The 60,948-nt window shown below is 39.2% G+C and overlaps 5 protein-coding genes across 7 annotated transcripts in view; 2 read left to right on the top strand and 3 right to left on the bottom strand.

Moving 5' to 3' along the window:
* The first annotated feature begins 750 nt into the window (after positions 1–750).
* On the top strand, positions 751–16,134 carry LOC135933637 (sodium/hydrogen exchanger 3-like). The gene is made up of 16 exons (XM_065471757.1): positions 751–1,012; positions 4,110–4,412; positions 4,815–4,975; positions 6,703–6,781; positions 6,972–7,149; positions 7,270–7,490; positions 7,693–7,895; positions 8,008–8,097; positions 8,182–8,252; positions 8,936–9,065; positions 9,194–9,339; positions 9,511–9,631; positions 11,947–12,117; positions 15,471–15,525; positions 15,607–15,690; positions 15,863–16,134. Exons 1-16 carry the CDS (start codon positions 751–753, stop codon positions 16,132–16,134), a joined length of 2,547 nt encoding a protein of 848 aa, XP_065327829.1.
* Positions 16,135–22,733: 6,599 nt separating this feature from the next.
* Positions 22,734–45,938, top strand: ago3b (argonaute RISC catalytic component 3b). Of its 3 annotated transcripts, none has more exons than XM_065470506.1 (20): positions 22,734–22,867; positions 23,091–23,332; positions 29,227–29,398; positions 29,569–29,689; positions 30,613–30,821; positions 32,002–32,138; positions 33,552–33,686; positions 33,859–33,946; positions 34,043–34,190; positions 35,498–35,617; positions 35,707–35,850; positions 37,293–37,426; positions 37,705–37,889; positions 38,066–38,225; positions 38,509–38,599; positions 39,359–39,553; positions 39,846–39,980; positions 40,546–40,647; positions 41,077–41,276; positions 41,698–45,938. In XM_065470506.1, the coding sequence occupies exons 2-20, from the start codon at positions 23,314–23,316 to the stop codon at positions 41,804–41,806; spliced, it is 2,604 nt and encodes an 867-aa protein (XP_065326578.1). In that variant the 5' UTR covers positions 22,734–22,867; positions 23,091–23,313; the 3' UTR covers positions 41,807–45,938. The 3 variants fall into 3 exon arrangements, with proteins under 3 accessions (XP_065326578.1, XP_065326579.1, XP_065326577.1); XM_065470507.1 differs by having other exon boundaries at positions 23,038–23,332; positions 35,707–35,829; XM_065470505.1 differs by having other exon boundaries at positions 23,038–23,332.
* A 2,006-nt stretch (positions 45,939–47,944) lies between these two features.
* Positions 47,945–48,907, bottom strand: LOC135933787 (free fatty acid receptor 3-like). Its single transcript, XM_065471968.1, has one exon. It carries the CDS (start codon positions 48,905–48,907, stop codon positions 47,945–47,947), a length of 963 nt encoding a protein of 320 aa, XP_065328040.1.
* Positions 48,908–54,766: 5,859 nt separating this feature from the next.
* si:dkey-211g8.9 (free fatty acid receptor 3) lies at positions 54,767–55,744 on the bottom strand. Its single transcript, XM_065471945.1, has one exon. It carries the CDS (start codon positions 55,742–55,744, stop codon positions 54,767–54,769), a length of 978 nt encoding a protein of 325 aa, XP_065328017.1.
* A 2,115-nt stretch (positions 55,745–57,859) lies between these two features.
* Positions 57,860–60,948, bottom strand: part of tekt2 (tektin 2 (testicular)) — a 4,173-nt gene continuing 1,084 nt past the window's right edge. The window contains exons 3-9 of the mRNA XM_065471756.1: positions 60,823–60,948; positions 60,597–60,740; positions 60,109–60,223; positions 59,250–59,357; positions 59,015–59,158; positions 58,855–58,934; positions 57,860–58,067 (exon numbers count right to left, since the gene is read on the bottom strand). The exon at positions 60,823–60,948 is cut by the window's right edge and continues 80 nt beyond it. Coding sequence (XP_065327828.1) covers positions 57,860–58,067; positions 58,855–58,934; positions 59,015–59,158; positions 59,250–59,357; positions 60,109–60,223; positions 60,597–60,740; positions 60,823–60,948 — 925 coding nt within the window. The remainder of the gene's footprint in view (positions 58,068–58,854; positions 58,935–59,014; positions 59,159–59,249; positions 59,358–60,108; positions 60,224–60,596; positions 60,741–60,822) is intronic.

The raw sequence follows: 60,948 nt of genomic DNA, 5'->3' as shown, positions 1-60,948 counted from the left end.
GCTTATAGTCAAAGTGAAATTATGTTTTTTAGAACTCAAATTCAAGGCATATAAACTCAGATTAATCAGACATATAGGTCATAAGCTGTTCAAAAACTGTAATGTTCACAAGAACTTAAGTTGATAAAATATCAGCACGAGGGTTAAGATGATATGGGACTCATTGTTGTAAATGTTCCTGTCATAACACCATACTAAGTGTGAACCTAGGAAAAAAAATATGTTTGGTGGCCAAAGTTACAGTATTTTCTTTCTTTTGAATGGATAAGTGCACATACACTACACCTGCTTCAAACAAGCTCGTATCAAGGTTTGTTATCTATAATACAATTAAACTTATAAAGAGCTTTAAAAGTATGTAAATAAGGAGGTTCTTCCAAAATATTTTAATCAACTCCATCTGAAAAGTTAAATATTAGTGAAAACTTGGTAATAAAAGCATTCACAGACTTTAATTATTCCAGTGAGTGAAGCGGCCACACTAATTGATATGGGTACACAAGTGGGAGGAGAAAGACCAACATCATAATGGGCTGAGCTTCACCTGCTGTGAAAAGCTGTATCCTTTTCAAAGAAAGGAGAGAAGAGAGTGGATACTGTGCTCTGAACTGATAAAAGATTGTAGATGTTGGAGGACAATGAGAGTGATCTGAGTGAGAAGAAGGCACAGCAAAGGGAATGAGACCAGAGCATTTGTGTCAACAGTCTAAATAACAGTTTGATTGAAGTTTTAAGGCATTTTGCCCAAGAATGGCAACTTCTTGGCTATTTAAATTTTTTCTGTGCGTGTTTCTGATGGCGTGTGGAGGCTTGAGCCTGGCTAGTGAAGAAGCAGAAACCCAAAACACACAAAGAGACACTGGGACGGGCTCAAGTTCTAACGCAACTGGAGATTTTGGTCATGGAGCGAGGCCCATCACTACACTGCGTATTGTGACCTGGAAGTGGCATCACATTACTGCACCGTACCTGGTGGCCCTGTGGATCCTGGTTGCCTGGCTCTGCAAACTCAGTAAGTCTTGCAAATTCCAGTTCACGAAAGGCTCTTCTTTCCCGACATCTATCATAAACGCCTCTGCAGCCAAGAACTTTTTAAGATGTTGTGTGTAGTTAAGCTTATTCGCATCATCTTTGTTTTGTCACTGGTTCATTTGTTTATTTCTTTTAATTATTTGTAAAGTAAGAGCTCACAAAATGTATAAAAATACTTATTAAAAAATACTGTTTTTAAATGCTCTAGGAACAACAAGTAAGTCCGCTGTCTGAAAGCAAAGCGCTCTAATAATACTATAAAGTCATTAAGATAAGATGGGGCCTGATTGTTCAAGACCTTGTATGTGAGGAGCAGGATTTTAAATTCAATTCTGCATTTAACAGGCAGCCAATGAAGAGAAGCCAATACAGGAGAAATATGCTCTCTCTTTCTAGTCCCTGTCAGTACTCTTGCTGCAGCATTTCAGATTAACTGAAGGCTTTTCAGGGAGTTTTTAGGACATTCTGATAATAATGAGTTACAGTAGTCCAGCCTAGAAGCAAAAAAAATAAAATTAAAATGCATGAACTAGTTTTTCAGCGTCACTCTGAGACAGGATATTTTTAATTTTAGAGATATTGCGCAAACTGAAGAAAGCAGTCCTACATATTTGAAGGACATGTCTTGGTCAAAATGAGTCCAAGGTTCCTCACAGTGTTACTGGAGACCAAAGTAATGTCGTCCAGAGTAAGAATCTGGTTAGATCCCATATTTCTAAGATTTCTAGGGCCGAGTACAATAACCTCAGTTTTATCAGATTTTAGAAGTAGAAAATTAGAGGTCATCCAGGTCTTTATATCTTTAAGTGTCATCGGCATAACAATGAAAAGGTATGCTATGCCTTCTGATGATACTGCCTGAAAGAAGAAGCATGTATAATGTAAACAGAATTGGTCCTAGCACTGAACCCAGTGAATCTCCATAATTAAATTTAGTGTGTCAAGAGGACTCTTCATTTACATGTACAAATTGGAGTCTATTAGATAGATATGATACAAACCACTGCAGTACAGTACCTGTAATACCTCTAGCAGGACAAGCACAGAGACGAGTCCACTGTCAGAGGCCATAAGAAGATCATTTGTAACCTTCACTAAAGCTGTTTCTGTGCTGTGATGAGCTCTGAAACCTGACTGAAACTCTTCAAATAAGCCATTCCTCTGCAGATGATCTGTTAGCTGTTTGACAACTACTCTTTCAAGGATTTTTGATATGAAAGGAAGGTTGGAGATTGGCCTATAATTAGCTAAGACAGCTGGGTCTGGAGATGGCTTTTTAAGCAACGGTTTAACTACAGCCAGCTTGAAGGTCTGTGGTACAAAGCCAATTATTAGAGATAGGTTTAAGATTGAAGCATTAACTAATGGTAGACTTCTTTCAGCAGTCTTGTACGAATGGGGTCTAAAAGATACATGGATGATTTGGAGGACGTAATTACTAAAGTGAACTCAGAAAGATCAGAAAAAGACTCTAAATAAATATCAATGATACTGAAAGTAGCTGTGCAAAATGTTATGTCTGTGAGATGATTATGGGTAATTTTTTCTCTAATGGTTAAAATTTTATTTGTGAATAAGTTCTTTAAGTCGTTACTAGTTAACGTTAAAGGGATGATTGCCTCAACATTGCTCTGACTACCGAAACCTAGGGTTGTTCTTCTTTTCTTCAATCAATGATGAGTTGTTCTAGCTTTACAAAGGGCTTTTTTATAAAGTGGCAAACTATTTTTCTAGGCTAAATGATGATTCTCAGTTATATAAAATAAAATCAAATGACACAGGGGAAAAGTATTGAACACATTAACTGAAACATATTTAATACTTACAAAAACTTTTGTTGGTGACAATGACAGCTTCAAGATGCCTCCAGTATGGAGAAACTAGTCGCATTGTTTAGGTGTGATTTTGGCCGATTCTTCCACACAAACAGTCTTCAAATCCTGAAGGTTCACTGGGTTCCTTTTATGAATTATGACCTTTAGTTCTTTCCATAAATGTTCAGTTGGATTCAGGTCAGGGGATTGGCTGGGCCATTCTAGCATCTTTGTTTTCTTTCTCTTAAATCAACTGAGAGTTTTCTTGGCTGTGTGTTTGGGATCATTGTCTTGCTAAAACATCAACCCCTGTTTCATTTCATCATCATTTTCATCATCCAGACTTTTTTCTCCCAGTATTTCACAGGCGTGTCTAAATGTTGTTCACCAAACTTTAAAGATGCTTCTGCATGTTTAAAGTCTTGGATGGACAATTGTTCTGATAATACTTTTCACTACTCTGTCTGAAATCTTGCAGGGAGCACCTGGTCATGGCTGGTTTATGCTAAAATGATGTTCTTTTCACTTCCAGATTATGGCCCCAGCAGTGCTTACTGGAACCTTAAGTAGTTTAGACATTTGTAGTTTAACTAATATCATCTGTGTGTTTAGCAACAATAAGGTTGTGAAGGTCTTGAGAGAGCTCAGTGGTTTTACCCATCATTAGATTTTTCTCCTGTGTGCGGTGTTTTCTCTGCCTCTCCTTGGTAAGGAAACCATTTTTAATAGGCCATCAGGTGAGACTGAATCAGGTCATATCAATTTGCTTTGTAGTTACTGATAGATTACAGCTGCTGTCATGACTTTTCATAGCTCTTTGCAACACCCATTCTTCACCTCTTCAATTCTTTTTGCACATGTCATTCCTCATTATTACAAAAGACTTAATTTCTGGACATCAATAGTTTGACTTCTTTGCATATGTGGGTTGGATGGGTTGTTACCAAGATCTGGTGAGAATTTCATCTCAGTAGGACCTTTAGAAATGTATTTACTTAGAAAACTGGTGACGTGTTCAATACTTATTTTACCTGCTATATATCTGTCCACAGACCCTAATTATGAATAAATTATTGCAACAGTTGCAAATGATCAACTGGAGTTTTATATTTATGGTTTACTTACAGTCCAGTGAAGGTTTGAATGTTTGCCAGCTCCAACCTGACTACAAGCAGACTGGCTTAAAATCAAAGGTTGTTACAAAGGTTGATAGCATTGATTGATGGTTCTTGTCTCTGTCTTGATCTTTTTTTCTCCTCTCAGTCATTGAGTCCAACCACCATGTCACCAACATTATACCCGAGAGCGCCCTGCTCATCTGCTTCGGTTTCATGTTGGGTGGAATGATTTGGGGTGCAGACAAGGTGCAGACCTTCATGCTGACCCCGACAGTCTTCTTCTACTTCCTGTTGCCTCAAGTCATTCTGGACGCAGGCTACCACATGCCAAACAAGCTGTTCTTTACCAACCTGGGTGCCATCTTGGTCTATGCTGTCATTGGGACCTGCTGGAATGCCGCCAGTTTGGGGCTGTCGCTGTGGGGGTGTCACATGGGAGGACTCATGGGTAAGAGAGGATTTTTATTTTGTTTCATTTCAGCAAACCTGCTGCCACGGCTCACATAGAGGAAAGGGTCCTTTTTGGGATATTTAGACTGAAAGCATATTTGTAGAAAAGGAAGTCCCTGTGTTTAATAGAGCTCAGGGCTTGCCTGATCCCTTATTCCTTTGGCTTAAGAATACTGAGTCTGGCTACTGCCGCTGGATGAGCCTATAGAGAGATTTGTCATGGACTTATCCTAGTAGGACTTATCGTACTAATAAATTAGAATGTTTTACCAAATCTCACAGCATTTTATGGTGATATATTTCAGTTTGCAGCAAAGTGGCAGATTGATCACAGCTATAGTACAAGCAAAATTTTGTACTGAGCAAAATTGAGCAAAATTTAAAAGTATATCCTGTACAGGTGACCTGGACATCGGTCTGCTGCAGTACCTTCTTTTCGGCAGTCTGATGGCTGCTGTGGACCCCGTGGCCGTCATCGCTGTGTTTGAGCAGGTCCAAGTTAACGGTGTCCTCTTTATCATAGTGTTTGGAGAGTCGCTGCTCAACGACGGCGTAACAGTGGTTCGTATGCTTCATTGCTTTGTTTAGCATTACTTAAGTAGCATAGCAGTTTGTGAGTTTGCTGAGACACCCATCATAGGAATGTACATTTTATAGACATGAAGAATAAAGGAAAAAAAGTCCAACAAAGTCCATCAAAAAAGTAACACTAACAAAAGGAGCAGGAGAAACACTAGGGAACACACAGGGAGAGTTAAGAGACAGTCTGACAAGGACTAAGAAGAAGTCAGAATCATTTATGTACAGTGGTGTAAAAAAGTGTTTGCCCCCTTCCTGATTTCCAATTTTAACTAACTGGTTGGGCCACCCATAGCAGCAACAACTGCAATCAAGCGTTTGCGATAACTGGACGTGAGTCTTTTACAGCACTGTGCAGGAATTTTGGCCCAGTCATCTTTGCAGAATTGTTGTAATTCAGCCACACTGGAGGGTTTTCAAGCATAAACTGCCTTTTTAAAGTCATGGCACAGCATCTCAATCAATTGAATTCAGTTTCGTTTATACAGCGCTAAATCACAACAGTTGCCTCAAGGTTCTTTGTCATGGTCCTGGGTCAGCGTTTTGAGTTTTCCTGTGTTTTTGTCATTTTCTATTATGATCTATGTATAATGTCTCTTTGCTAGTCTTAAGTTTATTTCCATAGTGCCTGGTTATCCAGTTTTGAGTTTCTTATGGTCCCTGTTTAGTTCGTTGATTATTTAGTCATTTCCCCATGTGTCGTTGCCCCGTGTCTTCCTCTGTGCGTCTGTGTTTATGTGTTTGTATGAGTTCTTGTGCCTTGTTTCCCCTCCTTGTGGTTTATTCCATGTTTATCCATGTTTCCCCATTCAGTCATGTCTCACTCATTCCCACTCTCTCTCCCTCATGCTCCTTCGGGTTCCCCTCGCCCCCTCTCGTCTGTCTCTCCTCCACTCCTGTGTCTTTTTCCCCATTTTCCTGTTTTATTGTGAAGGCCTCGTGTTTCCATGTTCAGCATATCTCGTTTTGCTTCCCCTGTGGTGTCATGTCAATTTGTGTCAGCTGTGTTCCCCGTGTGTCCTCACTTCCCTGATTATCCTTCTGTGTATTTATCTCCCTCCCATTTTCCTGCCTGCACACAGCCAGTTCATAACACACGTGATATTGTAAGGAAAAGATCCCACAATACTACAAAAAAAACAAACAGAGAAAACCCCAACAATTATATATGACCCCCTTGGGGTCAGGGGAGGAGATGAACAACATCACATGAGATCACTTTCACTTCACTTTCACAATGCAAGTAGCAACACTGCTTGGGTATAGTACTATAAAACTCTTCCTGAACTTATCTAGATACAACCCAATGGTAGTGCATATGAGAACACAAATGGTCAACACAATAAGATCATTATATTCCCCATTAGAATTCATTGGATCTGTACTTTCAGGAGATTGCTTATTTCCTTATGGACCGTCACATCGGATACATCCACATATCTGGCACATATTTTTGTGACCCAGTACATTAAACAGTCCTTGTAATGTCTAATTTCACCAGTGTGAGAATAGCATGGGTAATAGTCCATTAACAAGAATTTGTCTTGTGTCCCGTCTTCTGCATGCTCAGCACCCTCACCTAAATCAAAAGGCGTTGCCAATGTGATGGAAGTTTATCTCCTGTTGAATGCTACAAGCTAGAATGGACAAGTCTGGAAAACATTTTTTACAAAATGACCAGTCATTAATTTTTCTTCCACATCTCTTAGGTGCTCTTCAATGTTTTTGATGGATTTGTGTCACTGGGAGGATCCCAAATTGATGCTGCACAAATTGTTAAAGGAGTAGGTAAGACATGACATTTATTAAGCTGTCAACAAAGAATTTAGCAGTGCATGCAGCTGAATGCAGGTTTCCACAACCTTATAAACTAGGGCTGAGTGAAGAAGTCACTTGCATGAGTGAAGAAACATTTCTCCCACTGAAAACGATACGTCCAGATGAACAGAATTTGCTTTTTGGGACTCTCTCTCCACAGTTTCCTTCTTTGTGGTTGCATTTGGTGGTTCCCTTGTGGGCATAGCATTCGGCCTACTAATTTCACTTCTGACCAGATTCACAAAAAACATCCAGATCATTGAGCCAGGCTTCATCTTTGTCATGGGATACCTTTCCTACCTGACTGCTGAGATGCTTTCTCTGTCTGCTATCCTTTCGTGAGTATTTCACAATTGAAATATCATTTGTTTTATTATGTCTTATCCATTTTTCTATATGTAAAAATGTAGTAAACATATTTAGATGCATAAAGTTTACTTCTGTGTTTCCTTCTGTAGGACTGTCTTCTGCGGTGTGTTATGTCAGAAGTACGTCAGAGCAAACATGCATGAGAATTCAGTCCAAACTGTCAAATATGCCATGAAGGTTTTCGCCAATGGATCAGAAACCATCATCTTTGTTTTCCTCGGTATCTCGGCCATCGATAAGATTATCTGGGTTTGGAACACGGGCTTCATCCTCCTCACAGTCTTCTTCGTCTTTGTGTATAGATTCATTGGTGAGATTTGGTCCTTTTGCTATCACACACACATTGTGGTTTAAAAAAGTTTGTGTGTTATGCAAAGAAATTTTCTGTTACTACTGTTCCAAGATATACTCACACAAATTTATAAGGATGCATGATTTCCCTAAAATGCATCAAAAAGGCACGATGATGTAAAATCTTTAAATAACTTTTTGTGTTTGTGTTTGTACTGCAGGTGTGTTTTTCCTCACCTGGATCCTCAACAGGTACAGGCTGGTCCCGCTGGAATTCATAGATCAGGTGATTATGAGCTACGGTGGCCTACGAGGAGCTGTTGCGTATGGCCTGGCTGGGATGCTGGATGAAAACAAGATAAAAGAGAAAAACCTGATGGTCTGCACTGCTCTCATTGTGGTGTACTGCACTGTCATCTGGCAGGTAGTGAAATTTTGGCTTTTGTTAATCAGCTAATGTGTACATAAGTTTCTATCTTTTTACACAGTCTGCATTAGAGCAGAGGTTTGCACATTACTGCTTCACACTGTTGCAGGGAATAACAATGAAACCTCTGGTCACGTGGCTGAAAGTAAAGAGAGCTGAAGTGAATGAGCTCACACTCCTAGAAAAAATGACAAACAAGGTAAATCTCAAAAAAAAAACATCTCATGTTCCACCTACACAACCATTTTCTATCCAGTTATTAGAGTCCTTCTCCTTTCTTTAGATGTTTAATCACACTCTGGTCGCCATAGAAGACATATCAGGACAAATAGGACACAACTACTTGAGGAGCAAGTATGTAAAGTATGGAAGCCGGTTTCCACCACTCAAAAAAAAAAAAAAAAAAACAAGTATCCATAACTCGAAATTTCAAGTTATATTCTTGAAATTTTGACTTATTAACTCGAAATTTCGAGAAACGTAACTCAAAATTTGGAGAAACATAACGAGTTAATAGCTCGAAATTTCTTAAGAAAGTGACCTCATGAGTGACCTCATTCACGTAGATTACTGATTACTGATTAGTAACACGCACTCAAAACCGGATCGCAACAAACTGGCACTTTCACGAGTATGTTTGCTGATAGTAACGCCATGTGATTCAGCTAATAACAGAAGGATTTCATCATTTTTGAAGCTATGCTGAAAATACTCAGCAATCTGTGCATTCATGACTGAATGTAATACTGGTAGCTTAGCTGTAGCATTTGTACCTGAGGGCTTCAGCTGCAGTAACAAGGAAATGACATCATTCACGTAGATTACTGATTTCGAGTTACTTTTCTCAAAATTTTGACTTATTAAGTCGAAATTTTGAGTTAATAATAACTCAACAACTCAATAACTCAAAATTTCGAGTTATGGATCCTTTTTTTTTTAAGGCGGAAATGGGCTTCCATAGAAAAGACTTGGCACATAAATTCAAAATGCTTTTTCATTCAAAATAGGCTACAGTGATCTGTTTTCTTTTTGCTAAGGTGGAAGTATTTTGAGGAGAAGTGGATGTCGAGGATTTTGATGAAGCCATCTGCAATGAAGAAACAAGATGAAGTTTTTAATGTCTTCCATCAGCTAAACCTCAAGGATGCCATGGAATATGTGGCTGAAGTGAGCATCATTTGTACATTTTTAAGTATATTTTGCACTTTTAAGTATAGTTTGCTGAAGTCCTCATTAAAGAAAACTAATAAGATTGTCACATGTAAAGAAAGCTCTGTCTTCTTCTTCTGTTGCAGGCCGAGCGTAGAGGCTCACTGGAATTTATCCGTAAAGAAAGTGTCGTTATTAATTTCAGGAAAAGGTTTGAAAGTGAATACTCAGAGGATATGCCTGACATGAGGGCGAACATGTCAAATGGTCACCGTGCAACGTCCACTACGAGGTGAACAATCTGGATTTTTCTGATAATAAGAGAAGAGCTAAAAGCAGACTTACAAGCCAGTATATAATTGGGTGGTGATGATTTTTAAAATGGAAACCAGAGTGGAGGTAGCCCTTTTAATATTCTGGTATTACTTTAAATCACTGACATGATTGGCTTCCTCTGTACTAGAGACCCTATTCCATCAGTGAGTGTGGAAATGCACAAGCACACCATGAAGGCTATGACGGAAGCTGAGGCAGTTAACGCTCACCACCTTCTGGATCAGCATCTCTACAAGAGCAGGAATCAGGTAATGAGCACATTCAGTCATTACATGAAGGGCTTACTAAAGCAGCTTATTGCTGCACTTTCATTTAGTTAGAATAGATCACCAAACAGGAATGGGTTACTTAACGTAATCCCTGGTTCTTTGATAACAAAGTGAGGTGCTTCACTGTGGGAATTGCTTTGGCATGATCAAAGTGACTGAAGCTCCAATGACACCACATCTGTCTATGACATACCTGTCGAGCCTTAATCAGGGCTCCGCCCCCTGGACTGATACACCTCTGAACAAAGCCCAGGATGTGGCCATACCCCTAGTAGAGTGAGCTCAGAGTCCCCTGGGGGCCTGCAAGCCCATAGTGCTATAAGCCAGAGTTATGGCCTCTACTATCCAAAGAACTAGCCTCTAGCATGACAAAGGCCTGCCCTTGTAAGGAGAGGCCCAGGAAAAAAACAGCTGATCTGATTTCCTGAATTGAGCTGTTCTGTCAACATTAGTCCCCAAGGCCCACCCTCTGCTCCTTTTCCAAGAAAAATAGTGGGGGGTGAAAAGCCAGCAGCTCTACTTTAGAGTACCTGTATGATGTTTCCATCATACAGGCACTCTAAAGGCCTCAGACACACTTGAGTGAGTCCAGGAGTCAACTGTAAAGAAGAGGCGTGAATAGACAAAGCCTGTAATTCACTAACTCACTTGGCTGTGGTTAGAGCCAAGAGCAGAGCGGTCTTAAGAGAGAAACTTCAACCCCACTGCCCCGATAGGCTCAAAAGGGTGGTGGGAGAGGGCGTCTAAAACGGCTGACAGATCCCATAAAGTGACCAGTGGTCTATAGACCGGGAGCTTTCAACATGCTCGCCTGTGAAGCGACATACAAGAGGATGCTGACCTGCAGGTTTATCACCAAACTCCACGTGGCAGGCTGAGATAGCTTCCAAATAAGCCTTTATAGTGGCAAAAGCTCAACTGGAGCTTTTGCCACTATAAACTGCAGTCAGTGTCAACTGAAAGACACTGAAAAGGGATTAATTGCTTTACATAGCACAACTCTTCAAAAACCCACCATTTACTGCTGTAAGTGGAATGGGTGGAGGAGGGTCTAGCATTCTGAATCGTATCAATAACCTTCGGAGGCAGGCCTGCCACATTCAAATTCCACCTTTCATGGGCCAGGTCCAGAGAGCGACCTGGTATGGGTGAGGAGGGTATATCTCCTGTGTACCAGAGACAGAAGGTCCCTGCGGACAAGATAAGAGATGAAGTCTATTCTGAGCCCCATATACTCTGTACACTGTACGGGTTTCAAGGGACTCTTTCCAGGTTGATTGTGAAACTGAGCTCCATGAGTTGACTCTTTACCACTCTGGAGTCTTTGATTGCCTGCTCAACAATTGTGAGCATATTCGATAATTGTCTATGTAAGACAATATTCTGATGCTGCTGTTTCTTACCGGATACAGCGTTTCCTCCACACATTTGCTGAACACCCTCGGAGCTAAAGATAGGCCGTGATACTCCTACACGGGACACCACGGGAGAACTGTTAAGCAGCTAATCAAGTTAGCCTGGACACGCTGAGGGAGCTCAAAGTAGTTTCCCAGGGGAAGAAAGTGAGAATGAGTTAGGAGGGGCCAGTCAGCCATGTTAGAATGAGGGGGCGGAGCCCTGAGCACGGCTTGACAGACATGGTGTCATTGGAGCTTCCCTAGTTGGTCACGCCAAGGTGATTCCCATAGTGAAACACCGAGCGAAGTTAGAAAAAGAACATACTTCTCATTTGTGCAATTCTTATTAACCATTAAGTGAAAAAGGTATTTACGCATTGACTTTATTATACTATGTGTAATATTTAAAAAATTCCTTCTGTCATTTTAGGCATTTTAGGCAAAATTAAAATAAAATAAAATCACAAAATGCAAAAACACAAAACCTTAAAATGCATATATAACACTTTACTTGTATCCTGGTCACACCAGTCAGTCAGTTCCTGTGAAAAGATATGAAAAGTTATTCAACTGGTCTCTTTAAAGGTGAAACTAATAAAACTAATAAAAAATACATGTCTGTCAGGACCACTGTAGTTTAAAAAAAGATATTTCCAGGGATCAGCATCAACAGATGCAGCTGATAAAGTCAGGCACAGCAAATTTACAGATGCAACTGTGAGCAGTTTCGTGTACCTCAAAGCTGCCTGAGATTTATATTTGTAGAAGCGCATCAGCTATTCAATCAGCACTGAGACCAGCTGATTTGCCTGGACTGTGGCTGAGCTTTACTTCATGGTCTTAATGTTTTGTTTTATGAATGAGTAACAGACTGGCTTCTCATCCTCTTGTTTATAGCATCGTCACGGGTTCAGTCGCAGCGATTTCATAATCAACAAAGATGAGAAAGAAGTCCAGGAGATCTTCAAGAGAACCATGAAGAACCGAATGGAGTCATTCCAGTCTGCAAAGATGGGCGTTTCACCAAAGACAGTCATCAAGCACGCAAAGATGGAACACCAGCAGAAGGTAAAGAGAAAGAGAGGGAATGAGTTTAACAGAAAGAGCAAAGAGCTGATTATATCTTTGTGAGGTTCAGTGAAGAAGAAAAGTGTCTTGAAGAAGAAGTGAAGAAGAAAAGTGGCCCGTACTGATTCTTTATTTTCAGTTTGGTTTTCTGTTGTAGAAAATAGTACATAACTCCGTATTGAGCCTTTTTTAAACTTCCTTGAAATAATATTCATAAACTCTCCTCCATGTGTGAAAGTGGACAAAAATATTGGATTTTGCTTCTTTAGTAAAAACTAAAGTAAAAGTACCTTTTTTGCATTTTTGGTACAAATCCAATTCCAAAAATGTTAGGAAGTTGTATAAAATGTAAATTAAAACAAAATCCAATGATTTGTAAATCTCATAAACTTATATTTTATTCAGAATAGAGCAAAATAGAATCATGAAACATATCATATGTTTAAACTGAGAAATTAAACTGAGAAAATGTAGAATTTTAAGAAAGATATTTATTTTGAAGTTGATGGCAGCAATACATCTCATAAGAGTTGGGACATGTCCATGTTTACCACTGTGTACCAGCACACAGAACAGTACATAAACTTCTGGAAACTGAGAACCAGCAGCTGGACTTTGGGAAGAAAAATGTTGTCCTATTCTTGTCTAATCTTCAATAATTCTGGGTCATTTTTGTTGCATTTTTTGTTTCATGATGCTCCAAATGTTTTCAGTGTGTAAAAGCTCTAGACTGCAGGCAGGCCTGTTCAGCACGCAAACTCTTCAATGAAGCCATGTTGTTGTAAAAGCAGTATGGTCTTGCTTAAATATGCAAGGCCTTCCCTGAAAAATATATCATCTGGTCAGTCCAAAACCCAGGGCCATGACACTTTGGCCTACAGAAGACAGAAGTTTCCGGATCATGTTCACAAATGGCTTCTTCTTTCAATGACAGAGCTCTGACCTGCATTTGTTGATTAACTTGATTAAGTGTTAATGAGTCCATGCAGTGATTTCAGTGGCAGAATTGTGCCTGTTTTTAATGCAGATCCTTTACATTTTTTGATGATATTATGTAATATAGATGCTGAGATTTTCGATGTCTTCACAATTTTACGTTGAGGAACATTATTGTGGAGTTATTCCACAATTTGTAGACGCAGCTTTTTGCAGATTTGTGCCCATCTTTGCTTCTGAGACACTGAGACTTATTTAAGGCCTGCTACCACTTAACCCTCATAATGTCCTCCTGATTTCCATACACCTGAGGTCCTCAGGGGACAAAAATGTCCTCACTTCATTTGTGTGTTTTTTAAAGTATAAAATATAAATTGTCAATCAATTCAGTGTTACGCCTTAGTTTTACTTAAGACCAACATATTACCACAATATTTACCCTTCATTTTGCAATATAAACCATCAGACCTTGTTTACATAAAGTATACTCTGTTTTTGAGCTAAAATAAAACGAGACAATAAAATATTTAAATGTTTAGATTATTTTTGACTATCTGAATAACCACAGAGTGCTGTATGTTGAACTTTAGTGAGAATGGTTTTTTTTTAATCATTTACAAATTTTAAATGGCAGCACATAATCACACCTGTGGTCCTCAGGGGTCAAAAATGTCCCCATCTGGTTTGATTGATACTTAATTAATATGAAGTGGATTTTTCCCCCACTTTTAATTAAAACTTAATTTTTAAACATTTAGAAACTATTTCTTTATTCCATTTCAAATTTATGTCTGATAAAACCTCCTTTAAATGAATTTTTTCTTTGTTTTGGGTAAAAAAATTAATCAAATGATCAGTTATTGTGATTATCGTTTCACAACCAGAGTTGGTTGCTTTGACAGATTATCACAGACGGGTCTATGTCAAAGTTAATTTAGGAAGCTGTTTTTAAACTACTTCAAGTTTTTTACTGGCAGCAAATGTTCACATCTGTTGTCCTTTGGGCTCAAAAGTGACCCCATCTGGTTTGACTATTTATAAAGCAATAATTATAAAATATCATCCATCTCTGTGTTTCAAGGTTTTATTCATCTTTATTCCAACTCATGCATGACATTTTTCTATATTTTGGCATGGTAGGAACACCAGGGCATGGGTCTTAGTGAAGGCAAACTTTCATGAGAACAAAGGCGTGTACATGTTTGACACGAGTGCAGGAGGAAGCTCATGTTTATTCCTCTGTACTGGTCCCATCATGGACAGCTTTCTTTTTCTACAGTTGCAGAAAACAAATCCAATAAAAACCCCATAAATAAATCAAATTACTTAAAACTTATTCCAATCATGCATAGCATAGTACTGAATAACTTCTGCTATTTTCAGACCATTTGATTAATAAAAAACACATTTTTGATAGCAAAAGTGTTCTTTTGGGGATAAAAATGTCCCAAGGACAACACAAAGGTTAACCTAATCAGCTGCAAAATGTTCCTCCAGGCATTTCTTTTTGTTGTCACTTAGTTTTTCAGCCTTTAGTTGTCCTGTTCCAAGTTTTTTTGTGTGTTGCTGTCATCCAATTCAACATAAGCTAAGATTGTTCTTAAAATGGCAAAAGTTTTATACTTTATTTTGGATAAAATTAAGGCGCTACCTGCAAATCATTACTATCTGTTTTTCAAAACTCGGATTATACCCTTTTAGCAGACATAATTTGATATTTCAGTGCTTTTGTTTTTTATCATGTTTTGCAGGAGGGAATAATTTCATGCATCCATTCTCTTCCGCTTATCCTTGTCTGGGTCGTGGGGGGCCTGGAGCATATCACAGCTGTCACAGGGCAAGAGGCAGGGTACTTCCTAGACAGGTTGCCAGTCTATCGCAGGGCTCATACATAGAGACAGACAACTATTCGCACTCATATTCACACGTAAGAGCAATTTAGAATTACCAGTTAATGTAACCCCACTAACTCCATGTCTTTGTACTGTGGAAGGAAGCCAGAGTACCCGGAGAAAACCCACGCAAACACGGGTAGAACATGAAAACTCCCCGCAGAAAGGGCCCGGCCAGGTGGTGGTTTGAGTTGATATAAGATTTTAATGCCAATATCTACACAAATGTTTTTAAAATATTAAATATTCGTATATACCACATTTTTCCTTTCAGATACATGAAACACTAGTAGACATGATACATTTGTGATGTCTAATTATATCCTCAATTCAGCTGGTTGTTGTTTGTAGTGTTACAAACATGCTTTTTGCCATCAGGAAAGTTGCAGAGTTCCCTCTGCTAGACAAACTATGTAACATCAATGCTTGTAACATGGTTAAGGGTGTTGGTCTTGTCTCTTTTTTCTTCACCTTCCATTTTTTGAAACATAGCGTGTGATCAAATGACTCTTCTTCCTGTTACAGATGCCAAAAGGAAAGTCAATAAGCCAGACTAAACTCTGCTATTCTTGTGATGAAGGTTTGTATGTCTGTTTGTTTTGTTGTTGTTGTCTTCAGATTTAAAATCTTAGTGAACTAATTTTCTCATTTTCATCTTTAGACTTTGAGTTCTCAGAGGGAGATAGCGCCTCTGGCTATGACTTACCATACCCTTCTTTCCCCATGAGAGATTCCAGACCAGGAGGTAAAATAATCCACTTTCTACATCCTGTATGAAACTGAGAGAAAACAGATCAAAGCTGCAAGGGATGAGCGGCCAATAATAGTGTCACTTGTATAAAAATGTAATGTAGAGAACAGCAATGTCCCTAATATTGAACCCTGAGGTAATTCAGGTTTTTTTTTCTTTCATCAAGGTGGGATTGAGAACTCAGCCTTTGTGTCAGATTTGTACCCCACGGATTCGTTGCAGACCCCTGATTGGCTCGCAGAGGGTGAGCTCGACAGCAGCATGATGGCTCCGTCACTGCCAGGCCAGGCGAGCCCGCCCAGTTCACCGATCGAAATGCGCCGATTGGGCCTTCTTCGTATCAGCACTCGCTCTACTGACACAAAGCAGATGAACAATGATCAGCTGCCACCTCCACCAAGACCTTCTCCCTCTCCTCCTCCCAGTAGCCACATGTAACTGGATCCCAATCCCAACACCTTGTTCTATCTGAACCTGGAACAAAGACACAAAACAAATCTCAATTAACCATCTACTCTCATACTGTTTTCTTTTCCATGACTGTGTTTAGCTTCTGTGTTTCTACACAAAATATTTGTGCTCTTCAAAGACCCCCTGCTGTTTTTAGGTTCACCCTTCACTTGGCAAAGAAAAACTGCACTGAAATAAATCCTTTATCTTCATCATAAAGAATATTTTTAACACTGTCATATAATCTGTGGTTTGTAGTAAACCTGCTATTGAAAACCATTATTTAAGAATTCTTAAAAATATCTTAATATGATGCCAAAAATTTTCAAATGATGTAGATTTTTTGTATATATCAATAATAACAACAGGATTTAAAATAGAGGGATTTAAAACAGTTTCTGCTAAAAAGCTTCTAAAGCCAGCTTGCAATGTAAACGCTGTCTGTCTCCAGGTGGAAAACAGGAGCAGTGATACACCTCCTGCTGTCAGGCCTGCAGGGTTTAGGCCTGTGGTGTTCTTCTCTTTCTTGTGGCAGACAAACTATGTCTTACAGTGCCACAAATAATTTGTGTGGCATCTCAGTGACAACTGATTATTCTTTAATTTTAGTTTTAGTGGTATTTTTTATGGTTGTACAAAAACACTCCAGGGCAGTGGCTGCAATATAGGTAAAAAAAAAAAGTTGTGTATATAACTTTATTTTTTACAAATTTGGGCATGCATTTTTAAATTTTATAATTTATATTCGCATTTCAAGTTATAAAAATAATTCACTATGTTTGTGGTTTTTACAGTTAAAATATATCACTTTTTCCTACTAGAATTTTATGTTTAATGTGTGATTTCAGATTGATTGTGTTAATACAGTATGTCAATGAAAAAATAACTTTCAATTCAGGCTGTGTGAGATTATGCTAAAAAAAAGATTGATACCAAGCAAGGCAAGGCTTGTGTTTGTAAATGAACCACCCCATGTTGTGTATCTTTCTGGATTTTATACTTTTTTCACTACATATTATATAGGCTAAACAGTACATAAAATCAAAATTCACATGTTTAATTATGTGGGCTAAAGAAAAGAAGAAAGTTGTAGACTATATTTATATGAAGCATGTATATACCTGTGATGCAAACACACCGTAGTGGGAACTATTTAAACATTTGCACAGATTCAATGTACTCTTCTCAAGATTCATAGCACAGTTCAGATTCTTAGCATAGTGGTGCCGCTTTTTAAAAAATCTTTTTTAGGATTTTGGGGGGTTTCTGTGGTTTTATTTGGGGGGGTGGGGGAGACTTTAGAACCTGAAGTAACTGCTGCTGACACACACGCATGCGCTTCTGGACAGAGACCTCAGATGTTGTTCCTGGGTAAGTATCAGAGTAAATGTCTGGTTAGATACCATATTTCTAGGAATTTTAGGGCCAAGTATAACAATCTCAGTTTGATCTGAATTTAGAAGCAGAAAGTTGGAGGTTATCCAGGTCTTCATGTCTTTAAGACATTCCTGCAGTTTAACTAATTGGTTTGCTATATCTGACTTCATGGATAGATAAAGTTGGGTGTCATCTGCATAGCAGTGAAAATGTATGTTATGCCTTCTAACGATACTGCTTAAGGGAAGCATGTATATTGTAAACAGAATTGGTCCTAGCACTGAACCCTGTGGAACTCCATAATTAATCATAGTGTGTGAAGAGAACTCAACATTTACATGAACAAATTGGAGTCTGTTAGATAGATATGATACAAACCACTGCAGCCCAGTACCTGTAATACCTACAGGATTGCTTTAATCGTTCTAATAGAATATTATGGTCAGCAGTATCGAACGCTGCACTAAGGTCTAGCAGGACAAGCACAGAGTTGAGTCCACTGTCAGAGGCCATAAGAAGATCATTTGTAACCTTCACTAAAGCTGTTTCTGTGCTGTGATGAGCTCTGAAACCTGACCGAAACTCTTCAAATAAGCCATTCCTCTGCAGATGATCTGTTAGCTGTTTGACAACTACTCTTTCAAGAAATTTTGAGCTGAAAGGAAGTTTGGAGATTGGCCAATAATTAACTAGGACAGCTGGGTTAAGAGATGCTTTTTTAATTAACGTTTAACTACAGCCAGCTTGAAGGCCTGTGGTACATAGTCGATTATTAGAGATAGGTTGATCATATTTAAGATTGAAGCATTAATTAATGGTAGAACTTCTTTCAGCAGTCTTGTAGGAATGGGGTCTAAAAGACACGTTGATGGTTTGGAGAAATTACTGGAGTTAACTCATAAAGATCACTGGTGCTGAAAGTAGCTGTAGATCATTTTATATCTGTTAGATGATTATGACTAATTATTTCTACTAGTTAAAATTTTATTTGTGAAGAAGTTCATGAAGTCATTACTAGTTAACGTTAAAGGAATGGTGGGCTCAACAGTACTCTGACTTTTTGTCAGCCTGGCTACAGTGCTGAAGAGAAACCTAGGGTTGTTCTTACTTTTTTCAATCAGTGATGAACAGTAAGATGTACTAGCATTAAGGAAGGCTTTTTTATAAAGTACCAAACTATTTTTCCAGGATAAATGATGATCTTCTAAATTTGTGAAACGCCTTTTCTTCTCCAGCTTACACATTATCTGCCTTAAGGTGTGCGTTTGAGAGTTATACCAGGTAGTCAAGTACTTCTGATTCGAGGCTCTCTTTTTCACAGGAGCTACAGTATCCAGAGTCATAAAGAGGTAAAGTTATTTACAAGATAATCAACCTCTACTGGAGTAGAGGGCATTGGTACAGGGCATTGAAGATGATAACAGTGGGTGAATTATATTCTTAAACTTAGTTACAGCACTTTCAGAAAGACATCTACTGTGATGAAGTCTGCTCCCCACTGCTGTGTAATCCATTATTGTAAATTTAAATGTTATTAGGGAAATCATCAGACAAGAGAGGCTTACACTGTTAAATGTTCAGTTTCTATGTCAGATGTTAAAACAAGATCTAGAGTGTAATTTAAGTGGCGGGTGGGTTCTTTTACATTTTAAGAAAAGCCAATTGAGTCTAAAAACAGAGTAAATGTCATGAGGCTGTCATTTTTAGCATCTGCATGGATGTTAAAATCACCTACTTGTTTTATCTGAGCTGAGCACTAAATGAGATAAAAAAAAAGTCTGAGAAATCATTTGATTTTTTTTTTTCTGTTGATGAGTGGGCCACTTGTACAAACTCCCAGCATAATCTCCACACTCTTCGACTCCTTAGCGTGGTGGAGGTTCACACCATATGGATAGCTTCTTGGTATTTTCCAAGAAATGCATCTCTGCTTCAGCAGGTGACATCCCCTTGTAAGTTTCTTCTCTTGCTCTTTGGTCTGGTTGTGTGTTCCTCTGAGTCATAGTCTCCAAGTTCAGACTGGGCTGTATACGAGCCCAGGACCGTGTGGGTGGCAAAGGAGCAGGGCAGGCAATCTGAAACTACATCCTCTCTCAGATGCAAGTACAGGTCGTACCTTGTGATGTCCTAAGTCAGTTGTGAGGGGTCTGGTGGGTAAAACGTTACATTGAAAGCAAGGTTCCAGGGTCCAGTCCTGATCTGCATCTTCAGCACCTTGGAACACCCTGTTATCATACACCCAAGGCCAAGCAGCCTGTCCTTTCTGAAACTGTGTTCAACACTCAACTCTTTCTATGCCTCTTAGTTAACCCTTCACAGGGTGGGGTTAGTGCTTGTATCCTTTTAATGAGGAGTGTATCAACTCAAATATGAGCATACGTTGCAATTAATGTTAAAAAGAAACTATGAAAAAAGTATACTTCTAACAAAAGACAAAACAAATGATTAAGCTTCTTAACTTAGTCAGGAGGGTTTTGTGTCCTTCTGAAGTCACTGCTCCATGATATAACAGTAGGTGTTTATTTAGGGACTGCTTTAGGACAGCTTTGTTATTTCTTCTTCTTTAGGGGCACCTGTGTCTCAGGTGGGAGAGCAGATCATCTACCAATCAGAGGGTCAGTGGGTCGATCCCCGTTCCTCCAGTCCGCATGCTGAAGTATACTTGGGCAGGATAGTGAACATTGCATTTGTATATGTGTGATCGGGAGAATGAGATTTGTAGTATAAATCACTTTGAGTGCTTAACAGAGTAGAAAAGTGCTACATAATTTCAAGGGAGTCTTTAACTAAGACTGTGTAAGGTCGGTGTCAGTCATTACTAAGGTTGGTGGAAATGTTCTTAAACTAAAGGTATTCATTCAACAACCCTAACAATATCATGACAAACTGGAATGAAGGGACCGGAAACTACAAACGCAGCAATGACCGGTGAATGTTTCAAATGTCACTGAATGACATCCTTTACTCCTTTAATTCTTCAACATACATGACCTTACTCATAGAGGAGTAGTATACATATAAATGGCTGAGTCCAGGATTTCTAGCCTTTCTGAAGTCACTGCTGACCACAGACTGTGTCAGGACTAAGGACACAAAGTCGCAGACAACGTAGTGAGGTAATACGGGCACGAGAAGGCTTCTTTTCTTCAGTCAATTAATTTTTTTAAAATGCTACACTGTGGATATGCACACCACTGTCTGTTAGGGTCAGTGTTGTTGATCTGTTTTCTCTTAGAGCCTAGTGTTTGATAGAATTTAACTAATGTATAGCCATTCACTACAGACTCATAATCCAGTACTTATCTGATTAATTGCGCTGGCTTTTTCACAGAAACTCTAAATTTCTTCCTCTTTTCCTTATTGCAGAAAGTGAAAAGTCACTCTCATCCTTATCCATAAACAAGTTGTTTATCATAAAGGGCTCACTTCTTTCCTATTCTTACTTGTATTTGCCTTCATAATAGAATTTCCTCTATCTACCTGTGCATTCAGTCTGTAATTCCCAGGTTTATGATTGAGGCAGATGTAAAATTATATGAATGGCTTCTGGGGACATCTACAGTACGGAGTAAGTAACTTGCATGAGGTGTGTCACTGTGTCTTTGACTTGCTCTGACTGTTACAATACCTGAGCAAACAGGTCAAGCCACGGAAAATTACAACAGCTAAAATGCAAATAGAATACGTCTTACTTACAAACCTGACGTACATAGTTTAGAAAAAAAGGTTTCACGGATGTGACGTTACTGCCTACAGATGGTATTTCCTGATGGATTTCCCTCAGTGGAGGAGGAGAGGAGGGACTAAGAGCTTTGTCAAGTTAGACTCAATGAAACAGTGGAAATCCCACAGATTATTCTGTCTGCTTTATACGGTTCAAAATTCTAGCATACTGTTAAAGTATAATATTAAAAATATATATTAACAATCACGACAGGTAGAATTTTTACCACTCTTCATTACAGTGTTGCTTCAGCTCATTGAGGTTTGCAGGCATTCATTTCTGCACAAATCTGTTAAGATCTGATCACATTTTTTTGCTCATTACAACACCTTTCCTTTCTTTTTCAGTTATTCTGCTGCAGATTTGCTGCTGTGTGTAGGACAGATGGCCTCATGTAGAATACTTTTGTATACAGAGGAGTTTATGGTTGACAGGTTCTATGGCTGCAAAACAAGGCCAGATCCTCAACCTTCCACCACCATGCTTAATAGTTGGTATGAGGTTGTTCCATAGGGCTTGTGCTTTGTTTAGGTGCAACTTAGCAAACTGATGGTATGTCTTTAGAGAGGAGAGGCATCTTTTCATCTTGTCTTTTTCTAAAATATACCATTTTAGCAGATGAAGAACAAAAGAAAACTAAAAGTTTCTCTTTGAACACTAGTGATATTTGAAACTTAATTTGAAGGTGCTAATCATATTGTTAACATGCACTAGCTATGCCCTACAATCTATGTGGTGGATCAAATGTTCAATAAAGGATAGTAAGATGTGATATATAGTGGATTAGAAGCAGAAAATTGCAGAAAATGAAAATGCTATTCAAGGTACAATACAGAAAAAAATGTTACTTTGTGTTTAAGTTCTGATATAGCTTTTCAGTTAGCACCACTTTCTCAAAAGAACCAACAACTACACACTGTTGAAAAGCTGTCACTTCTTCCTGTCTCTAATTCCCTGCACCTGTGCCTTTTGTGCCTTCCTTAAATATGTCTCAGCTAGTCAATATTATACACATCAAAACTGGCAATAATACAGGTCTTTTGGGCAACACTGTTGAAAAGAATGTGTTCTTAATGACTACCTGATTAAATAAAGTTAAGACTGACTCACTGCACCATCATGTGGTATAAGCATTATGTGAACGTGCAGCCTGACGCTAGTTCACCCTCAGTTGGTTAACGCAATACGCAGACCTTCTGGACTCAGCAGTTTTTTGAGAAGTAATTTTGAAAAGTTTTAAACTGAGTGTTTTACGTATATTACTCGTGTAAGTTTCTGTAACACGAGTTTCATGAATTTTAGCCTGTGTCTGTGTGTTGTGTTTTTTTTTAAAGAATGAGTCCCAATGTTTGTAACACATAATACCAATAGGAAGAGGAGGAAGAAGAAGACTTGAAGAAGCTTTTGTTTTGAAAGAATATCCCGGAAGTTGCTATGTCTCGTACCCGTTAGCTTTCCCTTAAGTATGACAGAGGGCGGCGTAAGAGCAGATTTCAGACCGGTTTATCGCCGACGCTGAGGAGGACGCCGAGGTAGAGAGCCTCTTATATTTGTTTCAAAAAGTTGAAATCGGGATTGTCACGTTAAACAGACGTGACAGTAAACTCAGCAGTCGAGCAGGTAAATATTAATGTCAATCTCGGGTTGCCATTTAGCTGTTAGTTGTCGCTGGCTAAAGCTAACTAACGTCGTTAGCTTACACACAGCTGCTAACGCTACCGTAGACATTTCACCAACTTCGTGTCTTAAAAAAAAGCTTAACACTGATAATAATTCTGCTCTTATTTCAGTTACAACGCCAAAGTCCGGAGTTAAGACATTTCATTCAACTTTAATCTGCCAGTTTATGTAGGTCAGGTGTAGTGGGGAGACAAGAAGAAGACTTCTAACCGACGGGACAGCGAAGCGGCCCGGTTCGACTTCACCGAACGAAGCCGGGGAGAAGATATCACGAACGGCGGAGCTTGGCTGATGCGTGCGGGGCCAGCGGAACCACACTGAACGTTTTAATCTACGAGGATTATTGATCATAAAGTGCCGGTTCATCCGGACAGACACCCCCATGAATGGAAATCGGAACAACAGGTGGGATCCCGGACTAACTAACCACCGTGCCTAAATGTGCTAATGTGGTGTTCAGGTGCTGCCGAGTTATTTTGAGCCCGTATGTGGTACTTCTCATACATTTAACATTACAGGTTTTTGAATTAGGAGTTTTCCTTTAATCAATTTGGTGTCATACGGGTTTTTTAAAAAAGGTTATCATACAGAAAAAAGCTCAGTGATGTCAGTTCCCAGAGATTACCGGTCAGTTGAGCGCCTTGCACAAGGGAGACATTTGACCTCGTGGTTTTCTACCAGTTTTTCTTAGACTGGGTTTGAACCCCAAGCATAACCAAGGAGTTGCTGTTGCCTAAGCCCGAAAAATGTTGTATTATCAAACCCTTAAAGGCAAACTTAGCCCCTTAGTATTTGCGTGTTTGCCCCCAAACCAGTCTCACGGGTTTCTTTTTTGACTGTGTAGGTTGTCAAAAGCAGGTGGTGATGCCACCAGGTGTGCTTGAAGACTGCGAGGGAGGGGGGCTATATGCCATCCATCCATCCACCCACCTACACTGCTGCCATAGTTACTCAGCCTACTGAATAATGTTTAGTTAACTGCTGTCTTTGTTAATTATGAATCAGATAGGCATGGAGGGACATAAATCAATTTACTTTTTGCCAGGGGTAGCAGTTTCTGTGTTAATGATTGTGTTGGGAAAAGTCCAGTGGTGGACTGGGAAGGAGGAGGTATAGATGTTGACTGGTTCATTGAAGCTGACCCATACTTTCTCCATCCTCTTTACCCGTTTCAGATTTGGGCCTTTTTAAAGCCTGAAAAAAGTTTTAACAAACTTTTTCACTTCATTTTGTGTGTGTGTGTGTGTGTGTGTGTGTGTGTGTGTGTGTGTGTCTGTTTTCAGATATACCGGCACTACTTTTTTCTCTTTTGCCAGGGCACCATTGTAAATACACTGCTGTGAAAAAGTATTTGTTCCCTTAATGATTTCTTTTTTTTTTTTTTTTTGGTCATGTTTTCAGGTTTGGGTGTTTCAACTCATCAAACAAATTCTGATATTAAATTAAGAGAACCCGAGTAAAGATAAATTGCAGGTTTGAAATTATTTAATTTATTAAAGGAAAACTATCCAAGCCTGCCTGTGTGGAAAAAGTAATTGTCCTCAACACAGAGTAACGGGCTGTGCCACCCTTGGCAGTGAGAACTGCGATCATGTATTTTCCATAACTGGCAATGACTCTTTCAAAATTTGACTCATTCTTCTTTACAGAGTTGTTTTAACTCATGATTGCAAGGCTAAGAATGAACGCCTGTTTTTAAGTTCATGCCAGTGCATCTCGATCAGATTTAGGCACGAACTTTGACTTTAAGGTCACTCCAAAACCTTCATGTTTGTGGTGTTTTTTGTTTGTTTTTTTTGTTTTTTTGTTTTGTAGAGTCATTCAGAGTTGGATTTGCTGGTGTACTTTGCACATTCTCCTTCAGCATTTTCTTAGAGCAGAATTAATGGATTCAGAATTCAATTATAGCAAGTCATCCAAGTCCTGAAGCGGCAATGGTAGTAAAGGGTGGTAAATGTAAGACGAGCTCAGCAGTGGTTCTTTTCTTGGAACTCTCCCATGGATGCCATTTTTGCCCAGTCTGTTGTTGTGGGTGGTGGTGGTTGTTGTTGTTGTTGTTTTTGTTGTTCTGGGATCTGTGACCTCCTGGGTGAGTCGTTGATGTGCTCTTAAAACAGAGAAAACCTGGAACCATTGTGAACCTATTTGCAGTTAATGGAGTGGTTCATTGGAGTCTCAAAGACAGATAAATGTCATTGACTTTATCACAGCACCTTAAGCTGTAAGCGGCACAACCCCAGCTCAGCTTCAGTTTATAATTTTTCTATTTATTTATTTATTTATTTATTTTTGTAATGCAGTACACAGATATTTTGGAAGTGAACTTATTGTGGTTCTCTCATATACTGTTTAGACTTCATTCTGGAAAGTTTGTTTTTGTTTGTTTTTTTTAATAAGTTAAACACAGGAAGTATCTGTTTATTTCCTTCAGTAATCAAGGCTCTGCAATACAATGCAAATTTTATTATACCCAGGATCTTTGTTTTGACTTTGCTTAACCAAACATAAGCAGTCAAGATAAATGATCACACAAAGGTGAATATCAACTGCATGACTGACTGCATGCATGCACGTCTTTATAGGTTGCGTATCCCAAATCCTTCACTCTGCATAGGGATTTGGCTATGCAAACAGAAGCATGGCAACATGAAATTCACTTTAGTCTGAAAAAGTGCTACTGTATTGGTCTAATTGAAGTGTATTTAAGGAAAAACTGGCAAGATCTTTTGTCAACAGATTTGAGTGTCGCAGCTCCATTTTTAAGACAGAATTATTCATATGGCATTGAATTTCTGTTTAAAAGTTTGCAATACTGTTAAGTCCTAGTCTTTCATCTGCTTCTCTTGGGAGCGTGTATATTAAGGGTTTTAGAATAATAAAATTTTCATTGTTTGCAGCTAGCATGAAAATCACAGAATAATGTTGCTTCAGAGAATGTATTTCTTACCAAGGCTCATCAGGAAAATGACAAACTTTGGATGCTCTATAAAGAAATGTTAGACTCCCTTGCATTCCCTCAGAAGAGGTCTTAATGGTGATGCTACTTTTCATAGAATTGATTGGCCAGTAGGTGGTAATTTGTCACACACTGATCTCTAATCTTTAACATAATCTGCTCTGGTCCAGGGTTATATTTGCAGAGCTGGTAACCATGTCAATGTATTTGTAACAATAAAAACTGAGGCTGAAGTTATCCTGCAGTAATCCAGCTTTCAGTTTTCCCCTCATGGGAGCTGTGATGTTGAGTGTGATGGTAATAAGATGTTTGAACAATTCATACCTATTTATTAACTTGAGAATGAGACATTAAAAAGAGTTCATCTTCAGATTTTTTTTCTGCACGTGAGGATTGACTCAGCTTTCCCTATTAAATTCTACTTGATGATCATACTTTGCCTGCTTAATTAAGCAGATTATATTCACACCACAACTATTTAAACACTTGTGTCCTATAAAGTTGAGGAGATTAAACCAACACTTGCTTTATTATTCCAGGATGCACTTTAAAACTTTTAGCTTCCAGTGTTGGTGCTGTGCTGGCTGTACACTATCTCATCAGTGGAGTTCTTTTAAAATGTGTGGGTTAACTACAGCCATGCGTGGGTGGCTGCTGGTTGTGTGGTGCATTTGTACATTGAAGCAGCCTGATAAGTGGTTATTAATCTCTCCATTGTTGCTCAGGCTAAAGTGAACCTTTGTCTTTTTGGGACATTACTGGTGCAGTAGCTGCTGCCTGTCCTCTGGAAGTGCCAGTAATGGACATTTCAGTTCAACACTTGAAATCAACTCCAGATCTCTTATTTGCCTTAATTTTTCAGAGATGCAAGGGAACAAAACATAAAACTTGTCAGTCAATTGTCTAATTACTTTCAAGTTTCTGAAAATGAGGGACTGTATTAAGATAATTAATTCCTAAAGATGCTTTTATTTAACCCCTTAAATTAAAGCTGTACATTAATGATATGTTGTTAGTTTATACCATCACAGTGCGCTTCAAAATCAAAGGGGCAACAATTACAAAGATTGTGACATTGTCCAAATACTCATGGAGCTAAATGTTAGCATTTCTGTTACAAAATCCATACTGCGAAGCTTGTTGGGCTGAAAGTTTCTGGGTAATTCCTAACTCAGAATGGAGCTTTTTGGAGAGGCGACTGCATGTAAGAACTTATTAGTCCAATAAACTACATATAAAAACCATGGAAAGCGATAGAAGAGTCCGATATCTGAATAGAAGTTTAATTATGATTATTATTTTTATTTTTTGCCTTTAGCTGAACTAGAATTTCAGTTGATTAAACCACACTTGTGGGGGGGAGGGGGGATCTTAAAATATTTCGTAATTGTGATTTTCTTTAGTCAAAGATGAAAAACCTCTTTGATGCTGGAAATTTATTTAAAAGCAGGAAAAACCCAGGTCATTTACTCACTGAAGACTAAAAGAAATTGCATTCAAATTTTTTTTTTTTTTTTTTTTTTTTTAACAGCATGTATTTAAATTCAGCGCCCCCCTTGTTTTGTTTTGTTTTTTTTTTGTTTTGTTTTGTTTTTAATTTTTCACATCTAGTTTTAGTTAAGTGTAATAATCCTTGTCCTTGTGTTGAATAGACATATACCCAACTAGTGTTTTTATAAAAGCTTAAATAGAATACATGATTTTGACATTTTTGATCTTTTAGTTTTGCTATACTGAGAGCTCTTACATAGATCTAATTTTTTATTTTAATAATGGGCACCCTGTTACCTGCCTGAGCTATCATATCTCTCAGGAAGAACCTTTTTTTTTTTTTTTTTTTTTTTCTTTTTTTTCATTGCAGCTCAGGGATAAATAAGGTAAATCCATGTTGGCCTGCTCTTCCCCCCTCCTGTCAGCACGGTTGTAGTTACCATGGAGAATTATGGCAGCATGGGTGCCGTCACCATGGGAATGGCACAAGGGAATAAAACAACCTGGGGGGAGCCATCATGCAGAAAGTGTATTGTTTTAGTCAATAATCCCTCCTTATGACACATTCAGATCCAGATGAGAGTTCAGAACCTGAAACAGTTTAACTTTTTCAACCCCCAGTTTCTCAGTTGCACTGATTTCATAGCCATAGTCATCACTTCATCACTGTTGTAGAATTTCTTTTCTTTTCTCTGTTTCACACTTTCATTTCAGCAGCAACCCAAGTGCTCAAAGTCTCGGTGCCTTTACAGCTTCAGCTGTGTATGTATGTATGTGCAAACGTTGTCATGCGGATCCTCTGAGTCACTTTCGTGGAAATTGTGTGGTTGTGTGATGTCATTTTCATTTTCTTTTCAATGTGTATTTTCCAGTTTGGTATTTATGAAAATTGATGTCAAATAAGCGTGGTGTGTCACTCGCCTACTTCTCCTGTCTGGCAAAGGCCATGTCAGTCAGAAGAAATCTGTGACCGCCAAGCCGGTCTTTATTTTAAAATGTCACCCAACTCTGTAACCTTTCCTACGGTCATTATCAGATTGATGTGGGAATCGCAGTGTTCGTCTGTGTCTTTCAGTTTTGTCGGTTTAAAATGAGGCAATGCTTAACATCCCTGACCATCAGAACCGGCTTACACCGTCTGCACTTTTCCTCCTTATTAACCACTTCCTTCCTTCAGTTTGCGTTTCTCTCTGTAAGGGTGCTCTACACTCGGTGGTACTGTGGTGCAGTGGTTGGCACTGTTGCCTCATAGCAAGAAGGAAGGTTGTTTTGAACCTCCTGGTAGGTGGGGGCCTTTCCTCCCCCTCGGTGTACTCCAGCATCCTCCCACAGTCTAAAGACATGCACATTTGGGTAATCGGTGATTCCACACTAGCCGTAGGTGTGAATGCAACATAGATTATGTGCTTTCGTACAAAGAATAAGTGCTGTATGAATTTACTGTACACTGAATACATTTGTGTATAAGAGCAAAAATTGAGAAGTGAGATTAGATTTACAGTAAATAGTAGTGAGTAAAAGTTAAAACTCTGCTCTGTTGTTTAACATATCCATAAAACTGTTTCCATTCCTTTGAGCTTTTTCTGCTGAAAATATAATTAACAAAATAAACAAATATAGATAAATGTAGACTAAAGTAATCCTGCAGCTTGGGAGTGACTTGGGGATTACTGCAAAGGAAGGGTGTGTCTCTTTTGGACAGACACCGCTGTCACATTGAAATGGCATCTTGATGGTTTTAGCTCAGTTGTCTTGTAATGATTCATTGTATTAACTGTCCAAGGTCGTGGCATCTTGGCTACTTTAATTTTGGAATAAAACAATAATTATAATTTTATTGTCACTGCTTTAGGAGCCGTTGAAGCCCAAGCGCTGTTCACATTGCCACGGCGACCGGGCTATGGCACCCTTGGAAAATCCATCAAGCTTCTGGCCAACTGTTTTCAGGTGGAAATCCCCAAGATTGATGTCTACCTGTATGAGGTGGACATTAAGCCTGATAAATGCCCGCGGCGGGTCAATAGGTAAGGGAAAATCCCCAAACTTATTTGGTAATTTGGCTCATATTTAACATTGCTGTCTGTGTAGATTTTTACAGAAGAACTAACAGGACACTATTTACTTTTCCTTTGCATTTTACACCTATACTTTTATGCATCCATTAGTAGTGACGCTGCAGTGTGATCATTTCCAGGGAGGTAGTGGACTCCATGGTGCAGCATTTTAAGGTGACCATCTTTGGTGACCGGCTGCCAGTTTATGATGGGAAGAAGAGCCTCTACACTGTGAGCCCACTTCCTGTCGCCACTGGTGGGGTAAGAAACTAGATCCTCTGTGTGGTGTTGGTTTGTTTAGGTTGCACCTGTCAGCAGCTTCTTATCTATGATATTGATTTCTAATGCCCGAGAGTTGAACTTGTCAGTACGCATTTGTATGTCTAAAACTCACCTGCTCAGGTGGTTCTTATTTTGGTAACCAGAGTTTTAGTTCAGTTTTCACTTTTATTGATGTGAGCTTGAGACTTTTATTTATTAATTTATTAATTAATGTAGGCATTATCAGGCGCAAAATGTAACAAATTGGAATTACAGAAATTGGAATGCAAATAAATTGTACTCCCAGCATCAAAGTAGGCAGTGTACACAAATGTGACCACTTTGATGAAAGGGTTAAATTTGAGCTAGTTTTAAATACACAAGTTTAGGTTTAGTTAACTCCAGCAATCTTTTACCCTGGACATGGGGTTATATCAAAGTATAAAACTGTTTAACAGTTTAGAAATAAATTCCCCTCTTCATTTCTAATCTTGTTCACCTCCACTTAAGTCTTGGCCCCTCCCACCAAAGAGATGTGCAGAGAAAGCACGGAAAAGAAGTCAAATTGAAACTTGCTTGCATAAAGCGATGTCAGTTAAATATGACGCTTGACTCAGATGTTATCTGATTGGTTTTAGCCTGCTATTGGATTTAATGTTGTCGAATAAGCACATCATGTTCACTGTTATGCTTAGGCCCACTTTTGATGAAATTCATAAAGTGCTCCACTGTGACATGATTGTACAGATAAAGTTTTTATTCACACACACAAATTAAGGGCAAAAAGTTTGATCATCACAAATAAGTCATATTTTGTAGAGTCCTAGAAGTCGTTTGTCTTTTAATCGAGAAATGAGAACTCCACACTTGGTACCACTGATTAAGTATAACCCCTGTGTCTTTTTTTTTCTTTCCTTAAACAGGTTGATCTGGATGTCACCCTGCCAGGTGAAGGTGGGAAGGACCGACCTTTTAAAGTCACAATTAAATTTGTGTCATTAGTCAGCTGGCACATGCTACATGAAGTCTTGACAGGACGTGGAGCACCAGGGCCACTGGACCTGGATAAACCTCTGAGCACTAACCCTGTTCATGCTGTGGATGTTGTCCTTCGGCATCTGCCCTCCATGAAGTGAGTTTCTTGTCTTGCACATGTGCGAAGGTTTGTTTTGCTGATGAACACCTTTCTAAACTGAACAACTGGAAATTATATGAAACATTTGTTCGAATTACTTAATGTTATTTCAAAATAACTGGCATTGATGTCTACTGTTTAGCAAGTGTCTTCAATTGGAAACTTTTTGGAGACTCTTCCTGGATATTAAGTTGAAGCCTTTGTCTGAATTGTTCTATTTAATTTCTGAAGGATGGTCAGGTTTAAAAATCCAGCAGATTATCTCTAAGCTATTCTGCAGTTTACATATATAATGTTATAGCATCATAAATTGCTTAATCCATCATGCTGTCCTCACCATCTTTGGTTAATTCCACCAAAGCACTTGAGCAAATGAAATGCTAAATTACATTCTGAATACAATAAGAAGAAGAAGTACACTTACCAAGCTCTTATGAAAACAAGTAGATTTACCTGCAACCTCACAGCTGAAACTGCTGTGAAGCTCAGCTGTGTACTCATGTCCTAACAATGTACTTGCATTTTTTTCCCGTTGTCCTTGCTGATTGGCTCTTAGGGCTGTTCATTTGCCATCTTATTGCATAATTTCATCATAGATTTCGTTCATGTGTCCTATTTCTGTCAGAATGTCTTTGCTTCTTGTTTGCCATTACTCTGTTGCATTTTACATTTAAGTGATTAAAAACTGTAAAGGCTAAATAATGTAATCTGAATTAAACATGTGAGTATCTTTGTTAGTTAATTCTCAAGTCAGGAAATATGATCCAAAGATGCCCGCATCCTGGAGATATAAATCTCCCTTAATTTATTATGCAGCATTTCAACCACAACAGAGTTGCACATTTCATGTATTGCATTTCATCTACAATACCTCAGGTAGATGTATTTTTAGATTAGTAGATGACCCCACTGGGATTTGAATTCGGCATGCAGAGATGGATTAAAAGCATCTTTTTATGTAATCTACCTTGGGATGTGTCATTTGGTGAATCCATTAACCAAAATAACTTTTAGTAACATGAACACAAACCCTCTGAGCCTCCTGTGGTTTGAGACGTGAAACTCATGGCTTGTTTTGCTGTACCCAGTGAACTCCACAGGGAATGTCGCTTCCTATCACAGTAAGTGTAATTTCTGTTCCCTGCTTACCTCTGCGTGTCCTCTACATCGTCACCAGGTACACCCCTGTTGGAAGGTCCTTCTTCTCCTCCCCAAAGGACTATGACCATCCACTAGGTGGAGGAAGAGAAGTTTGGTTCGGCTTCCATCAGTCTGTACGGCCAGCCATGTGGAAGATGATGCTAAATATTGATGGTAAGGATGGTGAAAGCAGGAACATTTAAAAGGAATGCATGTAGTGAATACGCATTTGCTTTCTTGCCCAGATTAGGATGACATGATCGTTACTATGTGTGCACTAAACTTAACTACTACTAGTTAATCTGTACAAAAGTAAAGGTCTTAAAATTTTTACAAGTTTTACCATTTTTCTTTTTTCTGAGTTTTTTCAGCTGTCTGCTTCTCACACAGACTTGGAGACAGATTAGCAGGCTGGGGAATGACTGCCAAGCAGTTACTCAAAGAAAATATGATTCCTGACTGGTTGTGAGTGGGCGCTAAAGGGTGCAGACAATCACTAGATGAAACTAGTTGCTTTATGATTACTTTGGTCACCAGCAGATTGCTGCGGTTGCCCATAGTTTGCATGGAGGATGCAATTTATGGACCAACGCGTTTGGAAGTTTCACTGCAGTGCAGTAGTGGAACCTCATAATGTGACAGAGGCTAAGAATGTTTGCCTTCAGAGTAAAAGTTGTATCTTATTGCTGAATTATTTCAAAAGGTATGACTATTGCTTTGATGGCAAACGTTCTCAGTTTTCAGTTTCCGTCACACTTTCTGGAATTTATCACAGTGTGGGTAGTTCGTGAGTGTTGGCAAGCAAATTGGTGTCTTCATGCATCCGGTGGGCGACCACAGCAATCTGCTAGCAACCAAAGCCATCACAAAGTTTTTGCTGCTGTACTCTCTCTGCAAATGATTTCGGAGACTGCCAGCAACCACTCGCCAGTCAGGAAATTAATTCTGCCTTCCCCTTAGCCACCTAGCCATAACCAGTCAGTGATCCCTGCCACGTTGAAAGGGCACACTGACTGGTCTCTAGACCTGTTTGACTTATAAGCAGGTTTGCAAATTCCTGTAAAACTTCAGTTTGATTTTAATTCTTCTAGTTTAATTCTTCATGTTAATGGGTAAGCTTTGGATGTTTTGTGTTACATTTCATTACATTTGGAAAGGTCTTCTGAGTGTATGCACATTAACTTACGTATTATAATTCTTTTCTTGGCACGATAGTAAAAGCACAAAACTAACTTTTAATGTCATTATGAAATTTTGGGAAAAGCAGACATTTCAGTATTTGTTACTGTTTTGTCGCAACAAAATCCAGAATTTGCTACAGATCTTGGTGTCCAGTTGTTTAATGACTTATAATCAAATTCAGATTTCCCTTTTTGTCTTAATCAAAGCCTCTAAACCAACTCGGCATGTCTTGGCTGTCTACATAAGGTTTCACCATTCTTATATTGATCTGATTTGTTGTTGTGGCACTGGTCAAAGTTGCAACAATTAGATTTTCCCAAAAGTAACTTTTGGTTATATGTGACTGAAAATGAATCTTTCTGGCCTACCATTTTGACTGTCCTAACTCATCTTGTGTTATTTCAGTGTCAGCCACAGCTTTCTACAAAGCCCAGCCAGTCATTCAGTTCATGTGTGAGGTTCTGGACATTCACAACATTGACGAGCAGCCACGCCCTCTCACAGACTCCCACAGGGTCAAGTTCACCAAAGAGATCAAAGGTACGTCACAGAGGAGTGACAGCCTCTGCTTGTTTTTTATCACAGTGTCACAGTAATAACATTTCGTTTATTGCTGCAGATAATTTAAGATCAGATCGTGTATGTAATTGAGGTCTCAGTTGTTCCACCCTTGGGGGGGGAGCTAACTGCTTATCATTTACCATCTTCACAGGTCTTAAAGTGGAAGTGACACACTGTGGAACCATGCGTAGGAAGTACAGAGTCTGCAATGTAACACGGCGCCCTGCCAGCCTCCAGACGTACGTTTCCATATTGCTCCCCCAGTAGATGTTAACTCGCACTCAAAGCTGTTGCTGGCTTACAATAACACATTCTTGTTACTTTCAAATCCTCAGATTTCCATTGCAGCTTGAGAACGGTCAAACAGTCGAGCGCACAGTGGCTCAGTACTTCAGAGAGAAGTACAATCTGCAGCTGAAATATCCCCACCTGCCTTGTCTGCAGGTGGGACAGGAACAGAAACACACCTACTTGCCTCTAGAGGTAAGAACTGATGTCGATCGTAGGAGTTTGCCCTAAAACCCTAAAAGAACAGTCTCTGGATTTTAAATCATTAGAGGTTATTTGCTACTGGGTTTTCGAACAATGTGCATTTCTCGCTCTACAAAAGACAGTCGACACACGTTGATTCCTGAGGTCTAAATGAATTTTGTGACATGAATTCTTGGGACTGCGAGGTTTAAACCTGGAAGGGCCCATCTATGGAGTTTCCATGAAATTGGCATCTAAGAATGTTAGGTTAATGCTGCCTCTGTTGGATGAGGACACCCTGTGAACACAGATTGTTAATCTCAAGTTTCACTTCCTGGTTAAATAAAGGTTTTAGAAAATGAGCTTTTTTTCTCATCTAGGGTCATAGGGTCGACTGTTTGGCCAGTAAGCTCACAATGATGGTGTTGGATTCATAACAAGAAACACACTACGTTAGTGTTTTTTGTTTGTTTGTTTTTTGGGGGTTTTTTTTTGTTTGTTTGTTTAAATAGCACTGACCCATTATTTTTAACATTCAGAGCAGCACACTGCCATGTCTTCACACCTATTGTCATCTGGCCTACTTGTTTTGATTAATTGAACCTGGGCTCAGTTTGCATGTTACTACTCAATAGGTAGGTCATATTAAAAAAAATTAACCTACCTTATCTTGGGTAGCCTACCTTCATGTTTAACGTTTCAAGCCTTTAGTATTATAATACCAGAATCCTTGAATAAGTTTGGTCTATGAAACTATGTGGCTCCAGCCACAGCTTCACTAAGCTCTACTGTCTCCTATGAGAAGGATGGATAGTGTTAAGCAGCATTGGGCCTTCTCTTTTGTGTAAACTACCCTGGTTTGAGAACGGTTTCTTGATGACGATTAAGATCATACAGGAAAACTTAAAACTCTCAAAACTTGTAATAAGTCAGGACAATATAATTTTAACTGAAAGAATTTCCCAAATACAGGATTAATTAGGTGGGGTTTTTTTTTTTTAATATATATATTGTTGTTCTTACCATTATATCCATCTTGTGATTCTCCTGCTGTGGGCTGTTTGTTTTCTCTTCAACTAATGGAAGTTTAGAAACAGGTTCTTTTGAGTAGTTATTTGGCTTGTCAAATGCATGAAAATTTAAAATATAGCTTTACAAGTTGATTAAAATTTCACAGAAAAAATATAAATGTGAGATATGTAACTTCACTGCAGTCGGTCTACTGTAATTTCCATTTTGTCAGTGACTCGTTTGGGTTCAATACCTTCCTGAGAAATGCAGCTGATTAACCGCTTCCACACTTTTGTTTTTACTTTCAGGTGTGCAACATTGTAGCAGGACAGCGCTGTATTAAAAAGCTAACGGACAACCAAACGTCAACCATGATCAAAGCCACAGCCCGCTCTGCACCAGACAGACAAGAGGAGATTAGCAGGCTGGTGAGTGTCCTGTAGGCCAAAAGTAATGCAGCATGGGAGATTTAGTTTTTTTGTATCTTTGAATAAATAGACTTTTGTCCCCTTCTTAGGTGCGGAGTGCAAACTATGATGCCGACCCGTTTGTCCAGGAGTTTCAGTTCCGTGTGCGAGATGAGATGGCTCAGGTGACGGGTCGCGTCCTGCCAGCCCCCATGCTGCAGTATGGTGGCAGGGTGAGCTCTGAACCCTTTATGGTACCTTCCCCTTTAAATCACGCTTCATACGCATGTGTGTGTGTCTTTCTACATGTCTCAAGTGTGTGTTGCAGACAACAGGATTTCCTCCAACAAAACGACACAACCAAAACAGTTTGGTCTTATGGTGTATTTGCAACAAACTAGAAGCACAGTTTTCCTTCAGCGCAGTTGCAGAAAGTATGTGTAATGAGGCAAATTTGCACCAGGAAATATCAGCAGAGATAAGGTGCACATTTTTTCATCCAAAAAAAGTCCTTGCCGTTGCTTTGAGAAAACCAAGTCGCATCCTGGGATTGTCCTGATTCCACTGATTCCAGGTGTGGCACCTGTTAGCCTCTGCTTCACCTGGTTTCCTTTTGCTGCACTTGGGATGAGCTGTTTGAACCCTATCCACGCAGAGTCCAACACAGAAGCAGCAAAACCAGAAATGAAGCAAAATTGCCCCCTTTAGCACATCTTTGTGCTACTTTCAAGTTAAATAAGCCCAAATTGAGGATGAAGAAAGGAGCTGACTGACAGAAAGCGTTCCCCAACATGTATTTCAGCCATGAGATTTCATATATGTGAAGGTGTTAGTGATTGTTTTTTGCAAATTGTGTATATTTTTTCATGTTAAAAAGATTTGTTCTTATGATTTAAAAATGCGCGGTTATGCAACTCCCTCTCAAAGGTCAGTGTGCTGCGTAGTCAGAATTATTACATGAAAAACATTTATAAAGCAGGTGAATTTCACTTCAGAACAGCTATGCCATATCACATCATCCACAATAAGACAACTCTAAATGTTTACATGATGTTAAAAAAAAAAGTTATCATCCATCCTTAACAAAGCACAATACTTTGCAAAATATCCACGAAATCTGTGGCTCTTGAAGGTGGAAATGATGTATTTTCACCAAAGTTGTGTGAAGAGGAGGAGATGCTAGCAGCTGGAGATGTGCAACACAAAAGTAAATGAATTTAATTAAACTGATCATCAGTGGCCCATTAGCTAGTTTTCCTGTGGAGAAAACCCTGGGAGGAGAAATCATCTTTCTTTAATTTGCTTCCACTGTTCGACTACAAACTAATTCAGCTAACATTTTCTCATCTTTCTGAACATGTTTGTGATTTCTGTTTAATTACACCTTAACTCATGAATGCTGTTTTGGGAGATCATCTACACAGACAATGTTGATTTATTTTTAGTGGCTCTGTTTTGCATGTCAATCATAAAATTTATTTTTTTCCCTTTGCATGTGCATGACGAAAGCAAGAACAAAAGCAGCAAAAATATTACTAAATAATGAGCCAATCAGTCACTCAGCCGATTAAGAAAACCAGCTGAGCTCCCACTAGCTGCTTACGTCTTATGAATCCATACATTGTCATTGTCCATGTATTATATTTGTTTGTGTGACTGCCAGCCCCAGCAGATCAACCCTACACTGTCGTTGCAGAACCGCACAGTGGCCACACCCAGTCACGGGGTTTGGGACATGAGAGGGAAGCAGTTTCACACTGGAGTGGAGATCAAGATGTGGGCTATCGCCTGCTTTGCCACCCAGAGGCAGTGCAGAGAGGAGATCCTCAAGTGAGTTTGGTTTGGTTATTTATTTACAAAGTGGTTAAACTGTGAAATGGCACTTAGTAGATATACATATGTTAGACTTGCTTTATAAGTGTGTTAATTTAGTAACAATTTGTTGTAGTTTCAAAAAGTAAACTGAAACAAAGTTTCATTGGTTATTTAAGGCATTTGATTTGTTTTATGGAGGTATAAGTTAAGTACAGATTGTTAATCTTCAGAACCATACTGCTCATTAAACTTTAATTTCTTTTCTTTTTTTTCCCCCCTTCTTCTTCTTTCAGGAGCTTCACTGACCAGCTGCGGAAAATCTCAAAGGATGCTGGGATGCCTATCCAAGGCCAGCCCTGTTTCTGTAAATATGCCCAGGGAGCTGACAGCGTGGAGCCCATGTTTAGACACCTGAAGAACACCTACGCTGGACTACAGCTCATCATCGTGATCCTACCTGGCAAAACACCAGTCTATGGTACAAAGATCTTTTAATTTCTAAACCAAGTGTTGTTTAACAATAATTTCTTCTTTTTTTTTTTTTTGAAGTTAAACTCTTATCGAAACAGAAAATGGCTTTATATGTCTGACGTATGATTATCAAGCATGCCTGCATAGAGTAAAAGGATAACTAATATTTCTGATTACCCACAGCTGAGGTGAAGCGGGTGGGTGACACCCTCCTCGGCATGGCCACCCAATGCGTGCAGGTGAAGAACGTAGTAAAAACATCCCCTCAGACACTCTCTAACCTCTGCCTCAAGATCAATGTCAAACTGGGAGGCATCAACAACATTCTGGTTCCACATCAGCGGTAAGCTCACAAGACTTCAAACTGAAATTAACAGACTTTCATGGGTTTGTTTTTTTGTCATAAACACATTCTCACTGAAGTGCTTATGACATGAGCTAGAAAAAGCTGTAAAATAAATGATTTACATTGTTTATTTGTTTCAAAGTTTAAAACTATGAAACAGTTGGGGCTTTTTCTCCTCCGTTTTTCTCCTTGAGGTTTGTTTACCAAAAATCGTGTGATCTGTGTCATTTCATGACACATTGGTTGGTAGATAATTTTTTTTCTTTTCTCTTACTTCCAGACCCACTGTGTTTCAGCAACCTATCATCTTCCTTGGGGCTGATGTCACTCATCCTCCTGCAGGAGATGGAAAGAAGCCATCTATTGCAGCGGTAAGTCGTCTCGTCAGGAAACATCTTTTTCCCGTTCCGGTTTCTTTCATTTAAGAAACACTTTTAAATTGCAACACATTCCCTCCTTAGCTGAACTGGAGAAAATTATTCATGTATTGGTGTCATCGTGCTTGGATTACTGTAATGCCCTGATTACCGGCTTGGATAAATCTTTTATACCTCCAGGCTGTACAAAAGGCTGCAGCCAGGATATTAACACATTCTATTAAGCAAGCTGATATTATTCCTATTTTTTATTCTTAACATTGACTCTCGGTAGATCTTTGGATTTATTTTAAAATTCCTGTACTTGAATACAGAGCACTAAAGACTATTTCACAGGCTCAGAGTGTTAGTTCCTCTTACAAGATTTAAGATTTGTGAGGACAAACTGTGACTACAGTTAGCTGACTGTGGGGACCTTTTTAAAAAGCAATTAATTGTTAAATGTCCATTTTGCAATGACAGCACTTTTCTTATTTTTGCTTCTTCTTCTTTTTTTTTTTTCTTTTTTTTTGTTGTTGTTGTTAATAGTGGTTTGAGAACTTGTTCTGTTTGCAGTGATGAGTCACAAAACAGGCCTAAATGTATCAGATCCCCATAAATAGAAATGTTGTTGGAGATTATTTGCACTGTTGACACTATTTAATTGGCTAGGTTAAAGTATTACTTTTGAATTTTTCACAAAATGATGACAGGGTTTTGTTTTGTTTTTTGTTTTTTGTATGTTTTTTGCAATTGTCTACACTCCTCCTATAGGTGGTAGGCAGTATGGATGCCCACCCCTGCAGGTACTGTGCTACAGTGCGGGTCCAGAGGCCTAGACAGGAGGTCATCCAGGATTTGGCCTCTATGGTGAGAGAGCTCTTAATCCAGTTCTACAAGTCGACCCGCTACAAGCCAACAAGGATCATTTTCTACAGGGATGGAGTGTCAGAGGGCCAGTTCAGACAGGTAATTTAAAAAAATATTGTTTAAGACTTATTGTTAGTTTTCCTATGGGTGGAAACTCTTTCAGGCACCATATAAACACCAGTTTAACTTATACACGAAGTTGTTTATTATTTTGGTAAATAACACCAAAGAAATGCTGTTTATTTGTTATACCATGAACATGTAACTAATAATTAGTAACAGGTAATGTGCACATCAGATACGAAGAATAAGTAATTTTTCCCCACTCAGATTGTAATAAGATTTTCTAAAATCTACTTTTTGAATGTGTACTGTATTATTTTGTGTTTAGGTGCTGTACTATGAGCTGCTGGCTATTAGGGAGGCATGCATCAGTCTCGAGAAGGAATACCAACCCGGGATAACCTACATCGTCGTGCAGAAACGCCATCACACACGCCTGTTCTGCGCAGATCGCACTGAGCGGGTGAGAAATAAACTACAACTGGAGGAGTTAATTAGTTAGTCATATTAGAAACTTACTGTTTTTGTATATTGTGGTTAAAATCTGGAAACAATGGTCTGTAATGGTTAATGGAAAGCTGGATGGAAAAACAGCCTGTAACTTTAAGTTAAAGGTATAGTGTGTAACCAGTTGATGGTGTTTAGCCAAATCACTGTAAGGTGTCTGGAGACAGGAGGGTTGCATGTTTAATCTGCTGGCAATAAGTAATTGCGATAATACTGGGAATAAATAGGAATGTTTATGCACGTTTTTGATTATTAGAGCCCTGACTTCAGTTCAGGAGATCAGGCTTGAGGTGAGGAGGATGAGGTGGAGGTGTGAGGGAGGAGGAGTGCATAATGAGAGAGAGAGAGAGATAGATTCTAAATTTACAAATTGATCATATGTAGTTTTGAAATGGATTTGGGATCTTTAAAAGATGTAATTAGACACCAGTCAATGCATATTTGAGAAAGACTTGCTTTTGTAATAAATAGCCTCAAGTTATTTTCAACTTGTATATTGTTACGTTGTTTCTTCTTGTAAGGTGGGACGAAGTGGAAACATTCCTGCCGGCACCACAGTGGACACAGACATCACCCACCCATACGAGTTTGACTTTTACCTCTGCAGTCACGCTGGAATCCAGGTAAGATTTCAAGGACAGACACAAACTTTCAGGTGACTTTGTTTCAGCTTCATTTTAAGGCAATCTTAGAGCACAGCTCTCATTTGTTAAAAAAAAAAAAAAAAAAAAATTCTATTATTTAGCTTGTGACGTGTTGATCAATCATTACTCGTTAATTAACAGAATTAATTTCCCTTTCTGCCACCTGTCAGTTAAACCTGGAATCTGCCTCTTTCACTCATGTTCATGTTTGAAGCATTTCCCTAAGAACTACACCTCTCACTCTACTGCGTTACTGACACCTCAGCAGCTGTTGGAGAAGGGAACCCTGTTACTGTCAAACACACAGGCCTACCAGCATCACCTAATTTTAGCCGCTCGTTGTTTGCTGCCTCTCGCTGGAGCTGCTTTCTCTCCTGGGTGCGATTAACTCCGCTTTCCTCCCTCCAGGGTACCAGTCGTCCTTCTCACTACCACGTACTGTGGGATGACAACTGTTTCACCGCTGATGATTTCCAGCTCCTAACTTACCAGTTGTGCCACACCTACGTCCGCTGCACACGCTCCGTGTCCATCCCAGCACCTGCCTACTATGCTCACCTTGTAGCCTTCCGCGCTCGCTACCACCTGGTCGACAAAGAGCATGACAGGTGGGGCCCGAATATTTTAATGTTTGTATTTGTGTTTTTCATGAAACCCCAGAGGACTTTAACTTCTAATGACTAATATTGCCTGTACCCTTCGAAAACAACGGTTTCATATGATCACCTTTAGCGTTGATGATAGCACACCTTAATAGTTTCAGTCAATCCAAATTAGCATTAATGTTTTGTCGTTATATCTGTAGTAGTTTTCTTTGCTTGATGTAGGCCAATAATATGACTTTTAATACAACTACAGGATCTGTCTTCCAATATGGTGGTTAAACCGCATCAGTGAGGGTTAAATAATTAGTTGTCCATAGTACCATAGTTTTTCTGGGGGCTAACCATTTCAGGTATCTCTGTATACCTTTTGTCTTCCTTGTACTTAATGTTTTTTTTAATAACTTTTTTTGTGTGTGTGTCATAGTGCGGAGGGCAGCCATGTCTCAGGGCAGAGTAACGGCAGGGACCCCCAGGCTCTGGCCAAGGCTGTTCAGATCCACCACGACACACTGAGGACCATGTACTTCGCCTAAACACCCCCTCCATTTCACTCCACCTCCCAGTTACTCAGCCAGTCTTAGTGCCCGACTTCCTCCTGATCCGGAGCGACTCTGTGCTGGCGCAGCTTTGCTGAAGCCAAACAACGACGGCGGCCGTGTAGGAACGTCGTAGAGGAGTCCAGCCATGTTATGTAATCTGAAACCAGCCAATAGTTTGTCTGCTCCGGACCTCCATCTCATTCTCCTCGTGAGCCATGTCCTCGCTTTCCGCATTTTACAGACACTCAGTTTTATTTTTATGGGATTATTTGGGGTTTTAAAGAATGGTGGAGCAGCCAGTAATCAAAAAATATATATATTATTTTTGGTGCGTTGGTGGTAGAATCACAGAGGACCTGACCTGCTTTGTAACCTCATGTTGAGCCTAATGTTTATGTTTGTTCTTTGGCTTTCTAGAGCCTGTCTGTGTTGTTTCTCTGAGCAAATGTGTGATCGACGTGGCAGCATGTTAGCTTTGGCACCTTTTTTGTAAATGGGCGGGCTGCCTTAGTGGCTTCTCTTCTGTCTCCCTTTAAGCCAGTTCTGTGTGGTTCCTCAGTCTGTCAGCCAGACAGTAAGCAGCATAACTTTGCACTCTACCAACACAGCCACTGAATGAAATCTTCATTTTTCTAAGCAAAGCCACGTACAGCTGTTTTGAGACATTGTCGTTTGTCGCCTTATTGTGAGGCGAGGTGCATAAACAGAACTATAAGATTCAAAGTCATGGCCATGAAATGGACTTTGTTCTTGTTTGTCTGACTATTTATGATTTTTCTTTTTCCTTTTTAACTTAAATTAAGAATAATTTACAGCAATAGTGTGTAGATGACCACAAACCTTTGGACTTTTCCCAGTTTTTACTTTTAAAGAGAGGAAAAACTGACCGATTCAGTTGTGAAGAACTCCTTCAGTGCAATAACGTGTTAAAATGGAGAGAGCAGGTGTGTTTTCATGAGTATTTGTGTTGTTCTTAATGAGATCTGGGAAGTGACAATGAAGATAGAATCAGGAATGTGCAGTATTTGACATTCTGGTGACCTTGTAGGACTGATGCCTCAGACGTGAGGCTCGGTCGTGGTGAGGTCTGATTGTGTTTGAGGAGGTTTGTTTTGTTAAAGTGCCTGATTTGTTTAGAAATTGAACAACTGGTAAGATGGAAGGTCTTTTTGAAACGGTTTGGGTGCCTCAAAACAGACAATTTGTTAACAACACACACAGCACACTGGATTGTAGATGATCCTACCGCCAGCCACGTGTGATTGCTAATGTTTGCTGCAGTTTTTTGTTTTGTTTTTTTTTGTTTTTTTGTTTTTCTAAATCACAGATCTGAATATGAAAAATGTTTGAGGTCCTACAGACTCATCATGTTAACCAGAAAAAAATGTTTTCATGATTTTTACAGCTAATCTTTTTTTTTCCGGCACATAGATGATTTGAACAGTAATTATACTTGACCGCTCTCCTTGGTCATGTTGTTTTCTAAATGGTGCTTTTTGGTCTCCTGGTTCCAGACCTCTAAATGCATTTAATTTGGTTTATTTGTTACATCGGCTAAAAACATCAAAAATACAGTCACTGTTCACCAACCTGGTTTTCCCAATGATGAAATGATCAAACTCAAGGCAGCAGCTTTGATTCTTATTTATTTTTTCCCTTTTTTGATAAATGTATTTAACAATCTCAAACGAGATTATAAATTTTGTGTTTGAGAAGGATTCGCTGTCCCAGCCTTTGAAATTCAGCTTTTTATTGCTGGTTTATGTCTCATTTGTTTTCACAAACAAATTTGGATTAGTGCAGCTACAAAGGCCTTATTTTCAGTCATTTGCATGTTTTAAAAAAAAAAAAAAAAAAAAAAAAAAATCAGAAGTCTGTAAACTCTGAGGGCGATGCATCAAATTTCTTTTGTTGGACCAAGAGTCTAAAATCTAAATATGTATGGTTCATTATCATGTATGATGAAGAACGGTAACGCGTCTTCCTTGAAATATAATGAAATTAAATAAAGATGCACAACGCATCAGCTCCTATTGGCCCTGCTGACTGATCTCAGCAGCTATAATCACTGATGCAGGGCCAGTATTTATCTGGTGCATCCCATCTATTTTGAGCTAGCCAAACATGAAAAATTTATGGAAAGAGCTTTGTTTATTTAAAAGAAGAAGAAATGATGACAACAAAAACCAGTATCTGACAAGTTGATATAAATTCGTCCCGAATAATCGACTAATCGTTGCAGTTTGAGTGCCAAGACGACACTTTTCTCACAAGCAGAGTTATCTTTACGACAGGTTTTTTCTGGGGGATTTTTCCTCTCTATTTGGATTTGCAGGTGGTGATGTTGACATCTTTATTCGTTTATTTTCTACCTTTAGTCCTTCATTGACATCTCTGCACTGCTGCTATTGTTGGACACCCAGCCCCACGCGGGCTGTTGCTCATCTCAAACCTTCAGTTTACTTTAACACAAATGAAGCCTTCAGGTTTCATCCCTTGGACCAAACCCATGTGCCTGGTCAGGGTGAGTGCTGACGCTCTCCTTGCCACGTGTCACCAGAATCAGCTGCTATAAGAAGAGTTTTATTTAATATTTCAGCAGATACACATAAATACTGTATATTTATACACAAAGCGAAAAGGATATTTTACTGCACTTAACAGAAATTCACGGGGGAGAGAAGTGCTCGTTAGGTTTCTTTAAATGTTTGGCTGAGGCTGTTTCTTAATGTCGGACATTACCAGCATTTGTTTTGTTTTGTTTTTTTGGTTTGTTTGTTTTTTACTTGAACAATAGCAAAAGTAATGGCGGGCATATTTAACATTGTTTGCTGGTGCTCTGCTCGTCTCTGTAAGTTGACCTTTAGACAGCCTTATTACAGGAACCCCCTTCTCCACTAGTGATGCCACGGGACTTCAGATGCCTTTTCTTTCCCCTTTTAAAGAAAAAAAAAATTATATTTAAACTTAATAATGAAATGCATGTATTGCTTATTTTTCTAACAAAGTCCTATTTGAAGCAGAAGCCTAATAACTAATAACATAGAGGTCTGCAATAACTTTCCAAATTTAGGTTTACGTATGTGATCGAGGTTTGTGTTGTCATAGAGCGATCAGATGAATCCTCAGCCCTCCTCACTCTGTGTTATCATCTCAAAAGCTCATCTGAGAAGCTTTAGGACATTGTTTGATTTTTATTCATATTCATATACTAAACTTCTTTTCTTTTGCATATTAATGAGAGGAGGTTTTATTTTTGGGGGGTTGTTTCCTGTCCGTTACAGACTGTGCCTTTTTCTGATGGTGCTGGAAAAAAAAAATGTTCAAAAAGTGCGCTGAGCCCAGAGTCTACATTAATAAGTATATATTAATACCTGCAAATACTGTAATATGTGTGTGTGTGTGGATACCTCTGACATGTATGCCAAGAACACAAAAATATGCAGAATTTATCCGTTTTGAGCTGACAGGACCAAAAGGCCTGCAGGGATTGGTTTATTGGACGGGCACTCAAGCACAACCTAAAACCAAACATTTTTCAGTAATACAAATCATAACTTGGGCGGGGGGTTGGGTGGGGAGCACTCACGACTCATAGGTAACGAATATCTCAGTGTAGACATGATGTAGCATATTTATTTATTTCTGTGATGCGTACTGCATGTTGTTCTCGGTTGGCGTTTTGAGTTTTGTGTGTTCGTTCTTAAATGGACAGCAATAATGAAGCAGCTGTAAAATTTCTGTGCAATCGGTTTGGCCGGCCTTCCTTTTTCTCCGTGTTTGCGTGTCTGTCTGAAAACTTCATTTTGTTTTCGAATGTGAAGTTCAGACGTTTACAGACTTGGACAAAGAGCTTTTGTTTCTCCACGAGTGCCCGTCTCCCATGTTAAGGGATTCCCCACAAAATAAATGAATCTTTAGATGCCTCTGAAGGTTGGCTGCATATCATTCTTGAAGAAAAAAAAAAAAAATATTTGAGTTTGAAAATGTTGTTTGTTTTCTTTTTTTTTTTTCTTTTTTTTTGCCTGATTTATATTAATAAGTACAACTGTATGTTCAAGAACTTTTAAAGTTTGTCTTAACACTCACCTGATCCTGGTCCTAAGTTGAGCCTTTTTATTTGTCATATTTAATTTTTGGAATAAATACTCTATGTATAAAAGTCGTGTCGCCGTCGTGATTGGAAGAAAGTGTCACATCCAGTCTTTGTTTCCAAACATCACACTGAGGCTTATTGCAAAATCTGAGAAGCTTGAGTCTAAAGAGAGCTACTTCCGTCCTTCTCAGCTCTATGCTGAGGCTGATTCTCCAATAATGGCTTTACTTCCACCACCTGACTGCTAGACTAAAATCTGAATGGAGCCCTCGGTCATCAGTGAAACGCAATCAGTCAAAGTGCGGGTGCATCCAAATATGGATGGACTTGCCCTTTCTTTGTAATTTAAGGTGTTGCTCTTTGCAGAAACATTACAAACACTATGTTATTATTGTGATATCCAAAAATGCTGCTAGATGCTGCTGTAAAATAAATCCCATTAGCTGCGGTCCTAGCTAAACTAATAAACTAGCTGAGCTCTTGGTATGCATTAGTATCTTACTACGTAAGTAATTAAGTATTAATAAAAGCAGTCCAGAGCAAATGTTTTCAAAATGTATTTCCATTTTTCTTTTAAACACATGTTAGTATTTTTACAGTGCATTATTTGTGTTTTAAGGTATTTCTACATCCATGCAAAAACCATGTAAGTAGTACTCAAACACACCTGCTTCCAGCATTCAGCCTAACGGCTCCAAATAAACTGTGTTTGCACACTGAGTGCAGTGTATACTTGGATACGATAAAGGGCTATGAGCTGTGTACATCTCTGCACCTGCGCACGAGTGCGGTGTTCATTATTACTGACAGGAAATGGCCTGAAGTCGGTTATCAGTTATGTCTGAAGTCTCTGCAGAGCACAAATACACACACTTTATAACTGTGTCACTACATCCATGTTTAATCGGTGTCTACACTTCCGGGCCGTCTGTGCTCATAACTTCATATTAGCTCAGCAATGTACAGTCTCTCCGCTTCCTGCCTATATGGTCTAACGTGGGTTTTTTTTATTGCTTTATCTCTATAAAACACTTATCTTTAATTAAACAGTGTCCTTGTTGAACTCTGAGTGACATGAGTACAGCACCGTGTATACAGCAGGTGCTCTGCAGGGTCCGTTTCCTGCTACATTTATAGCCAAAAGACAGACGGCGTGCACCTCTAGCCTCTGAGTAAAGATGAACAAAAAGATAATAAGCTTTAACTTTATAACAGTCTGGACCTCCATAGTTAGATTACCATTCCACCTGAGCAAATAACTTAAAAAAAAAAAAAAAAAAAAAAACTTTTTAGCTATTACTGTATTTAAAGTATAATGTTAAAGAAGTGTTCTTTTTCATCATTAAAATAATAACTTTCATTTTCAAAAGCTGGTCCACAGATCTCAACCAATCCAAAATGGGGTTCCACAGGGCTCCGTCCTTGGCGCACTTATTTTTGCATTTTTCTAATAACAGTTATTTCTCCTACTCAATTTTTCAGCATTTTATCCACCTAAAAAAAGACAAAACTTCATTTAGAATACATTATCCTCCTTTGGAGAGTTTTGAAACATTTATCAGAGTTTGACTGTTTTCATAGCTTCTTATTTCTTTGGTTGTGTAGTTCTACTAGTTTGGTTTGCAGACTGTGTTTATATCTAATTGTTTTCATTTTCTCAGATCTTAATCATAATAAGACCCGATTCAGGGGGGAAAAAATAATAATTACTGTATTTTTAGGAGATAAAACTAATCTACTAAACCAGATTTTTCTTTAGCTCTTATTTAAAGTCCTATTTAAGTTGGTAACGAAATACTATGGTCATTTATGACATCAGTTTATAAAATCAACAGTAACACAGTTAACACACATGACAATACAGAAATTAATTCATATCACTCAAACTCAGCTTTAAATATTTTACCTTAAATAAATTAAACCACTGACACCAACACGAACTGACTCAGTCTCACAGTGGAACAACATTTCCTGGCATTTCATTTTGTCCATATCTTTTGTATAAAATAAATACGTTCAGAATTTCTCTAGAACTTTCAAGAAGGTTCTGCTTTCTTGTATTTTTCAGTTTCTGGTTTCTGTTGAGGACAGTGATGAGTCCCTTCACACCGCAGGATGTGCAGCTTTGCTGTGATGTTCCTGAAGCAGTGCTTTAACATGCTTCTAACGGCTGACGAGGACAAGTAGAAGATAAACGGATCCAGGCAGGCATTTAAGGTGCTGGAAAGCAACGCCACAGTCCTCCACTCCTGATTCTCCTTATTGACAAAGCCCACCACATGGGAGATGTTGTAAGGACCAAAACAGACGCAGAATACGATCAGTGTGCCAAGAGCCAGACCAATGCACCGCAGCCTCCGCCGCCTGCTGATATTTGGGAGACGGGACAGGATAAGGATTAGGTTGACGTAGCAGAAGCAGCAGATGATGAAGGGGATGCAGAAGAGGACGAGGAAGAGCTCGAGGCGGAACGGCAGCAGGATTGCAAGCTCTTTATCGGAGAAATTCAGGTAGCAGTTAGGTGGAGGTGTGGCAGGAGTGCTGCCATTGGTGTCTCTCCACTGGAGGTAAGGCATGATGTAGACGACGATGAGGTTCAGAGACGTTAGCAACCAGAACATGACACAGGCCAACAAAGCATAACGAGGCCGCCGATAGAGGGAATGCCTGATGGGGTGGGCGACCCCTAGGTAACGCTCCACACTCACGGCGGTGAGCAGCAGGGTGCTGTTGTAGATGGTGACATAGAAGAGAAAACCAGTGAAGGGACAGAGGGAGTAGGGCAGCAACCACTCCATGTCATCAAAGGCCTCCTTCATTTTAAAAGGCAGCAAAGCCAGGAAAATCAGGTCGGAGATGGTCAGGTTGAGGAGGAGGATGTCTATCGGGGTTGGCTTGCGATACACCTTGCGGCAGAAGGTACCAAATGCCAGGATGTTGGCGGGAACTCCCATGAGGAAGGTGATAATGTAGACAGAAAGCAACAGAGTGTATGCCATGGTGGCTTCTTAGGGACACACTCTCACAGACACTGCAGGGAGGAAGAAAGCAAGTTATGATCAAGTAGCACCAATGACAAAGAGTCACAAACAGCTCATGCTTACATTTTTCTTAACTTTACATCAGAAAGAAAGAAAGACATAAAACTTAATAGAAAAACAGCTAATATATTTCATCTGCCATAGAGATGTGAATGTTTATATAACTCCATGCATCAATATTAATAATTCAATTTATCTTGTTTGTAAAGGAAACAAGTCAGTTCTTGTCGTTTGCATTTGTTTGTTTGTTTGTTTGTTTTTTAAAAATGTTTAAAAAATACACAAAAAAAGAAAGTTTTTCAGAAAGTTATCAGCCTGTTCTTTCTTTGCCACTACCAGGTAAAGGCACTGAACTTTGGCTTTAAACACAGAACAAAGCAAGCAGCCGTCACAACAACACATTATCTTCTCTAAAGCTTCACACACTCTTTGACATCAGATTCAAACATTTGCAAATAATAATTTATGTAAAAAGAAAAGAAAAAATCCACAGTGGAATAGTCTTTGTTAGTTCTTTTTCAGAATCCTAACACATCAGTTGATTGCTACCTTACCATCTAGAAAACATTTTAAAGACACACAAATTTATGTTTTTTCTTATTTAAAAGTAGAACTTCAGAATTAGCGTGGTGTATGAAGTGTCAAAGTTTTTTCTGGGAAACAAAAAAAAAGAAAAAAAGAAAACTGGAGCTACTGGTGAGCTCTCTGCTACAGAGGAATAAAATACTTTTTATTCTTCTTTGCAATCAGAAAGAAACTCCCCAAACTTTCTAACCAAACAGACTTTTAAAGCTGACTGTTAAAAAGTAACAAACATCTGAGTCCATTTGACTCAGATTTACCTGCAACATCTTATTGTCAAAGAAATGGAGAAAGTGGGACAAAATTTCTGCATATAAAGGCATCCAGATGTAAAATACGCCCTGTCCGAAGTTAGCTGGAGATAAACTCACCTCACTCAGGCTTTGAAATCCAGCCTCTCCATCACAGAGTGCTCTGTAGTGCTGCAGCTCTCTTTACCTCTTGGAAACAGACTGTTTGATCAGATCACAAGACTGCCCCTAATATTTTCATCCTTCTGCACCTACTGTCTCTCCTTCGCCAGCGGAAATTTAATAAACTTCTGGACATTTCGTTCTCACCATTCTCCAAACATCATCTCCCAGCAACCGCTGAGAAGCTCGGCGCAGCGTGGGTGGAAATGATTAATCAGAACTTCTCGTGTAAAAGGCCAAGGCACTAACAAAGAGAGGAGGAAGATTTCTTCCTCTCTCTGCTCTGCTGCGACCAGAGGAGAGAATTTACCTTTTAAAAAAAAGGCAATTTTATTTATTTTTTTATATCAACACATTTTGGCAAAATGCTGCAGTTTCGCAGAGGAAGCTACACTTTCCTCTTCTTCATTTTTTCGTTGTTGCATCTGACAAAAAGATCTGTAAGTGCATTAAACTACAAGATACCTAATTTTGAAATCCAAGTCAAAATAAAAAAGAAGCCGCAAAAGTGCTTCTTTTTGAGCCACCCCTGATTTCTTTAAGTTTTCTTCAAGTTTTATCTTTCAAAGTTTTTCTTTCAGTCCAGTCCTTGTGCCTAACCATTTTCAGAGGAGTGTTTAGTTTATTTGTGTTTTGTTCTCTTGTTTTCTTTTAACACTGACCTATGAGTCATTCAAGCAGAAGAAGGTACCAAACTCAGGAGATGAACCAGTGTTGTGTTTACACAGACAACTTAGCAAACAACTAGTTTTTAATTGTTTCACTAGGGACCGCTGATCCATTTACTGTTTGCCAAAGCCTCATCAGAAATAGTCTCAGCTCTTAGGCTGCCATTCTTAAAGGAGGGGAAAAGGGAGAAAAGGCAGAGGTGTGCCAAATTACACAACAACTGGACTGAAAATTTTGTACATCGTATTTCCATTTTATGGCACGACGACTGTCCAAACTCACAACTGTTATCCCAGCTGCTTTTGTGACAAGTAAAAGCAAGCAAACATTTACTGAACCATCCATTTACAAAATACATGATTAAGATAAAGCAGCACTATTTCAACAAGGTCTAATTTCCCAGATTTAGTCTGTTGTCATTACTCTCACAGGGGCTTTAGTGAGAGGACCCCAAAACAGAGAGGAGCAGTTCCAATAAACAAAAGCTAGCCATTTAAAAGTCCAATAAACAAAATAGTAGAGTCCAAATATAAGTCTAAAAGCAAGACAAATAAAATCCACACAAGAACACATACACAGCAGAACAGCAGACAACTCTACAAAGGATGGGGGGGAGGACTATTTATACACAGACTGCTAATCAGAGGAGTGGAAACATCAGGAAAGAAATGAGACATATTTCAGGGTAATCATGCAGGAAGAAGGAGCACAAGAGATAAATCACTATCAAAACAAAGCAGGGAATCAATAACAGCTGCAGTGAAATAAGGACAAACATATAACATGCATGAACGTAACAGAAGAGGTAACACAGAGAGGTATAATGAGTCCACAAACACACTGAAGACCCATAATGCTCTGGAATAAATGATAAGCAAACCCTGAACCATCAATAAAACTACAAACCAAACAGAGAACAGGGATTAAATGTGGGGTCTGTGACAATTACATGTACATTAAAAAACATGTACAGACTCCAGTAATAAAGATGGAATTTAATTCTTAATGAAACAACTTGGGATACAACAAATTTTGATCTGATCTGATAACGTTGGAGTTAATTAATGATTTTTCAGCAATCCAGTGAGGTGGGCCAGTTTTGGCCAGTGGGCCACGTTTAACACGAGGAGTGTAGCAGAACCAGCTCTGCTTGCAATGTAAAATATAATAAGGTGGGTTTATTAAAAATAAATAGATAATAAAAGGTCAAATTTAAAAAAAAAGAAGAAGAAGAATTCCCTCAGGAAAAACGTTTGCAAAGCTCACCATATTTAGATTAATTTGAGTAAGACAGCTGTGTGCTGACGACGTAGCTTTTTTTATAAGGTTAATGCATTTTATACATCTTGGTTTCGCTGACGTTTTAAAGCACAAACTCTAAAAATATGAAGAGCCTTGTCTTGTTACTGTTGCCTAACATGAAGCTTGTCAGTCGCATCTTTGTCACATTCCTGATTGCATTTCACTTATAACTTCTGGACAGTTAAAAACAAAAATATAAAATGCATATAACAACGGCTGCAAGCTGGTTACACTTTTTAAAATGTTTCTAAATCCCCACTTCCTGTTCATTTCCAGATTTACCTGAAAGTATGACTTTGAGTCATTTTTGATGTCATATAAGGCACCAAGAATTCAATAATAGGGACTAAATAAACATGATAAAGACAGAGAAGGTTTGGTTTACCTGACGTGATGTGATCAGTCTGCTGCCCACTTAGTCCTTCAGCTCCGCTGTGCTCTAACACCGGGTGTGTTTGTGTCTCAACCCCTCCCACCAGCCTCTCTTTTATATCACCTCAGAGCACACAAAATCGCTAAACAACGAGGATTTGTGTGCAGGACAGCATCAGATGACCCCAGTCTGATGTGCATGAGTGGAAGCTGAACATTATAGGCACATTAAGACCAGATGTGTTTATCATGCTCGTATACAGTAGCGCTGAACACAAGCCAAGAGTCCGAGTGTTTATTTGGAAATTTTCCACTAAAACCTTTGCATGCAGGTTATCCAAGAGGAACACGGAATCTTATCAACACGTTTGTGTTTTTATTGTGTTTTTAGTCTGTATGTTATAATTTTTTATTTTTACTTTGCATTGTTTGTATTTATTTATTTTACTTAATACATATTGGTTGGAAGTCTGTTAATTTATTATTTTTTATTTATTTCACAAAAGTACAGCATGATTTATAACTGTATATCTTTCCATATCTCTTTATTTAAGTATTATCATATGTGTGTAGTGTATTTACTTAAACAGTCTTTTTTTTTTAGCATGCTATAACAAAACAGGTGTTTCCTGAGACCCAAGCTATTGTTTAGGAAGGATTTTTAATTTCTACTAGCTATTTGGGATTAGTGTTACCTGATTGGCGTGAACTCTAAGCATCTGTTTTGAACGTTAATAACATTAGTAATTTTTAATGTCCTCATATGAAAACAACGGGTTTATTTACAGCATCAGACAATAAAGTCACCAAAGTATTACACACTTTATTGACCAGGAGGAATTATAAGGTTCAGGATGAGGACACAGGGTCTCACAAAGGTGACAAACTAAAGAGAAAACTTGACCCTAACACTGTTATGCTGTGAGGAGTAGAGTTATCCCATTAGAGGGATATGTGTCCTGTGATGAAACATATCTATTATAATGGGAATCTTTATTCAATCATTATATTTTTACAAAGTTGTTTTGCTCTTTTTAAGACGTCTTCATTAGTCAGTCTGTCAGTGCACGATGACTCACATCTCTGCTGTACTGATGGTGTCCACAGGTTTCTTGTTTATTATCCATGCTTACATGAGGACAGGTGTATTGTAGGCATCTAAGACTCTCTTTGTTTTCTTGAAGCGAAATGTACTGCGATCACTACAAGAGTCTGCCCCCGGATACACTTTACAAGCTTTCACTGAGTCCCTGAACCTTCCTCCGAAGGCAATGTCATCTATTTCCAATGATATAGTGATTTTGCTTTATCTGTCCAATAAGATGCGGACCGCTTTTATTTCTTGATCCAAGACTTACCTCTCATCTCCAACTTTGTATTAAAATCACCCGTGATTGATCACAAGTCAGATTTATTATTTTTAATTTTCTGAAAAGACAAACCACACAACATATTTGTAAATGCACTGCTTTATTAGTCAAGAGACTCAACTTTTCAGGAACTGATCAATTTATGCACAAACAAAAAATTTATGATGTTCATTTAAATGTAATTAATTTCACACATCATATTTTTGATAATTAAAGTTTATCAAAAAGCTGTTTAAAACACACACACGGAACACACAGAACACACATCACACACGCCACACACACTCGTTTTCATATCTTAGTGAGGACATGTTTTTAACATAATGCTTTCCCCAGCCACTTACCCTAACCTTGACCCTTAGACTAAACCTAACCATAATTTAATTGTAACTCTGACACTAAAAACACATTTTGAGCCTCAAAAATGCCTTCAAACTTGAGGGGAAGGGCATTTTTTCCCCATAAGTGACTATTAGTCCCCACAAGTATAGTGGCATATTCTGTCCTCAAAAGATATCTAAACATGTACACACACACACACACACACACACACACACAGGTGTAACTTCACCTGTGAGAAATGTCTTGTAATACTGAACACTTTCCAAAACATGACACATTTTAAAGTGAGCTTTTACAGCTTGAGACACCAGATGGAGCCATTTAAAATCAGCCGATGAACGTTCCTCATGAAATTCGAAATAAAACGTTTAAACATACACAGTGTGCCTGGTCAAAAACAATGATTTTACATACTATCCATACGTCATTTTAATCCAAAACCGGGATCAGCAAAACATTACATGTGACACAGCAGTACCTCACAGCTGTATTCAGTCTGCAAAACAGGCTTTAACATCATCTCTTTTCTTTAGAAACATTTGGTCTGAACAGGTCGTTAACGCCTGACGACACAAAGCTTTAAAGAAGTCAGTCAGCTCTGAATTAACAGACTTCATGTAGCTGGACAGTCAGTGTGGAGGAGGTTTACTGGGTCTGTTAGCAGAGGTTACTGGTACATGAAGAGTGGTCATATCAGACTAAATGTTTTTACACCATTTCTTCTTTTGAATTTGTTGCACAGTCTCCTTGTGACACTCTCAGGTCATCTAAGCCCCAGGTTTGCTCCCCTCAGATGGGACAGTTGGTGGTCTAACTTTTGAAGCTTCACTGACGGCTTTACACTGGTACCGAGAACCCCCCCTGTGGCTGAACTGGCTTTGCCGTCCACAGATTCTTCCCAAGACGCCTCTTGACATGACTGGAGATAGCATCAGCATGACCACAGGGTCCAGGAATACGTTACAGGTGCTCGTCAGCATAGCGTACGTCCTCCACTTCACGTTCTCCCCCATCACAAACCCCACGACATGTGAGGCGTTGTAGGGTGCGTAGCAAACCACAAACACAGCGAGCGTGGACAGCGCAACAGCCAGCACTCTTCTTTTTCCCATGGGGGACAATTTTGAGCGCCACACCAGCGTGACGCAGCGCATCGTGCAAAAAGTTGACACAATCAGAGGCAAAAGAAACAGAGTGATGGCCATCTCCAGGCGGAGTGGCAGCAGCACGGCCAGCTGGGACGCACTAAAAACTTCATAGCAAACTGAGGAGTTATTACCTGTGGAAACAAAAAAACCCCCTTCTCCGACCACCACGCCAGGGCTGAGGTGTAGCACCACCAACAGCCACAAGACAGCGCTGATGATGCAGGAGTTGCGAGCACAGCGCCATCTCTTGTAGACAATCGGGAATGCTATGCTGAAGTAACGACCCGCTGTTACAGCGGTGATGAACAGACAGCTGCCATACAGGGACGAGAAGAGGAAGAAGTTGTAGACAAGACACACGGGAGCAGGCAGCCTCCAGTCCTGAAGCAAAGTCTCCAGAGTCTTGACAGGCAGCCAGACTAACAGCCCCAAGTTGGCCAGACACAAGTTGAGGGCGTAGACCACGTTGGGTGTGGCACCATGTTTACGAGCCTTGCGCATGTACACAAAGAAGACGAGCAGGTTGGCGGGTAGGCCGAGCAGAAAGGTCAAGATGTAGATGAGGAGAGCAATGCAGTCCTTGACAGCCAGCTGCATCTCTTCAGATGAGTTCACTAAACTGGTAGCACCGCCTCCAGTTTACCATGACATACTTTGAAGGTTGAAGAAAAGTCCTGCCTGGAAATATGCACACTGCTGACCTTTTGTCCTCTCCGTTTATCTACAATGTCTTTAAAACAGCAAAGTCTCCGTTTGGAATGTTTTCCGAGGCGGTAAAGTAGCTGCAGAAGAGCCGGGTTTCTCTCGCCATCATGTGCACAAGCAGGTCTGAGGCACAGACAGGTGATGCCAAAAAAAAAAAAAGAGGTGGTGGCCACAAATGGGATGATGTGTATGGGCACACAGGGGGCGAGGTTCATACGACATCATGACAGAGACGCAGATAAGAAGACGTACTCACCCATGCAGAAGCTGGGGGGCATTTAGCCGGCACCAGGCCACCTTAATTGCCTTCTCAGTGAAGGGCAACAGACAGTTAGCATCTGGGCCCTTAAGTGAAATGATTCAGAATAATTCAACCTGTCAGGAAGCACATGCCCATCCTCTTAAATTCAATGCTGTCTAAATGAACTGGAGGGCCAGGCAGTAAAGTCATAAATGTACTGAAAACTGATGGTTAGTGCGAGCAGAGGATGGGTTGGGCTTTGGGAAATGGTGATTTGTTTGTGACACGAAGGCACTTCGAACAGGTTTATGGTGGACGGTGTTTTCCTTATTGTAGGTGTTCTGTGTGCGCATGTGGGAAAGTGTGTTAGGCGAGGTGGGTGTGTCATGCGGGAGGCTGCTGGTGAAGAAAATGGAGCAGAAAATTCACCCGACAGTTGTTTTTTTTTCTAAGAATGGAGCTGCCGCCATTCGAAACACAGCTATTAGGTGTTTGATCAGTCTATTGATCCAGTTTTTAAAACCAACGTCTACAGCGTCCAGTCTTCGGCTATTTGATCTGAATGTTTGCAATGAACTGACAACACTTTTCCTTTCTTGTTAAATGAACTTGACAGTAGCACAGCTTTTATTTACCAGTCTGCTTTTGTTTTTCCTTTCAGGCCGTTTCTGTTTGCACTGTCTTGCGTCATTTTCTCCGGTAGCGCTTCCATTTCTGTTATTGATATTAATGCAGCACCATTACCTATTCTAGTGCTCACTGTGTTGTAGTTGTGTTGCCAAAATTAACTGCTTGACAAATTTAAAATACTTCAGTTACGCTCTGATGTTTTTCTGAGATGTTTCCTGGAAAGAACAGTTTAAAATGGTTCCAATTATTGGGAAAACAGGGGCATCACAGATCATGTCTACATTAAGAAATGGGAAATTTAACACAGCTGTGCAAAAATGGAGAGTTAAGCACACTAAACAGTGTTTAAAATGAACTTTTATATCACAGAAAAAACTAAAAGTATCTTCTTTTTGTCTCACATGGGAGGGTTTTTGGGGTTTTTTGTGTTATTTTCAGACAATTTCTGCTCTTATCTGAGCAGATCTTACTCGCCGAACATCTGTTAAAAACAGCTCACCCGAGATCATCTAGTGACTCATAAAAAGGCGGCGAATGACACAAGCACATCCATCTGAAGACTTTACTACAGCGCCGGGTGAGGTTTATTATTTTAGGCAGGCTGTTTACCAGGTTATTTTATCAGAGTCAAAGTTCCCCTCATTATTGCAGCTTTTAAGCTGCCAGCAGCGTCAGTTGATCAAACAGTGTGGCAAAACTAAACAAAGCCATTAAAGCATAAAAGAACCGAACAGACATGAACACGTGCACTTTCACGTGTGAATTTTGGATAATTATATGATGCCGGATATAGTTTGAAGAGTGAATCTTTATTTTATTCAAAAGACTGTTTAATCCACAATTTAGAGATTATAATTCAATCATTTCTAGTTGGATTATGATACACAAAAATGCAAATTAACCACACAAAAAGGAGGTCAGGAGAATAATTTTACAAGAGGAGAAAAGTTGCAGCTGGAGTAAGTTTGTTTTTTTTCTTCAGGACTACTTTGTGAAGGGAACTGTGCCCAGACTTTAACTGAGAGTGTGAGTAGATTTTTGTGTGTCCATTGCTTGTTTATGACTGCAGGGTTAAACAAATTAAACTTAAAATAACTATTAGATTTTTTTCCCTCAAAAACATTCAGACCATCTTCTCACTGAGCCAGCAGCTGCAGGTTGCTCCTCCCACTGGAGTTTGCCAGCTGGACCACGAGCGCCGAGTTTTTATTGTCGGTGCTGGAAGTTGATGTGAGGCGAGCGCGGGTGTTCATGCTTCGTTGTTCCAGAGATAGAGCTTCCTGTTTTCTGGAAAGATCCTGCAGCATGCGGGAGTGATGCAGCTTCATTTTCTGCAGAGAGTGCCTGACAGAGAATTACAGCAGCAAGCAGGGATGAATATCAGCTCTGGTGGCATGCATGCTCGAGAAGTTCTTCTGAGTTTGGTTTTATGGTTTATCATTACTTTAAAACATCACAAATAAATAAAATGTATTTCTCTTTATATTCAAGATTGTAAGAGTGACAGATATATTATTTATAGTCCTATGTTATTTCAGCGATAACTCTATAACTTGTCTGTTTCTCTTCCATTAGATTGTTTATACACTTCCCAATCTAATAAAAAGTATAATTGGACCTAATATTTATTTCACTGGACAAGCTTGAGATGTGATGATGCCACACATAGTATGATTTCAATAAGAGCTCATATTGGTGATGGGAGAGTCGGACCCTTCTGTCCCCAGCACATCCCTCTGATTCTCAAGGTATGCACATTGTCATCTTGGAATTTACCCGTGCCATCAGGGAAGAAATTGGTGGGAAAAGCTGCTCATTCAGTACACGCGGATAGTAAGCTGACCTAATTTTTCGGGCATTTAACGTTTTTCAGTTACAACCTGCTGAACTGAAGCAACCTCCAGTCATAACACTTCCTTTACAGGGTTATGCAGTAGGCACCAGGCTTGATGGGTGCATCACTTCATCCACCTCTCTTCTTACCCTGATGCTCCAACACTCCCAAACAGGGTTGAGAGTATATTACACAAAACACATATATGTTTTGTGTAATATATACAATACATATATATTATTATTATTATTGTAACTACTACTTAGTTTGGCCACACAAATAAAAATGAAGACTCACTGAGCTTCAGAGAGCTTCTGCTTCAGAGCTGCGATCGTGGCCTCCAGTTGCTGGACTTCATTAACGAGGCCGTGCTGCACCTGCAAACCATCACGAAAAAAGGAGAAAAGGCTTTTAATGCAATCAGTGACACGTCTGCTGCTATATACCTCATATATACCTCGTCTCTGCACAGGTCCATGTTAGGCCTGTTGGTCCTGGTCTCCAGTCTGGTGTGAGCAAGCTTCAGGTTGGCTGTCTTTGCCTGCAGATCTGCATCCAGCCCGTGGATGTCACTTTCCATTTCTGCCATTTCCTCCTCAGTCTACAGACAGATGTACAGGCAGTGGGAACATGCGATGACAAACTATACTGCCTCACCCTGCTACTAACAGCTATTATTTATAAGATCTTACAGTTTTTATTTGCCACTCCAGCTCATGTCGGGCCTGCTCTTCGTGGTGATTACGTTTGCGGAGAGCAAACTCTGTGGCTCTGCGTTGAGTCTCCAACTCATTCTGCAGCTACGAAATAAAAAGAAAGAAATTAACAGCACATATGCCCCACCTACTCTAAGCAAGATTAGTGCACAATATAAGAAATATAAAAAAAAAACACAAATTAAAGAAATCCTTTAACCCTCTGCAGCGCACCCCAGGTGTTTAAACACCGACATGTGAAACAATTTTCTTTTTAACATGTAAGTAAAACCTTTATCCTATAGATTAAAACTGCCTAGAATATCAATGATTTATAAGTTAAATGTGACATCAGAAGATTTTTAAAGGAAAAAAATGTAATGCACGCATTTATTACACACAGCGCATCTTTGTGATGAAAGGAAATTTTAAAAGCATAAAAAACGTTCACTATGAGTTTTAACTTTGAATGTATCCCAATAACAATTTTAAATCAAATATTCTTCTTAAAAAAGAAAACAAAAAGAGCAGCATTCCAAATTTAATTACCTACGTTTTTACAAAGATCAATAAATGTGGTAACTACATATCTCCTCTTTAATTTAAGCTTTTAAACATGGATCTGCGATGTGTGCGTGAAAAGCTTTTAATCATTAAATACACATTTGTCAAATCTGGAGAACACAGACTGAGCACAGAGAGAGGGTTGCACCAATATTTTCGCACGGCTTAATGAGTATTAAAGTCATTAGGTGGTTATCATTTTTAATTTTTTTCATTAAATAAAATACTTGAATAGTACTTGGTCGTATAATAAGTAATAGTCAAGACCTCTTACTAGTTGCAGCCCACGTACCTGTGCTCGGGTGAGGTTCATATCCTCCCTTATTTGCTGGGAAACCTGCATCGCCTCATGGGCACGAGCCACATTATGCTGGCTGAACTGGACCCACTCCTGGGGGGTGGAGGAACTACACCAAAGACAGCAGTTATAACAGTAGTAGCTGCTATGAATGATACAGTTTATTTAGACAGCAGTAATCAAGCATCACAAAAACACATAAGTACACAATATTACAGTAACATTCAGTAGTTGTGTATTTTTTGTGTAAAAGAAAAAAAATGCATATAAATTTCATGTAAAAGGTATATATTACAAAAAGTTTTATGAAAAGTTCTAACACCTTGTTGTGATTTGGCTCTATGTAAATAAAACTGAATAGAATTTCCACAGTTTAGCAAATGAGGAGTAATATTCAACCAATCTTTTAATTATGATAATAACTTATGCTATACTGTAGCATTTTATGATCTATTTCATGCACACCCTCATCTGAACATTACCCTGTTGGTATGCGAGTCGGGTTGGTCTTTAGGGAGATGTGGGGCGATTTTATCGTAAGTGACAGACAGGACATGTCAATATCCAGGGCATCCATCTTGTTCTGGAGATCAGCAGTCAGCTGGTGCCGCACCTCCTGCAGAATGCTTAGCAACCAGGAAAAAGGGAGGTGCTTAGAAGATGGCCAAAGTCAATGTGCATTTTCAGCAATGAAAAACAGAAACTTACCATAGCTGCTCAAAGGCCCTGCTAGTGTGCTGCTGCAGAACTTGCTGCACTCTTTCAATCAGCTCCACCTCTTTCTTCAGCTGTTCGTCCACGGGGTCCGTGACCAGCTCGTGTCCTTGCCGTCCC

The sequence above is a fragment of the Pelmatolapia mariae genome, linkage group LG22 (assembly GCF_036321145.2).
Source record: "Pelmatolapia mariae isolate MD_Pm_ZW linkage group LG22, Pm_UMD_F_2, whole genome shotgun sequence".
In the NCBI taxonomy this organism is placed as follows: domain Eukaryota; kingdom Metazoa; phylum Chordata; class Actinopteri; order Cichliformes; family Cichlidae; genus Pelmatolapia; species Pelmatolapia mariae.
This window is presented reverse-complemented; position numbering and strand designations above follow the sequence as displayed.

Coding starts and splice junctions, on each gene's coding strand:
- LOC135933787 (XM_065471968.1), bottom strand. CDS start 48,907: ATGGCATACACTCTGTTGCTTTCTGTCTACATTATCACCTTCCTCATG.
- ago3b (XM_065470506.1), top strand. Junction 32,139..33,551: donor GATGATGCTAAATATTGATG/GTAAGGATGGTG, acceptor GTGTTATTTCAG/TGTCAGCCACAGCTTTCTAC. Junction 41,277..41,697: donor GTCGACAAAGAGCATGACAG/GTGGGGCCCGAA, acceptor TGTGTGTCATAG/TGCGGAGGGCAGCCATGTCT.
- si:dkey-211g8.9 (XM_065471945.1), bottom strand. CDS start 55,744: ATGCAGCTGGCTGTCAAGGACTGCATTGCTCTCCTCATCTACATCTTG.
- LOC135933637 (XM_065471757.1), top strand. CDS start 751: ATGGCAACTTCTTGGCTATTTAAATTTTTTCTGTGCGTGTTTCTGATG. Junction 4,976..6,702: donor TCAACGACGGCGTAACAGTG/GTTCGTATGCTT, acceptor CACATCTCTTAG/GTGCTCTTCAATGTTTTTGA. Junction 7,896..8,007: donor ACTGCACTGTCATCTGGCAG/GTAGTGAAATTT, acceptor ACACTGTTGCAG/GGAATAACAATGAAACCTCT.